Here is a 72,089-nt window from a genome sequence, read left to right as displayed (position 1 = left end):
ATTCGGATATTTGAAAGTTACAATTGTTTTTAAACAAATGATTCTGAAAAAGACAGAATAGGGGCAAAAAACAATAAAAATTCTTGGGTTAAAAGGGATTTGGAGGAAAATAAACCAAAATCAGTGAGGCAAAGACAAATATATGGAAGTCTTGTGGCACCGTGAGTAGCACCCTGCCTCCGAGCCAGAAGCTCCAGGCTTGAGACCCACCCCAGGGCTTGATGGCCAAGGAGGTATGTTCAAAATAGCCAAGAAGGTATGTTGGGGCAGCACGGTAGCATAGTGGTTAGCACAATTGCTTCACAGCTCCAGGGTCCTAGGTTCGATTCCGGCTTGGGTCACTGGCTGTGCGGAGTCTGCACGTCCTCCCCCTGTGTGCGTGGGTTTCCTCCGGGTGCTCCGGTTTCCTCCCACAGTCCAAAGATGTGCAGGTTAGGTGGATTGGCCATGGTAAATTGCCCTTAGTGTCCAAAATTGCCCTTAGTGTTGGGTGGGGTTACTGGGTTATGGGGATAGGGTGATGTGAGCTTGGGTAGGGTGCTCTTTCCAAGAGCAGGTGCCGGCTCGATGGGCCGAATGGCCTCCTTCTGCACTGTAAATTCTATAAATATTCTATGAAAATACGGTCTCGCAGGTTGAGTGTGTCAACCTGTAAATCCTTCCAAACATGGCGATGGCTGCCGGTAAGAGCGGGAGAGGCTCCTGGACAGCCAGCTTGATTTGGAATGGCCTCCCTCAAACTATAAGTCCAAGGTAACAAACTAGCGAGCTATTCCGGGAATTACTAACTATGGAAAGCACGGTAGCACAGTGGTTAGCACAGTTGCATCACAGCTCCAGTGTCCCAGGTTCGATTCCCCGCTGGGTCACTGTCTGTGCGGAGTCTGCACATTCTCCCCATGTCGGCGTGGGTTTCCTCCCGGTGCTCCGGTTTCCTCCCACAGTCCAAAGATGTGCAGGTTAGATGGATCTGCCATGCTAAATTGCCCTTAGTGTCCAACAAATATTAGGGAGGGGTTACAGGGTTACGGAGATAGGGTAGAGGTGTGGGCGAGGGTGGGTACTCTTTCCAAGGGCTAGTGCAGACTCGATGGGCCAAATAGCCTCCTTCTGCACTGTAGATTCTATGATTCTATGAAACAGACAAAAGTCTGCCTTCGTGATTAGGTGAGGGAAGAGATTTAGAATGGAAAACCAAATATATATTGGAGGTAAGACAGAAAGATTGAAAGGAACAAAGAAGCAGACATTGAGGGGGAGAGATCAATATTAGAAGTATTAAGGGCAGCACGTGGTGCAGTGGTTAGTGCTGCTGCCTCACGGCGCCGAGGTCCCAGGTTCGATCCTGGCTCTGGGTCACTGACCGTGTGGAGTTTGCACATTCTCCCCGTGTTTGCATGGGTTTCGCCCCCACAACCCAAAGATGTGCAGGATAGGTGGATTGGTCACGCTAAATTGCCCCTTAATTGGAAAAAATGAATTGGGTACACTAAATTTATTTAAAAAATTAAAAAATAAAAATATTAAAGGTATTGCTTATAGGGAATTGGCAATTGTGGTTAAGTGAGCACTTCACACAACCCAAGTGGATTCCCGTGGGTAGGTGTACCTTGTGGCAGGTGGGAGTCATTGCCTAGCATCCCAATCACACCTTGATGACTGGACATGGTGCTTGAACACTGCAGAAGAAAACTCCAGGGACACAGCTCCAGGGACATGTCCACCGTCAGAGGTTGGGTGAGTGCTACGGGGAGGGCGAGATGCCTGGAGTGATGGACCAAGGGTCCGGAGGTCAGCCCGCATTGCGGAAGAAAGTGACAGGCATCATACCGGTTGTGCTCAAGAGTGTTTGTTGGGTGTAACAATCCCTACTTTCCGGAGGGTGCCGTCCCTCCCCTCCCCCCCACCTACCCCCTGCACCCAGTCCCTCCTCCCCGGTGCTCTCAGTGATCCTCGATGTGCTTCGCCCTCCCAGCTCTATCACTACATCTAGGTGTCCTCCCAGGATGCACATGAGAGGTGGAGGCAGCCAGCTGCCTACCACATCCCGTGGCCTTTGATGCCCCTGACGGGCATCCTCTGGGGGCTCTGGGGCTAGAGGTCCCTGGCTCATTTGTCGGCGGCACATGCACAGCTGTGCCACCCTGTCCCATGTACTATCTGTGAGTCATGGCCTCATTAGGGGGGTGGAACTCGGGGAGTTGGTGGCCACCATCGCCGCCCCATGAGACAGGTACGGGCTGGCACCCAGTGACCCTCCTCCTGCTCGGTGCTCTTTGTGCCCTGGGATTCACCTTGGGATGGAGGGGCAGCTGGTTTGAGCCCTGGCTGCCCATACATCTTCTGGCTCTGCCAGCCCTGGCGGATCCTCAATGCCTGCACCATCGTGTCAATGCCCTCAGCGATGCTCCTCAGTGATTGGGCCGTGCTCTGCACCACCTCGGCAATGCCCACCTGCAACTGGGACAAGCTCCGCAGCGCCTCAGCCATTCCCATCTGAGGGCGGGTAATGTCCCGCAGAACCTCATCAAGATCAGCCTGACACTGGGTCACGTTCCCCCAGTGAGGCAGACATTCTGCCGAAGCCCTCAGCCATGGCCATGACTGATTGTGTGACGCTGTGGACACCTTCACTAATGGTGCCGACGTCGTGCACCAGGCTCTCCACTGCAGTCGCCACCCTAGCAGTGTTGGCCTTGGTGCCACTCATTGCCGGCGACATCTTCTGCACCTGTAGCCTCTGGGACTCCTCAAAATGGCTGTGGATCTGCTGGAGTGTTGCTGACATCTCCCTCTGAATGTCCCGGCTGCTCCCTAACATCTCCATTAGCTCCAGGATAGCCCAGGCTCAGCATCAGGCGGGGACCCGGCTGGGTCCCTGGGATCCAGCAGACTTCCGACTGTCTCGCCTGGGGGTTCCTGCCTCCACCTGATGTATGTGCCTCATTTTCCCCCCACAGTTACAAAGAAGTGCATGTTAGGTGAATTGGCCGTGATAAATTGCCCTTAATATCCAAAGAGGTTAGATGGGATTACTGGGTTATGGGGATAGGGTGGAGGCGTGGGTTTAAGTAGGGTGCTCCTTCCAAGGGCTGGTGCAGACTCGATGGACCAAATGACATCCTTTTGCACTGTAAATTCTATGATTCTATGAAGAGAAGTATTACAAAAGGATGATCAGTTATCGAGGGTAGATGTGATGCAGATTTCAGGTTCCTCTCAGATCAGCCTAATCTTATTGAATGGCTGAGCAGGGTTGAGGGGCCGAGTGGCCTACTCCTGCTCCTTGTTCCTACGTATGTTCTTATACCAAATGCATAGCAATTACAGCCAGGTGTTATATTATGTTATATATATTATGTTAATTCAATTGCTAATTGAAATGTGTATTTTATCGCATTTCCTTTCAGGACATATCCTTGACTGCTCATCATTGTTTAACATCGGAACAAAGGAACAGAAGGAGGCCAGTGAGCTTCTCAAGCCTGTTCCTCTATTAAATAATGCCTTGGCTGATCTGTGACCTAATTATTTATACCTCAGCTTTTCCCATCCCTTAATATCTTTGGTTAACAAAAATCTATCATCGCAGATTGAGGGCAGGATTTACCGGCTGTTCACACTGGCGGAAAATTCTGGTCCCACGCTAGTGCACGGGTTCTGCGGCGATAAGGGGTGCTGTCAACAGGAAATCCCATTGACAATGCTGGGACCAGTAGATCCCGCTGGCGGGCCACCTCCTCCACTGAAACACCGGGCGGTGTGGTCGATAAATCCTCGTCTTAAAATTAACATTTCGCATGGATTGTTAAAACGTAGCTCCAGATTGCAGCTGCCCTCAGTAAAAGTGTTTCCTAATTTCACTCTTGCTTTCCTTCTGATTTTCTCCCTAACAGAATTTTACCATCGCCTCGCTGTCTGACATCCTCATTTTTTATAAGAACTTGCCAAGTTTCATGTCCCCCCCCCCCCCCCACCCCCCCCCGCCGCCCAACAAGTGCTAAACAGGGCTATGCGTTTGAGTAATGCTACCTTCGCCATTCTCCTCATTTACATCACTTCCTGCGAGGAAAAGGGAAACATGCTTCAGTTAGCAGGGAAAGTGCTGGAACTCAGAAAAGGAAAAATAGCTCCAACCCCTCACCCTCCTGTTGGCTGGAATGTCTGACACTGTGGGTGGAATCTTGAGCCCACACTCCGGCGGAAAACCTTTTGAGAATCGGGACTAGCAATTGTAGTCAGAGAGATTAGGTTTCCCCATTTTCCTCACCCCTTGCCGGAGACATCACAAGATTCACACCCACAAAGGGAGTGAAGCTCACTTTAATAAATTTTAATACATTTCCATGTACTTAGGGCCCCCCCTCACTAAATATTCATACCTCGCCGAAGTGGTCAGGCTAGTGCTAATCTGGCCAGGTTCCTGGCAGAGATTGAGTGGGGGAGATACCGCCAATCCTACTCCCACACATAGAAAATGAAAGGTGTTGAGGCAAAACTTTGTTGATAAAAATCACCTTTTACACTATTAACCTTGGTCTTGGCACCCTCTCTGATATGCCAGAGGTGATCAAATAGTAATAAGTAATGCTGTGAGGTATAAATTTCATCATTATTTCACTTCTTTTGATTTAAAGAATCATAACTTTTTTTTCAAAAATATATTTTGTTCATAAAATATTTGAAAGAATGTTTCAAAATGGCCATCACACAAAGTGCAATAATATTCAGTTTTTCTACATACATCACTTTGTATTCTTAGGTGCTTCAATACAGTCAAATAAACATTACGCACATTTCAAAATTGTCAGTACAAACGGCGCAAAGGTATTTAAGTTGCCAACATAGATCAAGTTGCACTTTGAGGTGCTTCCATATAATTCTAATGCATATAATATTCACTGTGTACATTTGAAGTGAGTCATATGGTCTTATGGGGCTCATACAATTCCACGTGAATTCCACGGGGCGTGAATCCCGCCCTGCCGGTTGCCGAATTCTCTGGCACCGGATATTCGGCGGGGGCGGGAATCGCGCTGTGCCGGTTGGCGGGCCCCCCCCCCCACCGCGATTCTCCGGCCCGGATGGGCCAAAGTCCCACTGCTAGAATGCCTGTCCCGCCGGCGTAGATTAAACCACCTACCTTACCGGCGAGACAAGGCGGCGCGGGCGGGCTCCGGGGTCCTGGGGGGCGCGGGGCGATCTGGCCCCGGGGGGTGCCCCCACGGTGGCCTGGCCCACGATCAGGGCCCACCGATCTGCGGGCGGGCCTGTGCCCTGGGGGCACACTTTTCCTTCCGCCTTCGCCACGGTCTCCACCATGGCGGAGGCGGAAGAGACTCCCTCCACAGCGCATGCGCGGGGATGCCGTGAGCGGCCGCTAACGCTCCCGCCCATGCGTCGCCCGGAGATGTCATTTCCGCGCCTGCTGGCGGGGCACCAAAGGCTTTTTCCGCCAGCTGGCGGGCGGAAATTAGTCCGGCGCAGGCCTAGCCCCTTAAGGTTGGGGCTCAGCCCCCCAAGATGCGGAGGATTCCGCACCTTTGGGTCGGCGTGATGCCCGACTGATTTGCGCCGTTTTGGGCGCCGGTCGGCGGACATCGCGCCAATACCGGAGAATTTCACCCCTGATAAGATCATAATGCACTATTAAAACAAAGCCTTTTTAAACAGACAAGGAGAAAATAAGGATTGTTATTTGTGGGTTGTTTTACATAAATGGACTTGGCGATCATGTGAAATCAGTAACACTTTTAGCTGATGATTAATTGTCATTTTTTGAAAGCAAGTTGTGAATGAGGTTGCTTGGACAGATTTCAGAATGGACACATTACTGTTGCCGCCGGGGTTTTTTTTGTCACTTAGTGCAGATGCTGGGGGAATAATAATTAGCCTGTCAACCAAAGAGTAAGAATTCAACCCTGTGTGTGGCACTGAGCTGATGAATGGATTAAAATGACATGAAGGGCTTTACAGTAAATCGATAAATAGGCCTCAGAAGTAAACATTTGTGTTTAGTCTAATGAAGGAATGAGGTGAATTTTGCTCCTTGCATTATTATTTTTCATGGTTCTGGTCAGTATTTTTTTCACTGAAACTGAAGCTATTGGTCCCATAAATTCTGATGGAATGATAATTGGGACAGATTGCTACTCTGCTTCAAAGTCCTTAACTTGAAGTCCAGGCGATCTTATCTTGCCTGACGTTCCAACTCAAACTGGCCAAGGTTTGGGCAGTGCGCTGGGGGCTGTAAAACTGAAGGTAACTCCCGTGGGAGTGGTTGGGTCCTGTGGGGGTGGGCGGGGAGCAGTCGGGCCTTAGGGGGCATGAATAGGGCCTTTGGGAGTGGGGAGCGGGTCATTCCATGGGTGGGGTTTGGGTCTGGCCTTTGGTCGAATCAGGCCTTGTGGTGTGGAGGGATCGAGTCGGGTTGGATCAGGCGTTCAGAGGGTGCTCGGTTGGGTCAGGCCTTTAAGAGGGATGTAGGAACATGCCTTGTTGGGGGCTGGCTGGATTGGGGGGGTCAGGCTGGGCTGTGACAGGCCTTGGAGTGAGGGAGCTCGGATCAGTTCAGGCCTTGCAGGGATGGGCCAGGTCGTGTCGAGGCTTTGGCGGGGGGTGGGGGGGGGTGATTGGCAGCAGACGGCTTGGGCCGGACCTTTGGGGCATGGATTGGACAGGCCTTGATGTTGGCTGGGGTGGGTTCGGGTGGCGTTGGGCTGGGCCTTGGTGGTAGTTGGAGGTTGGGAATTAGGGGAAGTCCTGTGGTGAGGTGGGAAGGTTCCATGGCGTGGGAGGTGAAGGAATCTTTTGAGTGGGGAGTCCTCTGGTTTGGGAGAGTCCCGTGGAGTGTGGAGTCTGGTGGAGGGGACTGTCTGGCAAAGGAGGGGGGGCTGTAGATCGGAGTCCCCTTGGGGGGGGGGGGGGGGGGGGGGAGGGAGTAATCAAGAGGTGGATGGGTCCCTTGACGGTTTGGGTGTTTGAGGGGAGTCCCATAGGGGGAAGGGGGATTGATATGCATCCATACAATAGTTACCCAGAAGCTAGAAGTGATTTTAATTCTTCTAATAGTTCCTGGTAACTACTGATGCAAGACAGTTAGAACCATTCGGTTTGCTATTTGAATCACAATTTTTGAATCGATTCCCAAGCAGGTCAAGTGACCTTTGGAAGTTTGCACTTTCCAGGTAATTACTATGGAAACCTTACCTGGGAACTTTGCAGGGGAAGGGGGGGCTCCGAATGCATCTTTGAGGTACCAGTTATACTGCCCTTCTGCTCTGAAGTTGTTGCTCACATATCCTCATTCCAAAGAGCTAATAAGCTAAGCTGACACTTCAGTAAGTACTGGGGAAGTGCTGCATTGCTGGAGGCTGTCTTATGGCGTGGACATTAAACATGTCTGCTCACAGAAGGGATGTAATGGATTCCCATCGCACCTTTTTTAAAAATAAAACCAGGGAAGTTCTTCTGGTGACTTGACCAATGATTATCTCTCAACCCACACCACTAAAAGCAGATCATCTGGTCAGTATTTCACTCTTGTCATGGCTTTGTCGAAGGCATTAATTAATTCTGAATTTAATTCAGTAATTAAATTAGTGAGTGTCAGCTGGTAGCACTCTCTGAGTCAGGAGGTTGTGGCTTCAAGCCCCACTCAAGAGATTTGTTCGAAATTGAGGTTGACAGGCAATGCAGAACTGCAGGAGTTCTGCACTGCTGGAGGGGCCGCCGATTGACCATTAAACTGAGGCCCTGTCTGCTCTCTAAGGATGTAACAGCACTATTGGCACTACTTCAAAGAAGAACAAGGGAGGTATCCTTGGCCTCCTGGACAATATTTATCCCTCAATCAAAGTCACTAAAAAACTGATTATTATTGCATTTTTATTGGTGGAAGCTAACATACACTAATTGGTTGCCGCTATATTTTCTACATTAGAAGAGAGACATCTCAAAAGTACATTATGGAGGGCAGCACGGTGGTGCAGTGGGTAGCACTGCTGCCTCACGGCGCCGAGGTTCCAGGTTCGATCTCCCCTCTGGGTCACTGTCCGTGTGGAGTTTGCACAGTCTCCCCGTGTTTACGTGGGTTTCACCCCAGCAACCCAAAGATGGGTAGGTGGATTGGCCACGCTAAATTGCCCCTTAATTGGAAAAATGAATTGGGTACTCTAAATATATATTTTTTAAAGTACGTATTAGTTGTAACGCCCTTTGGGATGCCTATCAGCAGGCACAGCGGAGCAACACCAGACTCTGATTGGTCAAGTCCCCTTAGAGTGGGAAAACAGTGGTGAACTTTGAGGTGACTGGGAGGGAGAGCGGCAGTAGTCAAGGCCAAGAACGCCTGTGTTTACTTCATGAATATTTTTGCAAATTAGCGAAAAAAGCCACAAGGGACATAGGTGGTGAGCCAGGATTCAGAAGAAAGCTGGCATCTAGGGGAGCAGGGCTGACTCAACCCCCAGGCCAGGGCTGCGGAGAGCTGGGCAGGCCATACCCAGGCAGCCGAGCCAGCAGTGAGGGGAGGTCATCGAGGTGTGGTGCGGGATCTGGGTGAATTGAAGAAAATAGCCAAGAGAGAGGAGGTGAGTGAGTTAGCCAACCGACTGGGACTCGGGGTAGCCATCGTCGAGCAGTGAGGGGAACAGGGGTCACTCGACCCCTCAGGCTGAAGAGGGCAAAAAAAGCCTGCTCCTTCAGAAAGTTCATATTTATTAAAATCAAAAACGATCAGTTAAAATGAAGCAACACTATCCTCCTGGCAGTCAAAAACACAGAAAATTGAAGATGAGGCAAAAGGATGGAATTAGGCACAAAGACTAATTTGTCATTTTACTTTAAAAATTTGAAGTATTGAATAGTCCACAAACTGCACATTTATCCTCATCCACCGAAAGTACGCAGAATTATCTAATGACTTAGGCTTGCTGATTTCCGGAGAAACCGGACCACCTGAAAAGATTGAAAAAGGAGTGGAATCTGAAATGGCAATGGAACTACAATATATTTCAAGACAAAGAAATATATTTCTTCTGTTGAAGTGAGGGAAGAAACCTACACTGAAGACATTGCCTCATGGCCAACATCTGTTTACTGGATATGATAGAATATTTTGTATGAAATAAACCAGAAAACATAGGTAATATGGAAACATTTGAGAAAAGTGTTTGAAATTGGAGGCCAAAAGCAGGTTCGAAGTCTTCATAAGTCCCGTTTGCTGAGGGTGAAGAGACTGGGATGACGGAAATTAGAAATTGGTTGATTTTTTCGGAAACCTCTAATGCAATCTACTTTTACATTTGCAAGCGTGGCACATAGCGCAGTGGTTAGCACTGGGACTACGGTGCTGACGACCTGGGTTCGAATCCCGGCCCTGGGACACTGTCCATGTGGAGTTTGCACATTTTTACCGTGTCTGCCTGGGTTTCACCTCCACAACCCAAGCATGTGCAGTTTAGGTGGATTGGCCGCACTAAATTGCCCCTTAATTGAAAAAAATAAATAATTGGGTACTCTAAATTTATTTAAAAAAACTTTTACATTTGCAAATTATTCCCTGACCCTAGTAAAGGGGAACAAGCATTCGTCAACGGCTACTCTAACTGTGGAAATATTCTAAGAGGACATGATGAGCCATCGGTGTCAAGTCGAAGAGGTACATTTTTAGCCTGCCTTGAATATCTCAGTGAATTTGACAAGCTTCTCAATGAGCATTTGAAAAGTTATCAATATTGTGGCTCAGGGAAGACCAACCTTTTAATGCACAGAACCTACGATGACTTCATCACCATAATGACAGAGCGGCACAGAAAGCAATTCACTAATGAAGTCAATGATGCCAAATACTATTCCATAATAGTCGATTCAATGCCAGATGTGAGTCATGTGGACCAGTTCACAAAAATCTTAAGATATGTGATCAGCGATGGTGAAGTTATAGTGTGAGTTCTCTGTTTTGTCCAGCTACAATCTCACACTCCTGACTGTCTGGAAACAACTGGTCTGGAAATCATTACAAATTTAGGTTTGCATATCAAATATTGTCCTGGGCAGATCTTCGATAATGTTGCAAATATTGCAGGAAAATATTCAGGTCTATAGGCTAGACACAACAATACAAGCCCCTGTGCAGTATTCATCCCATGTTCACTTTTTGAATTTAATCTGCAGTGCTGCAGCTGAATCTTGTGAGGGAGGTGTACATTTTTTGGACTTTTTCAAAATGTGCATGCCTTTCTTTTGGTTTCCACACATCGGTGGAATATGTTTCAGCCACGCTTGGAGCAGACAAATGGAAAATATTTGATACTCAAAAGATTTTGTGACACCCTGGTTCTCCACTCATGCAAGACAAAGAAGGAATCCTGCCAGAGAGAGCCACTGATGCTGGACTTGGACTTTCTGGACACTCAACTCAGGTGAACTCATGGCAGTAACTTATTTGATATTGTGAAAGGAAGTAAGGAAGTTAACTTTCATTTTTGAAACCGAATAAGACTCTGTGAAATATATTGAATGGCAGTGTATGCATCTTGTTGATTGGAGTATTTGCCCCTGCACTCTGGCTCATACTGTCCTGCACTGACCTGTGCTGCAGTGGTTTCATTGGCTGATATTTGCATCTTGTTACTCATCAGCAAGTTCCATGTTTTCTTGCCTCAAGACATCGCAATATTAACCATCTCTACTATCATTCTGACAATAGGCAAATTTGTATTTCAATTCAGCAATTCATACAGGCATGCTTTTAAAAAGCATTAAAGTAGTTAAGCAATGATTGATTTGTGTTTTTTTGTAGCTTGCGCCTTTGCATTCATGTACAAGCAACAGCGCCAGATTGGTGATGATGGTGTCAAATAGGATTCCCCTCATGTTGGTCCAGTCACCGCCTGCTGTAGGCCCAGTCAGTCAGCAATGGCAAATTGTTATGATCCCAGCTAATGTCAGATACCTGAGTGAAACTTGGCTTGGTAAATCCTAACTTTGTTTTTTTAGAAATCGTGGTTACTGAACACACTCACAAGAGTCTGCTAGTATTCTAACACAAAAGACAAAGAGTTTATTAAACAAGGATAAATTAACTATATTACACTAGAGAAAACAGTTGGAAAGATGTCAATACAAATACAAGAAAATTATTCAAACTTGTGTGCAAGGTATGATTTGGTTGGAGTATGGCCATGTTAGGCTTGACTAGTCAGTCAGACAGCTCTCCCAAATTTGGCACAACTTCCCAGATGTTAGTGAGGATTGGCAGGTTGCGTCTTTCTTGTGTCTGAACCTGATGCCCGGATCATGTGTGGGTGATCTGCCTAGATTTATTGTTATACTTTGTTGTGGTGATTTGGTAACACTGAATGACTTGCCAGGCCATTTCAGAAGGTAATTAAGCATCAGCTACATTGCTTTGGGGATGAGAACCAGTGGCCACAAAGAGTTCTACATAAATTGAAAACCCAGTTCTTATCAGCCCACAACACAAGGTCGTCTTTAACTGGCTCTAAATTCTAAACCTCTTAATAGAGGTCACATGAATGGTTGTTATGCCAAACTGAGTAATGTCAGAGTAGTGCCAGCAGAATAGAGCTTCTGTCGTGATGGGACCAAATTTCAGCAAGTCATATCCACTTCCAGCAAGTTCCCTTCAAATAACAATTTCCACTCTCTGCAAAGGAGCTGAAAGCATACGTTTTTTGAATTAAGAACAAAGTGTACTGCTTTTTCAATCAAATCTATTTTGCCTTGTGACATGATCAATGTTATTGCTCCAGTAACTGACAACCATTTTCTACATTGTAATGTACCAGGCTGCAGAGAAGTAAAGATTCTTTGACCACAGAAACAAATAATTTTCATATTCTATTCATATAAGATGAAGCTACTGTCAATGCAATATAAACTAATTGATCTTGTGTAGCATTGCATATGGGGAGTCATGCAGTGGGGCAACCAACCCTCAGGTGAAGTCAAATTTGATGGTAGAGGATAACTGGACCAGTTCATGAAGCTGTCAGATTATTAAACATATTCAGTCCCCGTATTAAAGTCATACATATTAACATGATGAAAATATAATACATTTTTTACGAAGTAGAAGAGTGGAGTTGATTGCACCGCAGGATTAAGGGGGCACAACACAGCAATGCCCATGAACAAACAAAATAAATTCTCTGCATGGCTGAAGAATTAAGCCATGGAAGAGAGATTAATATTTTACTAACTAAAATCATTCCATTTCATGCATTTCCTACCTGCAAAACCTAAAGACATATTGTTGCATTGTTATAATTTAAGGCCTAATTTTGCCATTTTCAATTCTTGTATCCACCCTTTCATGTAAAGGTGTTACTGCAGCTCTACAATCTGCCCACCAGGTGACACTGTGGGACATTTTCTCTCTTCTTGTTCCATTGTATTTTGATCTTTCCCCTTTGACGTGGTGCAAGATAAGGCATGACGAGCAGTAGTTTTGGATGACCTCAAGTTTAGAGAGGGTAGAATTTGGGAGGCTGGCTGGCAGTGTGTTGAAATAATCAAGTCTAGAGGTAACAAAGACAAATAGGGTTTGATTAAACCAAATGGGAACAAAATCCCAGAGCGAGCGCCTTTAGTCACCTGTTCCCGGTGCTTGCAGTGCAAGAAACACATGGCTGTAAAATGCAAAACGTGTTGCATAAGAGGCCTCAATGGGGAATGCACGGCCGAGGCCGCGCCTGGCCCTTTTTTGGAACTCCCCTGTGTAGCGAGAGTCAGAATGCCATTTTTAAATTGCGTCTCTATCTCTGAGGCCTTGAAGCAATCCCTGATCTCCCCCCCCCCCCCCAGCCCAAACACACTATGGGTGGGTCCCCAGCATCCCCTGCAACACCCATGCAGGACACTCACAGTCAGCATGGCACCTAGGCAGCATCAACCTGGCAGTGCCCTTTCCACTGGCAATGCCACCTGAGAACCTTAGTAGTGCCAGGCTGACGCACAGGTGGCGCTCCCAGGGTGTCCAGGTGGCACCAGGAGTGCCAGAGCACCACCCTGCACAAAGGGCTGCAGCTGGGGGCCACCAGTCCCCTGGGAGACCGCTATGAGTGCCATTCCATCTGGTCTCCATTTGTGGAGACCAGTGCTGAACGGCACTCGGCCAAGGTCTCCAAGGTGAAGGGGATGAATCCCAAAGCCTCAGGTACCTCGGGAATCTGTACATTAGAGTGAGACTTACTGCCTTGCTCTAATATACAGATTTGCCACAAAGTGATCCCACTCACAATGGACGGGATTTACATCGCAACATCTCGCGAGATCACATTGGACCTCGCAAGCTGTTACAAGCCAGGTACATCCTTGGAGCAGGGTCTCCCAGCTTTTATTGGCCACGCTGCGCCGTGGCAAGCTGCTTTTCCGGCGCAGCATGGCCATTGGATCACGCCCATAGGTTCCACAGCAGGTGGGCTGAGGTAATGGTGGAATTGGGCAATATTACAATCATCTATATAGGCTGTAAATGGCATAGTTACATCATCAGAAACATAATATCGAGGTTGTGACCAGCCTGCTTCAACCAAGGGAAGGTGATGGATTTTATACCTATAGGGAATGGACTTAGTGTCAGGAATGGAAGACAATGGCTTCAGTTTTCCCAATGATTGGTAAGAGGAAATTTCTTCTCACTCAGCACTGGATGTCGGAGAGGCAATCTGATAATTTAGCAACAATGAAGGGGTCAAGATAAATGTGGGGAGGGGCATTTTCCAGGCCCGTTCTCCACGTGTGCAAATCCTGTATTGGCTGCTAACTCACACAAGAGGGCAACAAAGGGATTTGTGCCGGGGATATCTCAGAATGAGATCTTCTCCATCCCCTGTCGGTGACATAATCAGGTTCATGCTCGATTACCATCAAGTACCATGAATTTATTAAATATGACGCCCTATCTTCCAGGGGCGTCGCTGTTCTCCCAATCACTACTGCTCCCCAGCAGTAGAGATGATCATGCTGTGGGTGTGAAGGCGAGGGCTGGAGCCAGGGGCCAGGGGCCTGGCCAAGGCAGGTCCGGGGTGGGGCCTCCAGGGAACCCCATTTGTGGGCGGGATCCTGACTATGTGGGGATTCTGGCAATGATGGTGATGGTGGCAGGGGAAGGTGGCACGGAAGCCCTGGTGCCGGCGATGGTGGTGGTGGTGGGGTGCTCACAGAAGCCCCAGTGCTGTCGATGGTGCTGGCAGGGGTCACTGAAGCCCCGGTGCCGGCGATGGTGGTGTTGGGGGGGGGGGGGGGGGTCACAGAAGCCCTGATGCCGCTGATGATGGTGGGGTGGGTGTGGTAGCTCAAGAAACACTCTGGAGGCTTTCAGTAGTGACAAGGGGTTTATTAACGAGAGGCAAAGGCTGATAATAATAAAACCGCAGACACATTAGGATGGGACTTGTCTCTCTGGCTCCGGGATCCCCACTGCCCTGGACCCTGCACCCAGGCCCCTGCACGAACTTGCTATTGACCAGGGTTCATGTGCTCCCGCATGATTGGCCCACAGCCAGTCAAGTGGTCCACCAGGCCCGCCCCCATTAAAGGGGCCACGTTACCACATCCCTCCCCCTTCAGTCCTTATTACATTTTACACAACAAGTTTGTCCAGGTTCTGTATACACGGCAAACGACATCAAGGGTAAGAGAGTTGATCATGAGTCAATTGGTTTAGGCACCTTCAAGTCCTTCCGGACCTCTGTAGTCCACTCACAGGCTCAACATCCTTCAAGGTAATCAAATTGTCAGTATCCGGTGACAGTACAGGACAGGCACTGCCTGGACAGTAGAACTGACCTCAGCAGCCTCCAAAGTTACATCTGGCTGGGTGGATTCGGGAGTTCTCAGCTCCATCTGCTCAGGAACATTCACAGGAATGTCGACAACACCAGTGGGATTTGTTTGTTCTGAATTGGGTGTCATTACTTCCCGGTTCCTCAAATGGCCAATGTGCTTTTTGACAATCCTTCCATTTACATTCACCATATATGGCACAGGCCCCGACTTGAACGCAATCCATCCGGCTAACCATAGTGGCCCCAAGGTGAAATTAAAAACCAAAACCGGGACCCCCACCAAGAATGATGTGTTGTCCCCCTGCGTAGCCCGCTGACTTTTCTGGAAGGCCTGACATCCCCCACATTAAGAAACACTAAATCCAAACGAGGTGATGCCAGAGCCCAGGATTCTGCTGACACCCTGGCTGATGACATGCCCCTGGGTGCGATTGTCCCAGAGCTGCTGACACTGAAAAGGCAGAATTAGTAGCACCAGGAAGGTATGACAGCATCGCTCCTCGAAATGCAAAGCTGACTAGAGGCGTCCCATTGCCTTCTGTCTGAGGAGATGGTGCCGTCACTCCTAAACAATGAGGCCAATATTGCGAGGGTGGCGTCTGCAGTGGAGACCTGAGATGATGGCCGATCAGCAACTCAGTAGGTGTGACAACCGTGGTGGTGTCGAATTGTATGACAACAAAATATGGACAAGCGAACACTTGGCGTGAGGCGTCCATTGTGGCCACTGAGTTCGTGGTCCCCATCACCTCTATCAACAGCCACTAAAACATCCTGCCCAAGAAAGGATCTGAGTAGTCAACGTGGACCTGGTTCTATGGGCCACCCTGCCATTCCCAATGATGGAGAGTACTCCGTGGTGGCATTGTTTCTGATGGGTGACATTGCTGTACCATTTCTTTGGTGGTTTTGTAAATACCTGGCCACCATGAATAACTGCATGCCATCATGCCCATCTTTGTTTGCCCTGGATGGTCCCTGGATAAGCAGCATGGTGGCACAGCGGTTAGCACTGCTGCCTCACAGCACCAGGGACCCAGGTTTGACTCTGATCTCGGGTGACTGTGTGGAGTTTGCACATTCTTTCCGTGTCTGCGTGGGTTTCCTCCCGGTGTTCCTGTTTGTTCCCATAGACCAATGATGTGCAGGTTAGATGGATTGGCCATGCTAAATTGGCCCTTAGTGTCCAAAGGTTAGGTGGGGTTACGGGGACAGGTTGGAAATGTGGGCTTAAATGGAGTGCTCTTTCCAAGAGTCGGTGCAGACTCGATGGGCTGAATGGCCTCCTTCCGCACTGTAAATTCTATGATTCTATGATTCCTTGGGATGTTCCTTCCTCCACCTGTTGTGAATCTTCGATTGCGAGGTGCTCACCAGTGAGTGACCCAGAGGTGCAGGTGATAGTTGTAACACTTTCTCAAGGGTGGGGGTGAGGGGCACGGGGGGGGGTCAAAAACAAGGTGGAGGGGTCCTGAAGGGACAGGGGAGAGACTGGGGCTGCCAGAAAAAATGGCATCCCGCTCTGCGAGGAGCAAGGAAATCCCTCTTAGTGCAGCCTCAGCGGAGAGAATCTCCACGAGGCTAAAAAAAAGCAAAGTGCCGTTGAATAGCAGGATGTTTCTTGTTGCTGCAGCCGTTGGGAAATACCCCTCTAAATGCGCCCTTCAGCCTATTTTAACTTCAGTTCGCTGAATCACGCCCTGTATTTTAAATGCATATTTGACTTTAGAATTAATGTTGCAGCAATAATTCTTTGTTTTGTATTAGTCAGTGATTTTCAATATCTTGATGCAAAAGCTGAAAATATCCCAGGACCAGTTGGAAGTGAAGGGATCTCATGTCTTTTGGAGTTAGAGAGCAGCTGGAAAATGTAAGCATGTAGTTTTCACGACTCAGCGCTGCCAGTTCTAATATAAAATCACTGCAATACAGACTTGGTTTTATCTTCAAGCTCGCCCTTGAACCCACATTGCTGCAATGCATATCATTAACAGTTTCTTCACATTTTCTTTGTACTGCAGTCATCATCCTTTGTGGGTTGGCGTCGATGCGTACTTCCCAACCGGAAAAATAATTACGTTGTTACACATAAATGTTAATCAGACGTTACCTGACTAGAGAAAATCTCTCCTCTTTTAATGGCAGGGCAGCCACAAACTACATCAAATATTGTGTATGTCGTCTTGACAATGAATAATGCAAGGCAAAAACAAACTTAAACCGAGGTGCACCTCGGAATGTTATTGGCCCGGTACCAGTGATAGTATTCATACTGTGAAGCAAAAACTGTGGGTTCAAACCTCTTGGTCAAAGATTGAATACACAATTTAGGCTTTCAGATGGTCTGCTCTGTCAAGTCAATGCAAAAGATGCCATGGCACTCATCAGACAAAAGCAAGGGAATTGTCCTGCTCTCCTGATCATCGTTTATTTCTCAACCAACACATGGGAAAGTGAATTGATCATCTATCCCACTGGGACCTTGTGGTGTGAGAATTGACTGCTGTATTTCCTATGTGACAACAGTGATTACAATTCAAAAGTAATTCATTGGCTACAAGATACTTTGGGAATCCGAGATCGTGAAAGGAGGGATATAAAGGCAAATGATTTATTTCCCGATACTTTACTAAGTTGTAGTCTTACTAATTTTCGTCTTGTCAAATGAATGGGCCACAGAGGTGGGTATTTAACAAGATGCAAATAGCTTCATTTTTAATGCATCAACTATCCCAGTATCTGAACACGCTCCTACTATTGGTTTAGATTGAAGACTCAGACAAGTGATTAGTTGATTTCCATTCAGAAGAGAAAGAAACAAACCAGATTTGATTGCTGAGAGTTGCTTCATTTAATTAAAAAGTCACCACAAGCTCATTAGCACATTCTGCTTATGCAGAAGTGAATGGTTAAAAATGTGCAAAGAAGCCCAGCTGTTAATGTAATTCACGATTGCAGAAAACAATGCAAGCTGTGTTGATTAAAACGATGCAGGCAAAGGTCCAACTCACAGAACCCAAACTTTGTGAAGTGTTCCTCCATCCTAAAACATCATGAAAGATGAAGTGGAGCTTTTCAATGTAAATTACTTCAAAAAAATACTGTCTAATCAATGCATTATTTCAAATTGCTCCAAAGTTTAAAAACATATGAAGAATTTTCTGCACATGCACATATCAATGGGTAATTAAACATCAAAATTGGCATTGATGATATCATAAACATCAAAATTGGCATTGATGATATCAGCAGATAATGTGCTCTATGGCACTTAACTATCCATTCTTTGAGCTTGCATATTAACTTGTTTAAGATGAACTGATTGTATTTGTCCAGTCCATAAAAAAATCATGCTTTAGTCATTATTCGATGTTTTTAAGCCTTTTAAAGCCTTTTACCAAGTTCTCACGCATACCACACATAATTTAATTATATCAAATAATCTCCTATGCAATACCTGATCACACATTTTTGGGAATCATTAAGGGACATCCATAGCATTTCTTTCATTAATAGACTCTGTTTGTTCACCAAAGAACTCTGCTGAATTTATCTGAGATGACCAATCTTTTACAAACCCGTGTCAGTTAATCATAATTAACCCTTAATTTACATATAATTAAGTGTGGCAAATAGATAGTAGATTACTGACTACCATTTTCATCAAGAGAGCTTCAAATTGCAATTTAAAAATTGCCCAATCTATCTCCCTGTCAAGCAATGCTCTGAACCAAAGGCTTTAAGAACACAAGAAATAAGGGGCAGCGTGGTAGCACAGTGGTTAGCACTGTGGCTTCATAGCACCAGCATCCCAGGTTCGATTCCTGGCTTGGGTTACTGTCTGTGTGGACTCCCCGTGTCTGTGTGGGTTTCCTCCGGGTGCTCCAGTTTCCTCCCACAAGTCCCGAAAGACGTGCTGTTAGGTAATTTGGACATTCTGAATTCTCCCTCTGTGTACCCGAAGAGACGCCGGAATGTGGCGACGAGGGGCTTTTCACAGTAACTGCATTGCAGGGTAAGCCTACTTGTAACAATAAAGATTATTATTATTATTAAATAGGAGCAAGGAGTAGGCCATATAGCCATTAGAGCCTGATTCGCCATTCAACTAGATCTTGGCTGTTTTTCCACACTATCCTCATATCTTTAGATATTTTCAATATCTAAAAATCTTATCAATCGCTGTCGTGAATATACTCAATGACTGAGTTCCACAGCCCTCTGGGTAGAAAATTTCAAAGATTTACCATTCTCTGAGTGAAGAAATTCCTCCACATCTCAACCCTGAATGACCTCCCTGTTATTCTGAGGCTGCGCGCCCTGCTAATAGAGCCCCCTTCCAGGGGAAATATGCCTTCTGCGTCTAACCTGTCTTTAAGAATTTTGTATGCTTTGATGAGATCACCTCTCATCCTTCTAAAAGCTAGAGAATATAGACCCAGTCTCCTCAATCTTTCCTCATAGGGAAATCCCGTCATTCCAAGGATTAGTTTGGTGAACCTTTATTGCAATCCCTGCATGGCAAGTATATCATTCCTGAAGTGAGGAGATCAAAGCAGTAAACAATACTCCAGATGCGGTCTCATCAAGGCTTTTTGTAATTGCAGCAAGATTTCTTTACTGGTGTACTCAAATCTTGTTGTAATAAAGGTCAACATATCATTGGCCTTTCTAATTACTTGCTGCACCCACATGTTAGTTTTCAGTGACTTATGAAAAGATCATCTAAATCCTTTTGTACATCAACACTTCCCAATCCCTCCCCATTTAAGAAATACTCTGCATTTCTGTTTTTCCGACCAAAGTGTATAACTTCACAATTCTCCACATAACATTCCATCAGCCATGTCCTTGCTCACCAGGGTGACCAACCACTTCAGATTTTACAGGCTCATCCTGTAATTGAGTTGGTTGTCCTGCACCCCGGGTTGTTTGAGGCTGGAATGATGTTTTCTCATATTAGCGACATTCAAGCACGTGCATGCGCAGTACACATGTGTACTGTGCTCCCCTCTTCAATCTCCTCTCCAGCTGAAAGGTTCTGACAAACCCCTGCTCTCACAGAGCCCTATCAATACTCCACCCTCCTCCTTCACAGCTCTGGCACCATATGCTCCTCTCCTCCCTAGGTGCACCCCAAGGCCAAAGTGTCCCTCAATTTGTTTCTTGGTCCCTTGTTGCATATTCACTTGCCCTGTCAAAATCCCCTTGAAGGCTCATTGCATCTTCCTCACCACAGATTGCCATCTGGTTTTGTGCCATCAGAAAACTTAGAAATATTACATTTGGTCCCCACATCCAAATCGTTGATATAGATTGTGAACAGCTCGGGCCCAAACACTGACCACCCCTCCCCCCCCCGCCCCCCCCCCCCCCCCCCCCTAGTCACAGCCTGCCAACCTCAGCATGAGCTGATAATTCTTACTCACTGTTTTCTGTCTCTTAATCGATTCTCAGTCCATGCCGGTATATTATCCTCAATCCCACGTGGTCTAATTTTGCTTCTTGATTCCCCCATTTCTATTCTGCTAGTTACATCCTCAAAAAACTCTTAACAGGTTTGTCAAAATTATTTCTCTTATTAACTTTTCCAAATCTTAACATTTTTGAAGCTTCCGGTTATCAATTCTTTATAATAAAGTCTAGCATTTTCCCAAACACTGACGTCAGGCTAACAAGTGTTGTTCCCTATTTTCTCCCTCCCCCCTTTCTTAAATAGCAGGGTTATATTTGCTACCTTCCAATCTGCAGGAGGAGTTCCAAAATCAATAGAATATTGGAAGATGACCACTAATGAGTTCATTATCTCGACAGCCACCTCTTCCTACAGTCTGGGATGCAGATCATGTACTAACTTTCAGTCCCATTAATGTCTCCAGTATTCTTTTTTCATGAATACTAATTATTTCAGTTCCTCATTCACACTAATCCCTTGGTTCTTTAGTATTCCTGGGGAGCATTTGGTATCTTCTTCTGTGAAGACAAAGTTTGTTCCCAAACAAAATTCTCCTGACTCTGCCTGCAGTGGGTCCACATTTGTCTTTCTAATATTTTTTCTTTTACATACCTAAAGAAGCTTTTACAGTCCATATTTTATGTTTCTTCCTCGTGTACTTTCATTTCCAATTTTATCTTTCTTGATCAGTTTCTTGGTCCTCCTTTGCTGAGTTCCAAAATTCTCCTAATCCTCAGGTTTATTATGTTTGTTGGCATCTTTGTAAGCCTCTTCCATTGATCGAATACAAATTTAACTTCTCTTGTTCGCTGTAGTTGGATCCACCTGGTTTTTGTGTCTCAAGGAATGAAATTAGTTTCAAACCATGTACTGATTGTTTAAATGCAAGCCATTGTCTGCCTACCATCATACGTTTTCATCTAGTTTCCCAAGCTTTCAGCCAATTTTCTACACATACATTCGCAGTTTGCTTTGTTTGTAAAAATAATGATTGGTACGTTCAGCAGTATTTTCCACCCCCACCAGTGGTGGGAATTATGGCAGACAGGGGCACTGTTATGTACCTGGGAATACATTCTTGCTGGTTCTGCATCACGTGATGTGTAGTGATGTCAGCAGGGTATCTGCGCGGGCTTTGGACAGATCATCTCCTTGATTGTCTGACCAACACCCTTAATAAACCTTTCCTTGTGTTTTACTAGAATCTAGAGTAGAAATTCAAGAATAGTCAGAATGAATACGTGGCTTGAGAGATGGTGCAGGAGGGAGGTGTTCAGATTTTTGGGACATTGGAACCGGTTCTGGGGGCGGTGGGACCATTACAAATCGGATGGTCTACACCTGGCCAGGACTGCAACCAATGTCCTAGGGGGTGCTTTTGCTAACACTGTTGGGGAGGTTTTAAACTAATGTGGCAGGGGAATGGGAACCAGATTAGGAAGGGGCAGCACGGTAGCATTGTGGATAGCACAATTGCTTCACAGCTCCAGGGTCCCAGGTTCGATTCCGGCTTGGGTCACTGTCTGTGCGGAGTCTGCACATCCTCCCCGTGTGTGCGTGGGTTTCCTCCGGGTGCTCCGGTTTCCTCCCACAGTCCAAAGATGTGCAGGTTAGGTGGATTGGCCATGCTAAATTGCCCTTAGTGTCCAAAATTGCCCTTAGTGGTGGGTGGGTTTACTGGGTTATGGGGATAGGGTGGAGATGTTGACCTTGGGTAAGGTGCTCTTTCCAAGAGCCGGTGCAGACTCGATGGGCCAAATGGCCTCCTGCACTGTAAATTCTATGATATCTATGATAAAGTTAGAGGTCAGTAAAGAGGCAGCAACTAAAGCCAGTAAGGTACTAGATAATAAACTCAATGTGACTAAGGAGAAGAGTAGACAGGGAAGAGATGATGAACGCAAAGGGACAGGTGGTCTGAGGTACATTTGTTTTAATACGAGAAGTGTAGCAGGTAAGGCAGATGAACTTAGGGCTTGGATTAGTACCTGGGAATATGATGTTATTAGTATTACTGAGACTTGGTTGAGGGAAGGGCAAGACTGGCAACTAAATATCCCAGGGTATAGATGCTTCAGGAGGGATAGAGAGGGAGGTAAAAGGGGTGGAGGAATTGCATTGCTGGTCAGAGATGATATCATAGCTGTGATTAAGGAGGGCACGATGGAGGATTCGAGCACTGAGGCAATATGGGTAGAGCTAAGAAATAGGAAGGGTGCAGTAACATTGTTGGCACTTTACTACAGGCCTCCCAAAAGCGAGCGTGAAGTAGAGGTACAAATATGTAGACAGATTATAGAAAAATGTAGGAGCAATAGGGTGGCCGTGATGGGAGATTTTAACTTCCCCAACATTGAATGGGACTCATGTAGTGTTGGATAGATGGAGCAGAATTTGTAAGGAGCATCCAGGAGAGTTTTTTAGAGCAGTATGTAAATAGTCCAACTCAGGAAGGGGCCATACTGGACCTGGTATTGGGGAATGATCCCGGCCAGGTGGTTGAAGTTTCAGTCGGTGATTACTTTGGGAACAGCGATCACAATTCCGTAAGTTTTAGAATACTCATGGACAAAGACGAGAGTGGTCCTAAAGGAAGAGTGCTAAATTGGGGAAGGCCAAGTATAACAAAATTCGTCAGGAACTAGGGAATGTGGATTGGGAGCAGCTGTTTAAGGGTAAATCCATATTTGAAATGTGTGAGTCTTTTAAGGAAAGGTTGATTAGAGTGCAGGACAGACATGTCCCTGTGAAAATGAGGGATAGAAATGGCAAGGTTAGGGAACCATGGATGACGGGTGGAATTGTGAGATTAGCTAAGATGAAAAAGGAAGTATACATAAGATCTAGGCGACTTAAAACTGATGAAGCTTTGGCGGAATATCGGGAAAGTAGGACAAATCTCAAACGTGCAATAAAAAGGGCTAAAAAGGGCCGTGAAATATCTTTGGCTAACAGGGCTAAGGAAAATCCCAAAGCCTTTTATCCGTATATAAGGAGCAAGAGGGTAACTAGAGAAAGGATTTGCCCACTCAAAGACAAAAGAGGGAATTTATGCGTGGAGTCAGAGGAAATGGGTGAGATTCTTAATGAGTACTTTGCATCGGTATTCACCAAGGAGAGGGACATGGCGGATGTTGAGGCTAGGGATGGATGTTTAAATACTCTCGGTCAAGTTGGCATAGGAAGGGGAAATTTTGGGTATTCTAAAAGGCATTAAGGTGGATAAGTCCCCAGGTCCGAATGGGATCTATCCCAGGTTACTGAGGGAAGCGAGGGACAAAATAGTTGGGGCCTTAACAGATATCTTTGCAGCATCCTTGAGCACGGGTGAGGTCCCGGAGGACTGGAGAATTGCTAGTGTTGTCCCTTTGTTTAAGAAGGGTAGCTGGGATAACCCAGGGAATTATAGCTTGACGTCAGTGGTAGGCAAACTGTTGGAGAAGATACTGAGGGATAGGATCTATTCACATTTGGAAGAAAATAGACTTCTCAGTGATAGGCAGCATGGTTTTGTGCAGGGAAGGTCATATTTTACAAACCTAATAGAATTCTTTGAGGAAGTGACAAAGTTAATTGATGAGTGAAGGGCTGTAGATGTCATATACATGGACTTCAGTAAGGCGTTTGATAAAGTTTCCCATGGCAGGTTGATGGAAAAAGTGAAGTCATATGGGGTTCAGGGTGTACTAGCTAGATGGATAAAGAACTGGCTGGGCAACAGGAGACAGAGAGTAGTGGTGGAAGGGTGTGTCTCAAAATGGAGTAAGGTGACTAAGGATTCCGTGCTCGGACCACTGTTGTTTGTGATATACATAAATGATCTGGACGAAGGTATAGGTGGTCTGATTAGCAAGTTTGCAGATGATACTAAGATTGGTGGTGTTGCAGATAGCGAGGAGGACTGTCAGAGAATAAAGCAAAATATAGATAGATTGGAGAGTTGTGCAGAGAAATGGCAGATGGAGTTCAATCCAGGCAAATGCGAGGTGATGCATTTTGGAAGATCCAATTCAAGAGCGGACTATACAGTCAATGGTCGAGTCCTGGGGAAAATTGATGTCCAGAGAGATTTGGGAGTTCAGGTCCATTGTACCCTAAAGGTGGCAATGCATGTCGATAGAGTGGTCAAGAAGGCATACAGCATGCTTGCCTTCATTGGACGGGGTATTGAGTACAAGAGTCGGCAGGTTACAGTTGTATAGGACTTTGGTTAGGCCACATTTGGAATACTGCACTGAGTCCTGGTCGCCACATTACCAGAAGGATGTGGATGCTTTGGAAAGGGTGCAGAGGAGGTTCACCAGGATGTTGCCTGGTACGGAGGGTGCTAGCTATGAAGAAAGGTTGAGTAGATTAGGATTGTTTTCGTTGGAAAGACGGAGGTTGAAGGGGCACCTGATTGAAGTCTACAAAATTGTGAGAGGTATGGACAGGGTAGATAGCAACAAGCTTTTTCCAAGAGTGGGGGTGTCAATTACAAGGGGTCACGCTTGCAAGGTGAGAGGGGGAAAGTTTAAGGGAGATGTGCGTGGAAAGTTTTTTACGCAGCGGGTGGTGGGTGCCTGGAACGCTTTGCCAGCGGAGGTGGTAGAGGCGGGCACAATAGCATCGTTAAAGATGCATCTTGACAGATATATGAATGGGCGGGGAACAGAGGGAAGTAGATCCTTGGAAAATAGACGACAGGTTGAGATGAAGGATCTGGACCGGCGCAGGCTGGGAGGGCCGAAGGGCCTGTTCCTGTGCTGTAATTTTCTTTGTTCTTTGTTCTAGAGTGTGGGCGCCTCCATACCTTTTCTCTTTGCAGCAACAAAGAAATATAAAAGGACAGAATTCTGGCGATGAGGATTGATGCAGAAAAAAAATCACTTGAAAGAAGATTTTTGCCGACTAATTGTGGAACATCATTGGGAGCAATGGAAGATTCTCGGGACTGCACCCACACACACAGATATCGGGTAAAGCACTGCCGCCAATGTGAAGGTTTAACAAAAGTTTTCACTCACAACTTTGAGTAAGAAAACCAACAGTCGGGAAATGCTTGCTTGCATTTAAGTGAGTGGGGTCTGGACTGCAGGGACTGTGCACATGTTGAAGCTACATGGGGATTTCAAAGTCTGCCAACTCTGCACGGGCCACTATTCGAATGAAAAGTCAAAATACTCAAGTATAAAAACGGAAAGATTTCCTAGTTGCTTGTTCAAAGGATTGTTAGTGCCATACTTTCCAACACAGTCGGAAGGGAGGAAGTGTAGACCCAAGAGCTGGGATCCGAAAATGGCGCCGTGGGCTGGTTTGATGAGGTTTATGAAACATGGAATTCATATGAGGAAAGATTCCAATTGTTTTTGATATTCAATCAGACACTGGAAACCTAAAGGTCGGAACATTTCTCAGCTCAGTTGGTCGTAAAATGTTTATGCTGCTACAGAATTTTGATCACTCAGCCAAACCAGGGACAAGTCCTGTTGCTCTTTCTAGCTTTAGTCTATTTGCTCTGTTTAGGTCACCTTTGCTCATGAGTCGCCAGGTATCTTTATGATACCGCCACGTGGTTCAAGTTCAGGTTATGATTAATAACACAGCACACCGCTTAGTAAGGATTAAAACAACGGTCATTTATTATATACAACAAGCAATATTAATACCCTAATACTACTTTCTATATAACAAACCTATCACTACTGGCCAATACTTAACTTAGGAAGAGCCCACCAGGTCAGGGAAACGAATGGCTTGTCCAATCAAATCTGGCCCGCGGGATTCAAAAGGCTGCTACAGGTCGGTGGCTAGGTGTCTCTACCGGATAGCGATCGTTGGATTCAAGCTTACGATACACGATGGCTGGTCTTGCGAAGGTCTCGAGCAGGCGAAGAGGAGAGAGAGAGAGATCTGAACTTGGACCTTCACTTTTATAGGTCCCAGGGGCTTCCCGCCTCCCGGGGCGGCCCTTGACCCTGAGTCCCAAGTGATTGGTTTCTGTCCCCAATCTCTGGGGTCGATGTGTCCAATGGTGAGGCGATTCCTCGATCGGGGGGTGGTCACTCACCTGTCTTTGTTTTGGCCACTGCAGGCGCCGACAGGTCTGGCCCGGTATTCAATTGCTAATATGTTGCAATTGTTCCCGGGGATAGCCGATTTAACTGTGGATGTCTGAGTAGATTAGGTGTAAACAGTCCTGAATGCAACTGCGGATACCTGGGTTGATGGGCTGTTGATAGCCCTGAGTATCGATCTGGGCTACGTTCCCAGAGCTGAATATGCAAACGTGTCTGCAGCTGCCTGCTTGTGTCTTCTTGGCTGCTTTTCCCAGCAGTCTTTCAGGTTAGCATTTTTAAACTGGGTTTTGGCCAGATTAATCAGAACGCAGCCATTTTACATGGCTACATTCCCGCCTTGTGATCCTAACGCGAAGCATGAAGGATCACATAAATTTTGTCCTCTTTGTTTCCCGACTGGGGGGGGGCACCTCCCACATGGCCACTACTCTGACCCTAGCTATGCACAAAAATTTACCTAAACAATTCTTGAGGGCGCTATGTCAGGCAGGGGCATGTATCTATAAAAAAATTAACTGGGAACCTCTAATTTTACCTAAACACTCTATACTCCTAAACATTGCATTATCCTATCTTCCTAAAACATACAACAACAATCACAACATTTAATATACTCTTTCCTGGCTTGGCAGTCAAGCTCAGGATCATACATTTGTTTAAATGAAATGTTCCGTATATCTCTTTATTTACAGGAATAATGCATGTGAATACTCTTTATTCTTTATAGGTCGCGGGGGTCTGGGGTCTGGTCATAGCCGAATATCGGGGATCGGATCCGATATACCGGGGTTCGAGCGCGGTACGCTCTCCTTTTCCACTTGCGGAGGCGCATGGTCTGTACTGCACAACTGAGTATAGCCAATGCCAACAGTGCCTCAATGATGTATGATAGGGAGTACCTAGTTATGAGCTTGGCACACCAGGATAATGCAGCGTGGTTGGTGACTGGGCCCTCGGTACTACGGGGCAGTGAAGCGTTAACGGCAGGGGGGTTTGGAGTAATGGGGTCCGCGTTCCCGCGCAACCAAAGGTCCATAATAAGCATGTTGAGCACGAAGAAAGGAGTCCTCATGGCTGTCTTCTTTCTTTCCTTTCCTGTTTTTGCTGGTTTTCTCCGGACTTGGAGCTTCTGGAGTTCTGTAAGACAAGCGTAGTGTGTGTAAATACTTCGGTTTAATATCTGGTGTGTTAGTGTGTCTGTCCTTCTTGGGGCCAATTAAACCCTTATAATTGGTCACAGTATGTGACTCTCCTCCCCCATTTTTTTTTTCAAAACAAATGTTTGGACACGGCACACTTCCCAATGGTGGACCAGTGCTAACTTTATCATCCAAATGCTCTAGGATGTAAATAGCATGTGGCAGCAACCCAAAGGTTGCCTAAATAAAATAAAACGGTTTTTGAAAGTAAAGTTCGAATGAGGTGCGTGTGGGCCGCGACGGGTACGATTTGGATGGAGTCCCTGGGTAGGACGGCTACCAATACCGTATCTTCCCTACCCGAGCTTTTTGACCAACGGGGGGGGGGGGGGGGGGGGGGGGGGGGGTCCCAGGCAGGGCGGGTCTCACGCCGTTTCTCCACTGCCTGAGCGACCAAAGAACGGACAAAAATGTAGTCATCATGGTGGGGTTACTGTTCTGATTCTTCCATCCAATCAGAAGAGTAGCTACGATCGGGCGTCTGGTCTGGTGGGCCTCTGAGACAAGTCCTCAGAGGTATCGGCCGAATGGGCGTGTGGCAGTGGTGGGTGCCAGCGGGAAAAATTAAAAGCTCAGGTGAATGGGTGTGGGGCGGTGAGAAAATTCTCCTGTAGGACGAACAACATTTAACAAATGGACAGACAACATAAAACATTCAACAAACAGACAGACAACGTAAAACATTCTGCAGGTTCCATCAGAAGGGACAACACTTTTCACCAAGTGTCTCCTTTAAATCATCATGTGGACACCTCAGTTCTCGGTCGCTACGGGCTCTGCCTTTTTCTTATCGAGAGTGCCTGTCGGTTGGGCACTCTGTGGTTTCTTAGGGCCATTGCATTCTCTAGCAAAATGTCCCAATTTTCCGCAATTGTAGCACTCTTGCGGTTTGGCTGGGGGGCTGTTCTTTCCCTCGTTTACCCAGGCGGGGTTGTGAAGAGTGGTTCTTACTGCCTGCACGTCTGCGGCGGCTTGGTTTTCCTCAGGGGTTCTAGTGGCTGATTTACTGTGAGCCGCTTGTTCCCAAACGCGGGACAATCTCTTGACCACCCACTTCTCATAATGAGCCTCCTCCGAGGGGTCATAATTGCATTCTGTCCTGCTTCCGTGGCATGGGAGATAAGGGTGCGGTCCACTAGGCCATATTGTCTGGGGACAAATGGGCACGGTCTACGTTGCCGAAAACGGCTTCAAAATGAATCCACAAGCGTCCTGCGAACGCTGTGGGGTGTTCGGACTTTTTCTGTCTGCATTTATTCAGACCGTCTATGGGGTCGCCCCGGTTGTACCCGATCGCATCCAGGATCGCGGTATGCATTTCTGCAAGGGTGCCTCCTCCTACATTCTGTGGGTCGGGAAGGGCTGCTGCGACCGATGGGTCTAAGCTGAGGACCGTGAGCTGAACCTGTTCTTTCTCATCCAGGCCGTTCATGGTCGCCTGGTGTTTGACGGTGGCAAAGAAATGGTGTGGGTCTGAAGCGGGGAGGAACGGTGTGATTTTGGCACACGCGTCCCGTAATTGGGTCACTGTGAGGGGGGTGGAATATAAGACGTCCGCCGCGTCTGCTGTGGCGGTGCGGTGGGTTGTTACAGGGTTCATGGGAGCCTGTATTATCTGTTGTGTGGGGGGTGGGGGTGCTGTCATCCTTTGGGGTTTTTCCTGCGCACATGCTCCCTGAACATATCTCTGCGCTGTCTCTTGCAATTCTTCCCAATCAGGGCCGTCTTCCTGGTCTAAACTTTCCCCAAAGGTTTCTTGAAATCCCTTTTGGACAGAAAGCAGTGCTTTCAAGTCTGCAATCTGCTTTCGGCACTTTGCATGGTCTAGAGCACTCTGCCTTTGTTCCGTTGTTGTGGCGTGGAGCGCTCTCAAGGCTGCCTTGAGATCACTGCATTGTTTCTGGAGCTTCTCTAACTGGTTTTCTGTTTCTTTCTTTACCAGGACTGCACGCTGCAGGTCCTGATAAGCCTTCTCATATTGTGACTGGAAACTACTCAAGTGCGCCAGACAAGATTGGTGACCACCTCTTGGTCCTTTGCTGCTAATTTCCCTTTCAATTCCTGGTTCTCCTTCTCAATTTTGCATATATCGGTTTTACTTATCCGATGTATGCCTTCTATTTCCTTGCGGAGCGTCCTGACGACCTCCTCTGTGCGTCGCAATTGTGCCAGACAGGACACAATTGCCATCGGCTTGCGCGCTTTTGCTAAACTCTTTCTGTGAATCTCACTCAGGTTCTCCCACCAAGTATGCCCTATACTTCCAGGACCTGAGTCGTCGTTACTGCAGAAATCCTTCCACACGGGCCATCCTTTGCCCTGCAGAAATTTGCGGATTTCCACTTCCCAAACGGGACACTGACCCGCTCTTACGCTGCTGACTGGTGCGACAGCTGCATCCAGTTGCAGCCAGTGTTATACCAGTGTACCTAACACGACAACCCTTTTACAGTTTGTAGCGTCTTAAGAAGGTTAGCTAGGTATTGTGAATTTAGTACAACATAGGGTGGCACAGTGGTTAGCACTGTTGCTCCACAGTGCCAGGGACCCGGATTCGATTCCCGGCTTGGGTCACTGTCTGTGTGGAGTCTGCATGTTCTCCGTGTGTCTGCGTGGGTTTCCTCAGGGTGCTCCGGTTTCCTCCCACAAGTCCTGAAAGACGAGCTATTAGGTGAATCGGATATTCTGAATTCTCCCTCAGTGTACCCAAACAGGCACCGGAGTGTGGCGACCAGGGGATTTTCACAGTAACTTCATTGTAGTATTAATGTAAGCCTACTTATGACAATAATAAAGATTAATAATATTCCTCTTTGAGACAGACTGGTTTGTGGGTTACGCAGTGAAGCAATCCAGAGGAAGCTGCTTACTGTAAGTGATTTAACTCTGAAAGCTGCTGTGGAAGTTACCACATGTATGGAGCTTCGCAGAGCAAGGCTGGAGCAAAGATCCACAAAATGGATACCGCAAGGAACAAGGTTGCAAAGGTGCAAACATATCTCGGTTTTACTCAGATTGAACACTCATCAGGGGGATACTGGAGTAAATCGAATACATACAAGAACTATGGCAAGAAGGGCCATATTGCTGAGGCACGTTGTGCTCAGAAAACCTTTCCTACACCAAGAAGGTGCAAGAAGAACAATACAAGTAAACAATCTACAAATTAGTGGATGAAACTCATGATCACTCAGCAAAACCGAGCTGTAACAAGAGCTAAAGCTAAGTGTTTTGTCAATGCAGGGCGATCAACAACGTTTTGGGGCATTTCCTTGAGGGTCAATAAATTAAAATTGAAGTAGATACGGGCGCAGTAGTATCACTAATACCTGAGCCAATTTATCATCAAAAGCTGAAGCACTTGCTTTTAAAATGGTTAAATGTGATCCTAAGGATGTACACTGAAGAGGGTGTACCATTAGAAGGATGTATTGTGGTGAAAGTAGAAGCAAATGGGCAGATGGCGAAGCTGCCTCTTCACGTTGACCATGGGAACTTTCCTGCTTGATTTGGCAGAGTGTGGTTGGCTACGATTAGGCTTCACAGGGAAACAGTCAACCAATTAATACATTCACAGAGCAACTTGCAATGATTTCTGTAGAAGTATGAGAAGCTGTTCGAAGATTCACTAGGCTCTACGACTGAGTTGAGCTGCACTTGAAACCAGACAGCACACCCAAATGCCTCAAAGCTAGAACCGTATCATACGCCATCAAGCCTAAAGTTGAAGAAGAAATCGAGAGATTAGTAAGGACAGGAGTCATTGAACCTGTTGGTACAAGTGATTGGAAATACCAATCGTTTCTTTATTAAAACCGGATGGTTCAATGGGAATTTGTGGAGATTTTAAAACTACTAATAACCCAGTTTTGTGCATAGATCATTATCCACTACTGCTGATTGAAGACCTATTTGCTGGACCTTTTGGAGGACAGAAATTCAGTAAAATAAATATTCCTGAGGTAAATCTGCAAGTGAATGTGTCTGCCGAATCACAGCAACTACTCACCATCGTGATGCACAAAGATCTGTTTAGTTACAGGAGAATTCCATTTGGAATAACACCTGCGCCTGTTTTTTTTTTTTGAAGGACCATCGATTAGATTTTAAGTGGGTTGAACAGAGTGCAGTGTTATTTAGATGACGTACTTCTCACCACATTGAATGAACAGAAACACTTGGAAAATCTGGAAGCTACGCTGAAGCGGTTACAGAACCACAACCTCAGAGTTAAGAAGGAAAAGTGACTTTTTCAAGTCATCCATAAATTACCTTGGTCATATCATCGACAAAGGCTGTTTACACAAAGAGCCGAAGATAATGTCAGCAATCTTAGAAGCACCACGTTCTCAAAACGTGACTCAATTAAGGTAATTTTTAGGATTGATCAATTATTATGGCTGAACTTAGCAACATGATTGAAGTCTTGACATACATTGCTATGTGACATCCAAGCATGGCACTGGTCAGAAGAATGTGAAAATGCATACAATAAAGTAAAAGAAGCTTTACTGAAGGCAGAGCTGTTGGTTCATTATAATACAAAAATGAAGTTGCAATTACTTTGCGATGCCTCACCCTATGGAGTTGGTGCAGTCGCCTCGCACATCATCCCTTCAGGAGAGGAACAATCGATAGCATTTGCTTCACATATTCTTACTAGCGCAGAATTAATTACACTCATCTCGAAAAAGAAGCTTTGAGCAATAGATCTGGGCATCATTTTACCCTTTTGATGGATTATCGACCCTTGATTAAAATCTTTGGGCCATCTCAATATGTACCTTCTTTGGCAGTTAGTAGATTGAAAAGATAGCCATTGATATTGTCGGCACACACTTACGATATCCAGTATCGCAAGTCCAAGCAGCATGCAAATGCTGTGGCTTCATCACGATTGCTGTTACAAGTCAAGCATGACCCAGGAGAAAACTTTGTCAATATTTTGTATTTCATGCTGAGGACCAATTCAGTGATGGGGAAGGTTATGGACTTGGTCCAAAAAGGGACGCTGTCAGATGTTCATGGGGAAAATCCAGACCTGAAGCCCTTCATCACACAAAGAGCTGCGTAGACAGTACAGAATGGAATTCTATTATGCGGAATCCGTGTGATTTTTCCTTCATGCTAATAAAGTAGTGTCCTTGAACAACTGCATAAGGAACATCCTGGTGTGGTAAGGATGAAGGAATTAGCACGCAGTTATTTTTGGTGGTCAGGATTAGATACTCAAAGTGAAGAGAAAGTTGGGCAATGCCAATCTTGTTCAGAACTAAGGAACACTCCACCATTACAACCATTACATCCATGGGAATGGCTGACACAGCCATGGCAGAGAATACACATCGACTATGTCGGTCAATTGGAGGGTCACATGTTCTTGGTGATTGAAGCAGCCAGAAGTTGCAATAATAATGTCACCGACGATTGAGCTGACCATTGAAAAGCTAGCCAAAATATTTGGAAGATTTGGAACACCGCAGCAGATTGTCACTAATAATGGTACGCAGTTCACTTCGAAGGAGTTTGAGGACAACTTGAAAGGGAACGGTATACACCATATCAACTCAGCTCCATACCATCCAGCAACGAATGGATTGGTCGAACGTTTTATACAATCATTAAAGCATTCTATCAAACCATCAAAGGACCAAGGAATATTATCAAGAAGAGTGAACAAATTTCTAATATCTTATCCGAACAATTTACATGCTACCATGGAAAGTTCACCGACGATGCTGTTGTTTAAGCGGAAACTATGAACAGTTTGATTTGTTAACTCCATCTGATAGTTCAGAGATTGTCAAACAACAACAAACACAGATTACAAGGAAGGAGCCAATCTCTAAAAGGTGAGTATTCAACCAGGGAGAGAGAGTGATAGCTAGGAGTTACACCAATGAGAAATGGGTACTAGCTATGATCCTAGCAAAGACAGGTCCAATATCAGACACCACATAGATGAATGATGGAAGAGTTTGGCAATGTCATGCTGATCAGTTACTTGCTGCACAAAGTGAGTTTGCAGAAACCTCTCAAGAGGTTCTACCTTTAGAAGATCTAGACGGCTGTACTTTGGAATGGAGACCAGAGTCAGTGACGAGTTCAGATTCTGTTTCTGAGGACTGTTCACTGCCTATAGTAACAGATACTGAAATAACTACACAAGGACTACTGTCAACAGAAAGGAATGATGACACTTCTGAGGTCTCAACTGCCAGGTGCCCTGCCGACAGGAAATTTGTTTGTAATTTTGTTCTCCTGACTTAGATGGTGTGTTAAAGGTGGGTCATGTTTCCTGCTGATCCAAATTGAGAACTACACTTGCATCTATTTGCTCATTAAAAGGCCAACTTGCTGGAATTACAGTCCTCCTCAAAATTATGTGACCCATCAGCAGATAGTTAGAAGTCTGTTTCACAACTGTATATATGTTGCAAGCACCCGGCGAGCTTCAGATCACCCACCACCTAGAAGCCAGTAGAAGTTGGATTTGCATTCCTTTGAGACCATTGCTGCAAAATATTGGGTATCTGTAGCAGAAGCTGTGCCAAGGCTGGACAGGGGAGGCAAGCCCAGCAGAGAGGGGTGAGACACAGGCAGGGCAAGGGTGTGGAACACAAGGCGGAGGGGTGAGACAGAGGCAAGACTGGGTGGGGATGGGGAAATCACAAGAGGGGAGTGGTGAGATGGAGAGAGGGCTAGGGGGTGGACAAGGAACAGAGTGGGATCATGGAAGATTGTCCTGGAGCAAGAATTGTAAAACTGTCCAAGGAAGAGTCAGAGACTGTTCTGGGGCTGAGACCATGTTGTCTCGAGTAGAAGAGACAGTTCTGGGGCTCAGAACATGCTGTTGATGACATATGGCGACTAGGGGCTTTCTCCAGTAACTTCATTTTAAGTGTTAATGTAAGCCTACTTGTGACAATAAAAAGATTATTATTCTGTTACTCATCACCATTCTCCTGCCTTCTCCCCATAACCCCTGATCCCTGGATTAACAAGAACCTATCTATCTCTGTCTTAAAGACACTCAGTGATTTGCCCTCCACAGCCTTCTGCGGCAAAGAGTTCCACAGGTTCACCACCACCTGGCTAAAAAAATTCCTCCTCATCTCAGTTTTAAAGGACCATCCCTTCGATCTGAGGCTGTGCCCTTGGGTTCTATTTTTTCCTGCTACTGAAAACACCATCTCCACGTCCACTCTATCTAGGCGTCTCTGTAAATAAATAAATAATCTTTATTGTCACAAGTAGGCTTAGATTAACACTGCAATGAAGCTACTGTGAAATGCCCCTAGTCGCCACATTCCAGCGCCTGTTCGGGTACACAGAGAGTGTAAGTTTCAATAAGATCCCCCCCTCATCCTTCTAAACTCAACGAGTGCGGACCCTGAACCACTCCTCATACGACAAGCTCTTCATTCCACGGATCATTCTTGTGAACCTCCTCTGGACCCTTTCAAAAGCCAGCAAATCCTTCTTAGATATGAGGCCCAAAACTGCTCACAATACTCCAAATGGGGTCTGACTAGAACCTTATAGAGCCTCAGAAGTACATCCCTGCTCCTGTATTTTAGCTCTCTTGACATGAATGGTAACATTGCATTTGCCTTCCTAACAGCTGACTGAACCTGCACGTTAACCTTAAGAGAATTTTGAACAAGGACTCCTAAGTCCCTTTCTGCTTCTGATTTCATAAGCCTTTTCCCATTTAGAAAATAGTCTATGCCTCCATTCTTCCTACCAAAGGGCATAACTTCACACTTTTCCACATTGTATTCCATTTGCCACTTCTTTGTCCACTCACCTAGCCTGTCCAAATCCTTCTTCAGCCCCGTCTGCTTCCTCAATACTACCTGTCCCTCTACATATCTTTGTATCATCTGCAAACTTAGCAACAGTGCTCTCAGTTCCTTCTCCCAGATCGTTAATGTGAAAGTTGTGGTCCCAACTGGAAATCAAAATAGATCTCGTCCACTGGTTCTCCTTTATCTGACTTCCTTGTTAACTCCTCAAAAATTTTAACTGATTTGTCAGACATGACCTCCCCATGATGAAGCTGTACTGACTCAGTCCTATTTTATCATGCACTTCCAAGTACTCTGCTATCTCGTCTTTAATAATGGACTCTAAAATCTTAGCAATGAACAAAGTCAGGCTAACAGGCCTATAATTTTCTATCTTCTGCCTCCCTCCCTTCTTAAGCAGGATGTTATGTTTGCCATTTTCCAGTCCTCGGGGACTCTCCCTGCCTTCAGTGATTCCTGAAAGACCACCACCAATGTCCCCATAATCTCCTCAGCTCTCTCCTTTAGGACCCTCGAGTGTAGTCCATCTGGTCCAGGTTATTTATCCACCTTCAAACCTTTCAGTTTCCCCACAACCTTCTCCTTAATGATGGTCACTACCTTACCTCTGCCCCCTGATTCTCCTGAAGTTCTGGTATCCTACTGGTGCCTTCCACCATGAAGACTGATACAAAGTAACTATTCAGTTCCTCTGCCCTTTCTTTGTTTCCTGTTATCACTTCTCCAACCTCATTTTACAGTGGTCCAATGTATATTCTTGCTTCTCTCCTACCTTTTATATGTTGAAAAAACTTTTGCTATCTTCTGTTATATTACTAGCTAACTTACACGCGTATTGCATCTTCTCCCCCCCACTTATTGCTTTTTTAGTTGAGCTCTGCTCACTTTTAAAGGGTTCCCAATCTCTGGCTTCCCACTAATTCTCGCAACTTTGTATGCTTTTTCTTTTCCTTTTATGCTGTCCTCGACTTCTCTCGTCAGCCATGGATGCCTCACCCTCCACTTAGCATGTTTCCTCCTCCTTGGGATGAGTTTCTGTTGTGCCTCCCGAATAAGCCCCAAAATCTCCTGTCATTGCTGTTCCACTGTCTTCCCTGATAGGCTCCCTTTCCAATCAACTCTGACCAGCTCCTCCCTCATTTCTTTGTAGTTACCTTTATCTGATTCCAGCTTTTCCCTCTCAAACTACAGTGTAAATTCTATCATATTGTGGTCACTGCTCCCTAAGGGTTCCTTCACCTTAAGTTCCCTAATCAAGTCTGCCTCATTGCACATCACCAAGTCCAGAATTGCCTGTTCCCTAGTAGGCTCTGTCGCAAGCTGTTCCAAAAAAACATCTCTTAAACATTCCACAAATTCCTTTTCTTGGGATCCACTACCAACCTGATTTTCCCAATCCACCTGCATATTAAGTCCGCCATGATTATTGTAACATTGTCTTTCTTATATGCCTTGTCTATCTCTTGATTTATTTACTGCCCCACATCCTGACTACTGCTAGGAGGCCTGTACATAACTCCCATCAGGGTCTTTTAACTTTCCAATTCCTCAACTCTATCAACATGGATTCTATACCTTTTGATCCCATGCCACTTCTTGCTATTGATTTAATTTCATTCCTTACTAACAATGCAACCCTGCCCCCTCTGCCCATCTGCCTCTCCTTTCGATAGGAAACATATCCTTGGATATTTAGATCCCAGCCCTGATCCCCTTGCAGCCACGTCTCTGTGATGCCCACAACATTGTACCGGCCAATTCCAATGTGTATAACAAGCTCATTTACCTAGGTACAATGCTCTCTGTCCTGCATTGACCACCTCCCTTCTCATATTTGTCTGCATTTTTGCTCTGCCTGAAGTTAGATTCCTGCAACCTTCAGTACTCTCTGTTCTATTATGTGTTCTGGAAACTTCACTAAACTCTCCTGTGTCCTTGGCCCCTTTAACTAATTTAAAGTCCTTGTCATTAACCTGCACTTCTACTTTCTCCTTTAACTTTGATTTTCTAATTCTTGTTACAACTGAACTCCCCCCCCACTATATAGTTTAAAGCCCTGTTGAAGAGATTGTCCTAGGGCTGAGGCCACGCTGTTGGGGACATAAAGCACAGTGGTTAGCACTGTTGCTTCACAGCTCCAGGGTCCCAGGTTCGATTCCCGGCTTGGGTCACTTGTCTGTGTGGAGTCTGCACGTTCTCCCTGTGTCTGCGTGGGTTTCCTCCGGGCGCTCTAGTTTCCTCCCACAAGTCCCGAAAGATGGGCTGTTAGGTAATTTGGACATTCTGAATTCTCCCTTTGTACCCGAACAGGCGCCGGAATGTGGCGACTAGGGGCTTTTCACAGTAACTTCATTGCAGTGTTAATGTAAGCCTAACTTGTGACAATAAAGATTATTATTATATTGAAGAATCTGCTTTGAGGCTGAGGCCACACTGTCGGGCGCATGTTCATTGCCCTGGCATTGTACAAGCCAACTTAGACAGCTCTGTAGGGCATGCACATCTTAGTGCCGGTCTTGGGGGGGGGGGGGGGGGGGGGGGGGGAGATCCGACCCGGGTTCAATTCCGGCCTCGGGTGACTGTCTGTTTGGAATTTGCACTTTCTCCTTGTGTCTGCGTGGGTTTCCTTTGGTGCTCCGGTTTCCTCTCACGGTGCAAAGATGTGCAGGTTAGGTGGATTGGCCATGCTAAATTGCCCCTAAATGTGCAAAAGGTTATGTGGGGTTACTGGGTTACGGGGATAGGGTGGAGGCATGGGTTTAAGTAGGATGCTGTTTGCAAGGGCCGGTGCAGACTCGATGGGCCTCCTTCTGCACTGTAAATTTGATATCAGAAGACCACTGGGCAGCAATGGATGGTATGCAGGGCGTGATCAGTCATCACAAGTATTTTGTCGTGTGTGTTTGAGTCAAGATATTGTGAGATAGAGGGAAACGTAACATTCAAAGGAGGTACCTGGATTCTGTAAGTCAGTAGCTGAAACGTTATGGGGGGTATTTGATGGTCTCATGGTGGGGTGGGTATATATGTGGCCTCCAGAAAGGCAGTGGTCACATCGACAGCCTCCCCGAACAGCCTCCCCGAACAGGAGCCGGAATGTGGCGACTAGGGGCTTTTCACAGTAACTTCATTTGAAGCCTACTTGTGACAATAAGCGATTTTCATTTTCATTTCATTTCAAATGGAAAGGGGACAACAACATCAAAGGGTTCAGGGGGAGAACAGGAATATCCATAGGAACAATAATGGGGTAAAGGGTAATGGAGAGGCTAGATAGTGGCAGGAGGAATGGGAATTAGGAGCTGGTCAGTGTGGGGTAGGGTGGGAGTAAATTGCTGGATCATAGGGGGTGGTTGGAAGCTAGTCTCATACATGAAAGTCGAGCACCATTTTCACATTCACCAAAGAATGACACAATTTGAAAAACAAACTTGAACAAAAATTGGTCGGGGACGGTCTCTGCGAGTGTGGGATGTGTTCAGCGCAGCAACTTTTTGCCAGTTGGAGGGAATTGAAGTGTACTGGTCATGGCATTCAGGCACCATGCTTGCAGTCATGATATAAGTGCAAAGAATGGGTGAAGATAGTTATCATCAAGGATAGTGGAAGACAAGCACCAGAAGCCTGTCTGTGGATTCTATGACATGGGTCTTTTAACTTGAAGACCCTCATTGTGGATGTGCAGTCATATCTGAAGGTAATGAACAGCCATCTTTCATCCTCCAGGATGGTATTCCCCTGCAAGGGGCCATGGAATGCCATGTACAGACTGAGGGCATGTCAAGGGCTAGAGATGGGATTCCAGCCTTAGAGCTGGAGTGCAAACACTCAAGGGGAACTACGATTGATTGCCCAAATGTATCTAATCACAAATATAAGGGGACGTGGAGTATGCAGGCTGCAGGAAATGCTGCCTTGTGGATTGCATGATAATAATGAGGAGGATAAGGGTCCGTCACTGATTGGCACAGCTCAGGGAAAACCATCACCCTCAGGATATCAGATAGAATGTGGATGGACTCCTCCATTCTTCGTTCCAGTCTGCTCATGACCTCTGATAACGCTGCCTGATAGTCCCTTGTTTGTCTCTGCATTTCCAGTATTTCTCGCAAGGCTGATTCCAGAGGCTCATTATTACACTGGGACTCAGCAGGAGCCTGGTCTCCAGCAGTCTCCGAGTCTCAGAGACCTCAGCTGTCACTGACTCCCCCTGCTGTGGCCAAATGTCTGTGAGGTGATCACAAGGTTATGAGGTCGAGTCTACTCGAGAACTAGGTCCCACAGAGTTGCATGTATCTGTGCTGGTGGAGAGTGTAGGTGAACGAAGTGATGGGTCTTCAGCATCTTCATCTGGTCTGGAGGCTGGGGCTGAGTTTCTTGCTGGAGGACATCCTTCACCTTTTCTTCCTGGGCGGAATAGAGAGAAGAGATGATTAATTATTGACTAGGCAAGCTGCAACTCTATTGGCCACACCGTCATTGTCCACATGTGGCTGATGTTTACTGGATGCACCTTCACTGGCTTGTTGGGTATGGCTGATCTCGCCTTCCATGCAGGATTGATCCCTATCCAACCCAGTGAGCTCTGAGACCCGTTCTTCAGGGGTGGAGAGTGTCCTCTTTGTTCTCTGCCTTTTGTTGTGGGCAATCTTGCCCTGCAGAAAGACAGATAGATTGACTGTGAGCACTATGGATGAAAGAGCAGTTCAGAATCATGCCTGTTGAATGTACTGAACCCTCCTCAGTGAAGGATTAAGATGCCGTTTATGCAAGGACTTACATCAGACGGCGAGCTTAATGTGGCTGGCAGACATTCAGTGCTGATATCCCATCTGCTGATAATGTGAGACATCCCTGTGGATTCTAACCCTGAGACTATCCGATGAGCGTGTCAATTTGGAGTCAGTAGAGTCCCATTTACCCTATAAGAGCACGTCAGATCATTTATCCTTTTCCTGCATTAGACTAGTCCATCGTTGTTTTTGCACGTGAGCTGCCCACCCTGATGACCTCATCCCAGTGTTGCTCTATTTATCTATCTTGGTGAACCACAAGCCTTTCCCTTATATCGATCAAATGACTACGCAACCAGTTAGTTAGTTCAAAAGATGATTTATTTACATACACAAGAGTTATCTCAACATGCAAACACAATATCTACTACGAGTTAAACTACACCTACCAGCTACAATAACCTATACTTAACTTTAGGGCGACTGGCACTGTGCAAATGGATAAAGGCCTTTATCTGGATTTCACTTGGCTGGTTCGAAGAAAGTGGTTCTGTCTCTGCTGGGCTCAACTGTCAGGTAGCGATCGTTGGTCTTGAACTTAGCTGGCTGTTCCTGCTGCAATTGGGTTAGGCACAGGCCGGCTCCAAGAGAGACAGAACACATGGCTGCGCTCTCTTTTACCCCCCTGGGATTTTGGGCTCTTTGGGGCGGTCCTTAACCTTGGACCCAATAGTTCGACAGGGCTCTGATCACTCTCTTCGATTTCGGCCAATAAAGGGGCGGGTGCCTTGGTAGCTGGGCATTGACCTTGGCAGTTGTGCTTTCTGAGCAAGGGAGTGGCGCCGATCAGTCTGTGGCTGTACCGGTTGCTTGATTGGAGTTCTAGTGTCCTGATAAAATGGGCCATTGAAATGTAAACGAGCGGGGGTTTCAATCAGGTCTGGTACCTGTGTTTTAAATACACATAGGCTGTGTATCTGTTAGAGTCCTGGGTTGGCCATAATTCCCATGGTCCTTTGATGGCTACACCAGGCCAGCATCATCACATGGGAGGATCTCCTCCACCCATCGTGAGGAAAGAAGATCTCCCGCCTTTCCCAAATGGTCATGAAGAGAATCCCCAGGATGTTCCCGCTGAGCCACGGAGTCGAGATTTTGTTTTTTTTAGGTACCTTGAGGAACCTAACATTGAAGTCATAACACATCTGCGCTGCATGGAGTGAATATCTCTCTGGGTGCCATTTAAAAATAACGGCAGGACCTTTGACCCCATGAGGTAATGGCGAGGTGGACAAATTCCTGCCCACTCCACTGAGATTCGATGAGCTCCTTGCTTATGATTAATGAGTTGAAAAGAAAAAGATTCCTCTGCCTGTCTGTTTTGTCCATCTAGCACACTCTATGTGTGGTGATATTTCCTAATCTCTACTCTTATTTTCTCTGTCCCCCAATTGACACTCAGAAATTAAATCGAATAGCTCACTTTGCCAATGCGGCAATTTGTATTTCTTGGATAAAATCAAATTATTTTAGTGAATGGAGATGCTATATCAGCTGCAGTCCACAACCGTATAAGCCAGGAGGTCATCACTTTACACTATAAACTCATTATTCATTCATTTCAGCACGTTAGATTCTATTCATTGCTCTATCAAGCATTTTTCAGAAGAACAAATAGACTTTTTTTAATAATATAATATCATAGGCCTGGGATCATATAGTTGCTTCACTGTTACTGCTCTTTCAAATCATTACCGGGATTGGACGAGGTGTCCTTCAGACTGCAACTGCAGTTTCTTGTGTTTATGCATACTTGTGAGTGTGTGCTTATTTGATTTAGATGCCTTCTGGCATTTAATGCTGTGAGCTTCTTCATTGCACATGCTTTACTGATCTATATGTCTGTTAGATGTTTCTACCCCAGTTTGTTTGGAAATGGAATTAGTCTATAGTTTCAGCACTGAAATCTGATCTGAAGGATTTTTGACAAATTTCCACTTCCTATGTTAATTTTAATTCAATATATCTTATCCCTTCAAGGATTCTTTTTTAAAAAATTATCTTCCCCCCCTTTATGAAAATGGAAAATGTTTTTGATCCTTGTTTCAATTGTTGAAAATGTGTCATCTGTTTTTCTCTTCTCCTTCATTTTAGTTGCTCCATGCTAACATGTGTATTATACCGGATGGAAAATGTTATGATTTAATGTTATAATTTAGAGAGAGCTTTGAGCTAAATAGTGGGTGCGAGGGATGTGGGAAGATGTGTTAAATTAAAGAGAAATTAGAAGGCAAGAGAGCCAGATAGCAATAAGGGAATTGATAATCTGTCAGGAAAAGAACGGAGGGCACAAACTTAAGAGTGTGGCAACAGATAAAACAAGAGGTTGCAAAAATAATAAAAAGACTGAATTAAAGGCTCTCCATCTGAATGCACAAAGCATTAACAACAGGGCAGATGAATTGATGGCACAAATGGAAGTAAATAGGTATAGATCCAATTGCCATTACGGGGACATGGCTCCAGGGTGACAAAGGCTGGGAAGTGAATGTTACGTTCTAGTATGTTGCAATGATTGAGTCAATGCACCAAAGAATGTTTAGTTCGTGACTAGTTAAGATTTATTAAATTACAATGACATGGGTAGAAAACAATACTAACACACTGTAAACTGTTAACAACTGGAATACGAGTCCCCGAGGTTGCAGTGGCACATGGTATAGTTCTGCTGCCATTTGTTAGTTGGAGGTCTAATATATTAACATACAGAATTGCTTATGCATAACAATTCAAATTATTTACAATTAGTGTCCACTACAGATTCAGCCCGCCAGGCTTCTTTCGATGTCTCGTTGAACTTCTAAGCTTTTGTTGATCCAAACTTTGATTGACATTCTAGTGTCTCTGAAGATTCCTATGTTGGAATTGCATTACACTGCACATCTTCAGGTTGTACCCTTGATTCTTGTTCAGATTGCGTTGGTTTGGATAGACAGAAGTTTTCACACACGTCATCTGCTGACAGTGAAGTAACATGTTGCTGAATTTTTAACAAAGCTCTTTCGTTTCTCCTGAGTACCTGTCCTTGCCCTGTGTAGAATCCCGGACCTATCTTCTGTATTACTTTTGCACACTTTAACCAGCCATCAGGATCCTCCACAATTGCTATATCATTTTGTTCTAAAGGTTGGAGAGACCTGGTTGACATGTCATAGTATCTCTTCTGTTTCCTCTTTTAAGACTGCAGTTGATGTTTTATTTGGTGACTTATTTGTTGACTTGAAAGACATGGCAACGTTGTTCTTATCTTCCTGTTCATCAGTGTGGTAGTATGTATTAGGGGTCATGTGGGACTGTGAAGCCGTGATGCTATTGGCTGACAGATCCCGGGTCCTGGTTGGCTGTTGACTCCTGGCTCCGCCCTGAAGGCGGAGTATAAGAACCCGAGCTTCTCCCCGCCGCTCCATTCTGTTGCTGAACTGCTGGGGACAAGTCTCGCTTAATAAAGCCTCATCGACTTCATCTCTACTCGTCTCTCTCGTAAGTCATTGTGCGCTACAATTTATTAAGCGAGCTTAAAGGACTTTGGAGCTCCGGATCGCCCCGGAATGCCTGCGGATCAGCCCCCACGCAGTGAACTCGGCAGCAGTTTTTAAACACTGGCAAGCTTGTTTTGAAGGCTACCTCCGAACGGCCCCCGGCCGGATCACAGAAGACCAGAAACTGCAGGTCCTGCATTCAAAGGTAAGCCCGGAAATTTACCCTCTCATAAAAGACGCAGAGGATTTCCCGACGGCGCTCGCAGCACTGAAGAGCATCTACGTTCGCCCCGTGAACCAGGTCTACGCACGCTACCAACTCGCAACGAGACGGCAAAGTCCCGGAGAATCATTAGAGGAATTCTACGCCGTGCTGCTGATTTTGGGACGGGGCTGCAGCTGTCCGCCGGTAAACGCGATTGAACACACGGATATGTTAATTCGCGATGCGTTTGTGGCAGGTATGAACTCTCCCCAAATCCGCCAAAGACTTTTGGAAAAAGAGTCGCTAGGACTCTCAGAGGCACGGGCCATTGCAGCTTCCCTAGATGGGGCCTCGCAAAACGCCCGCGCCTACGGCCCCGACCGCGCGGCAGCCCCTTGGGCTCCGTGGACCCCCGTCGCGACAACACCCCCCCCTCCCTCACAGGCTTGTGCGGTTAAAAAGCCAGATCATCCCGGGGGGGCCCGCTGCTATTTCTGCGGGCAAGCGAAACACCCCCGGCAGCGCTGCCCGGCCCGCGCAGCTATTTGCAAAAGCTGCGGCAAGAAGGGCCATTTCGCGGCGGTGTGCCGGTCCCGGGGGGGTCGCCGCAATCCCCGGAGAAGAATGAGCCCAGCGCATCCCAAACGCTCCCCAACCCCCTCCCCCCAGCGCCCCATGTGCGACCCGCGGGCGCCGCCATTTTGGGTCCCGGCCACCACGAGGGGAGGATGGGCGCCGCCATCTTGTGACTCCCCAGCCACGTGCGATTCATGGGGGTGGCCATTTTGTCCACCCCCGACCACGTGCGATCCATGGGGGTGGCCATTTTGTCCACCCCCGGCCACGTGCGATTCATGGACGCCGCCATCTTGGATGACAACAAAGGACCCCAGCATCGATGGCTCCATGGGGTCCGAAGAAGACGCTGAGACACTACGACCACGACTGGCCTCGGTGACGCTGGATCAATCACGGCCCCGGACGCTCCAGACGACGACAACAACGGTGCTGATCAATGGACACGAGACACCATGCCTGATCGACTCCGGGAGCACCGAAAGTTTCATCCACCCCGACACGGTAAGACGCTGTTTTTTGACCATCCATCCACGTACGCAAAAGATTTCCTAGCTGCAGGATCCCACTCCGTAGAGATCAAAGGGTTCTGCATCGCTAACCTAACGGTGCAAGGGAGGGAGTTTAAAAACTACAGGCTCTACGTCCTTCCCCAACTCTGCGCGCCCACATTACTGGGATTAGATTTCCAGTGTAACCTGCAGAGCCTAACATTTCAATTTGGCGGCCCAATACCCCCACTCACTATCTGCGGCCTCACAACTCTCAAAGTTGAACCGCCATCCTTGTTTGCAAACCTCACCCCGGATTGCAAACCCGTCGCCACTAGGAGCAGACGGTACAGCGCCCAGGACCGGATATTTATTCGGTCTGAAGTTCAGCGGTTGCTGAAGGAAGGCATAATCCAGGCCAGTAATAGTCCCTGGAGAGCACAGGTGGTAGTAGTAAAGACCGGGGAGAAGCAAAGGATGGTCATAGACTATAGCCAGACCATCAACAGGTACACACAGCTAGATGCGTACCCTCTCCCCCGCATATCCGACATGGTAAATCGGATTGCCCAGTATAAGGTTTTCTCCACCATGGACCTCAAGTCCGCCTACCACCAGCTCCCCATCCGCCCAGGTGACCGCAAGTACACAGCCTTCGAGGCAGACGAGCGTCTATAGCACTTCCTAAGGGTCCCATTTGGTGTCACGAACGGGGTCTCGGTCTTCCAACGGGAGATGGACCGAATGGTTGACCAACACGGGTTGCAGGCCACGTTCCCGTATCTCGACAACGTAACCATCTGCGGCCACGATCAGCAGGACCACGACGCCAACCTCCAAAAATTCCTCCAGACCGCTAACGCCTTGAACCTCACATACAACGAGGAAAAGTGCGTTTTTAGCACAAACCGGCTGGCCATCCTGGGATACGTAGTACGCAATGGGATAATAGGCCCCGACCCCGAACGCATGCGCCCCCTCATGGAATTTCGCCTCCCCCACTGCTCCAAAGCCCTGAAACGTTGCCTGGGGTTCTTTTCATATTACGCCCAGTGGGTCCCCCAGTATGCAGACAAGGCCCGCCCACTAATACAGACCACTACCTTTCCCCTGTCGACGGAGGCTCGCCAGGCCTTCAGCCGCATCAAAGCGGATATCGCAAAGGCCACGATGCGCGCCATCGACGAGTCCCTCCCCTTCCAGGTCGAGAGCGACGCCTCCAACGTAGCTCTGGCGGCCACACTTAACCAAGCGGGCAGACCAGTGGCCTTCTTCTCCCGAACCCTCCACACCTCAGAAATCCGCCACTCCTCAGTGGAAAAGGAAGCCCAAGCCATAGTGGAAACTGTGCGACATTGGAGGCATTACCTGGCCGGCAGGAGATTCACTCTCCTCACTGACCAACGGTCAGTAGCCTTCATGTTCAATAATGCACAGTGGGGCAAAATTAAAAATGACAAGATCTTAAGGTGGAGGATCGAGCTCTCCTCCTTCAACTACGAGATCTTGTACCGTCCCGGAAAGCTGAACGAGCCGTCCGATGCCCTATCCCGCGGCACATGTGCCAACGCACAAATAGACCGCCTCCAAGCCCTCCACGAGGACCTCTGCCACCCGGGGGTCACTCGATTCTACCATTTTATAAAGTCCCGCAACCTCCCCTACTCTGTGGAGGAAGTCCGTACAGTCACCAGGAACTGCCACATCTGCGCGGAGTGCAAACCGCACTTTTTCAGGCCGGATAGAGCGCACCTGATCAAGGCTTCCCGCCCCTTTGAACGCCTTTGTCTGGATTTCAAAGGGCCCCTCCCCTCCACCGACCGCAACACATACTTCCTGAACGTGGTGGACGAGTACTTCCGTTTCCCCTGCGCCATCCCCTGCCCCGACATGACAGCGGCCACAGTCATTAAAGCCCTTAGCACCATATTCACACTGTTCGGTTGCCCCGCATATATCCATAGCGACAGGGGGTCCTCCTTCATGAGTGACGAGCTGCGCCAGTTCCTGCTCAGCAAGGGTATAGCCTCGAGCAGGACGACCAGCTACAACCCCCGGGGGAATGGGCAGGTAGAGAGGGAGAACGGCACGGTCTGGAAGACCGTCCTACTGGCCCTACGGTCCAGGGATCTCCCAGTTTCCCGGTGGCAGGAGGTCCTCCCGGACGCCCTCCACTCCATCAGGTCGCTGCTGTGAACCACCACTAACCAAACGCCTCATGAGCGCTTCCTTGTCTTCCCCAGGAAGTCCTCCTCCGGAACGTCGCTGCCGACCTGGCTGGCGGCCCCAGGACCCATCTTGCTCCGGAAACATGTGCGGGCGCACAAGTCAGACCCGTTGGTCGAGAGGGTTCACCTCCTCCATGCGAACCCGCAGTACGCCTACGTGGCGTACCCCGACGGCCGACAGGACACGGTCTCCCTGCGAGACCTGGCGCCCGCCGGCAACACACACACACCCCCGACACCGATCATCCCCTCCCTGCCACTGGCGCACCCCGCGACTGCCCCCTTCCCGGGATGATCGGTTCTCCTCCCGTGTCCGACCAGGAGTGAAACAGAAACAAACACCGAAACGCTCCCGGAGACGACAACGCTGGAACAAGCACCTGCACCACCACCGGGGCTGAGACGATCGACGAGGAAGACCAGACCGCCCGCTCGACTCGTGGCATCGGTGTGGCACCAAGAATGTTGTTGGACTGTAACAAAAATTTTCTTTTCTCTTACGAATATTGTAAATAGTTTCACAAACCTTGTACATCGCCCAGTGTAGGGCTAAAACTGTAATGACATGCCCAAAATTTTCCTCATGTGGGACTGTGAAGCCGTGATGCTATTGGCTGACAGATCCCAGGTCCTGGTTGGCTGTTGACTCCTGGCTCCGCCCTGAAGGCGGAGTATAAGAACCCTAGCTTCTCCCCGCCGCTCCATTCTGTTGATGAACTGCTGGGGACAAGTCTCGCTTAATAAAGCCTCATCGACTTCATCTCTACTCGTCTCTCTCGTAAGTCATTGTGCGCTACAATCAGTAATTGTGATGGTGATGGACCAATGCTCAAAGGTGATGCTCGATAACTGAGTGATGCCAGATATGGATCATCCTGGCTGTCCATCGATTTTTTAAGCAATGGCTTTACTATATGCACACCTTTCTCTACCTTTCCATTTGACTGGATTCACAGGACTGGATGTGACATGTTTGAAGTTGTACTTCTGTGCAAATTCCCTCCATTCTTGACAACTGAAACGTGGACCATTGTCACTCATGACAACCTATGGAATGCCATGATGTGCAAGGATAGCTTTAGAACGCATTATAAAATACCTGGCTGACGAGCTGGATAACTGTGCCACTTCAGGAAAATTGGAAAGGTAATCTACCACCATAAAATACTCTTTACCTTTGAGATAAAAGAAGTCTATCCCTACTTTCTGCCACGGAAGTGTCACTATGTCACCCATCTGCATTGGTTTTTTCATTGCCTTTGTTGGAATTTTTGGCATTTTGCACATTCCTTTTCCAACCTTGTTGATCCCTGGCCAATGTACCATGTCTCGTGCTCTCCTTTTACACTTTTCAATTCTGAGATGGCCCTCATGAATTTCTTGTAAAATTTTGGCTTGCAGAGACTGTGGTATTATTATTCTTTCTTGCCTTCGTAGCCTTAGTAGGAATCCATTGGTTACACTTGGTTCTGCTCTGATGCTATGGTATTTTGAACGTGACCCTTTTGGCCATCCCTTGTTGAGATTCTTGAGAACTTCATCCTTTTTGGTTTCTGCCACTATTAGTTTGAATTTTTTATCAGGCACTGGCAGTGCCACTGTTATCACATTGACATGCACTTGCACATCTTCTTCCTTATTATTGTCGTCCAGCACGGCTGCAGCTCTTGATAGCACATCTGCAACTACAATGTGCTTGCATGGTGTATAAATGAGATCAAAATCAAAGTGCTGAAGCTTCATCATCATTCTCTGGATGCATGGTGACATCTCACTTAAGTTATTTTTGATGATGGATACCAGTGGTCTGTAATCCTTTTCTACCAGAAAAGTTGGTAGGCCATACACATAGCTGTGAAATATTTCCAAGCCATTAACAAGTCCAAGATATTCCTTCTCAATTTGAGCATATCGACAATCAGAATCGGTCATGGACCTAGAAGCGCAGACCACTGGCTTCCAATCCTCTCCATCTTCCTGCTGTAACATCACTGCACCTAACCCATCCTTTGACACATCAGATGAGAGTTTTGTCTTCTTGGTCGGGTCGAAAAATGCTAGCACTGGAGCTGTTGTCAAAGCTATCTTCAGAGTAAGCCATTCTTGCTCATGCTTATCTGTCCATTGAAAAGTACTCATTTTCTTGATAACTTCTCTCAAACACATTGTCTTAGATGACAAATTTGGAATAAATTTGCCTATAAAGTTGATCATTCCTAATATCCTCAGAACTCTTTTCTTGTATTCATTATTGCCTGTATTTTCATTTCATCGGGTTGTACGCCTTGAGCAGACAACTTGTCCCCCAGAAATGTGATTTCTTTAATGCCAAATTGACACTTGGCTTTGTTCAACCTTAGCTCATACTTCTTAATACTGCATAGTACTTTGATGAGTCGGTCATTGTGTTCTTCCTTCGTAGCACCCCCAGACTATGACTTCGTCAACATACATACAAAGTCCTTGAATACCTTCCACAATGTGCTCCATTGCCCAGTGAAAGATTTCAGATGCAGAATTATCCCAAAAGGCATTCAAAGAAAACAGTAGTGCCCAAATGGAATGTTAAATATACAAAACTTCGTACTCTCCTCATCCAATTTGAGTTACAAAAACCCTGCGATGCATCCAGTTTACTGACGCATGTCACAATGACCATTTGCCTGCTATTTCTTCACGTTTTGATAGTGGATAGTGTTCTCGCTTGATGTTGGCATTGAGGTCTTTAGGATCCATGCATATTCTTAAATCGTTATTTTGTCTCTTACCACACATCGTTGCATTTACCCAATCTGTTGGTTCTTCGATTTTCTTAATGACCCCCAGATTCATCATTCTATCAAGTTCAGCTTTCAACTGATCCCTTAATGGTGCTGTTGTATTACAGGTTGTGTATCATCGTTTAGTTGAATTTGGTAAGTAATTGGCAAGACACTGAAACCTTGAAAAATCTCTGCAAATACTTGTACTACAGGGGCAGCGGCAACCAATGGTACCCCTGGCAGCAGGGACGGGCGCCAGGGCCAGAGGCCCCAATTATGCTGGGCACCGACGGGTCTGGGGTGCAGAGGGGCGAGGAGGGAAATGCGGGGGCAGAGCCAACCAGGGACACCATGTATCCTTTCGGACCTGGTTGGACACGGGGGTATGCACAATACTAACATGTCGGCCTTTCACCCCTGCAGACAATGGATATTGGAATTCACCATTCAATGGTGGCTTTCCTCCTAGTTGCTGAACCCTAGAGGATGCACTGAGACAGTATGAGCTGGAGCTGCTTGAGGAGGAGGAAGATGCAGCAGGGAAGCATGCAGCAGCAGAATGTGCCACAGAGGAACAGAAGGCATTCGCTGAGGATGGAGAGCCGGTCGCCCAGTAGGCCGATAAAAAGGAGGAGGAGGTGCAAAGGAGGTGCTGCATGAGGCCTCGCGTGTACCAGCAGTGCCTGTCATTCGAGGATCTGCCGGACCGGGCATGTCATCAAAGACTCCGGCTGTGCAGGGGGACAGTGTGACATATCTACCAGATCATGGCGTACCTGGCACATCAGGGGAATGGGAGGTGTCACCTGCTTCCAGTGGCCGTCAAGGTGACGGTCACCCTGAACCTCTACACCATGGGGTCCTTCCAGGCATCAAGTGGGGACCTCACCGGGATCTCACAGAGCTCGGTGCACAGGTGCATTTGTGCCGTTGTGGAGTCCACCAGGGTGTCTGGGCAGCAGGGTTCGTCGCCATTACCGAAATGTCCCAAGTCGAGAGGGTGATCGACAGGATGCATGGCGCCCTACGGGCACCTGCATATGACAGGCCTCTCTACACAAACCAAAAGGGGTTCCACTCGATGAATGTGCAGCTGGTGAGTTACCATGAGGTGCACATCATAAACATCTGCACCGGATACCCGGGCAGTGTGCATGACACCTTCATTCTGGCATCCTCAACAATTCTCAGCATCTTCGAGGTGAACCCTCAGCTGGGGGATTGGCTCATGGGCGACAGTGGTTACCTTTTGCGATAGTGGCTGATGATGTCTATCCGAAGGCCACAGATCGGTGCGGAGACACGCTATAACGATGCCCAGGCTGCGAAAAGGGACGTGATCAAACAGTGCTTCGGCATCCAGAAGATGCATCTCAGGTGCCTGGACCTCTCTGGAGGAGCCCTCCAGTATGATTCTGAGAGGGTCTTCTCAGAATGCCTTCTGTTCCTCATGTTGGCGGCCTGCTGCATCCTCCACAACATCGCGCAGCGGAAGGGCGACATGTTGGAAAAGGAGGAGAAACGCCAGGCCTCATCCAATGAGGAGGATGTGGGGGAGGAAGGATATGGTGCCCAGGTAGGCACGGAAGGCTGCACAACGTGTGCGCCAGGGCCAATGCGCAAGGGACGCTCTGATTGCCTCCAGGTTCATCGGTTGGGACGGCGACTGGCCAGGGGTACAGACACTGCATCCCACTCCCACACAGCCTTCCAACCCCCATACCCCCGGCCAACCCCCCTCCCATCCACAGCCTGCATCTCCCTCTGTGATACGTACCTCCCGCACTACTGGGTGGGCCCTGGGTTGGCAGTAACACCGGGTCTGGTCCATGGGATGGAGGATGATGACAACCCGCTCTGCGATGAGCCCTGGTGCTCCACATCCTTTGACAACGTCTGACTCCTGCCCACAGTAGCACTGTCCACCTGGGTGACCCTTGCATGCGAGCTGGCTATTCCATCACATGGTGCCATCAAATCCCTGGGGTAACGGAGGTGGGGATGGTCGGGGGTGGGAGTGGTGGGGAGGAAGGTGGGGCTGGGACACTGGAGTGGTGAGTGTTGGCTGAACTGCAGTTCCTGAGCCAAGCCCACCCACAAAACTGTCAATTCACCTGCACTGCCCCCCCCCCCTCCACCCCCCCACCCCCCCACTCTCTGGCCAGCCCAGATCAGCCCACCCTTCACACCGTTCTGACAGAGCACCGAGGCAGGTTGTAACATTGTGCACAGGTGTTTAATGTGAATAAATATATACAGGTTTGTGCCCCAGCCCCATCCTATACTGTACCCTGCATCCATGCCAACTTAACTGGTGTCTACTTTTCTGGCCTTACTACGCGCCCTAACGCTATGGCTAGGTGGGTCCCCAGATGGTACATCTGGAGTGAAAGCTGCCTGCTGAGATTCCCTGGGCCTCGTTTAGCAGCCGTCTTCTGGAACGAGTGGGACTGAATGGGCCCAGCTGCTGCTCAGGTGTCCCAGGTGGTGGCATAGTGCCACCCTGTTCTGCTGGCTACCCACCTAATGCGCCAGGGACAGAAGGGGAAATGTCTAAAGTGCTGCAGAGTTCCATCAGCTCCCTTGCAGGAGTCACCGACACAGGCCCCATGACGTCCTCCTCCCTCGGGGTGCCCAATAGCCCCCGGGATACAGAATCGATGAGACTGTCCACACAGAATCCCAAAACACCTCTGGAAAGCAGCTAGTCCCTGGGGTCGGCCCGCCCGCTCACCATCACCTCCCCCTACCCCCCCCAAACCCCCCCCCCCATCCCCAACCCCCTCCCACCCCCCCCCCACCCCACCCCCCTGCCCCCCGCCGAATCCTGCACCATTTAACATTGGAATCGATTACGTTCCACATGGTGCCGATGCTAGTCCCTCAACGGTTGCTGAATAAGTCCAGGTGCGGCGCCAGTTTTGCTGTCGTGGAACTCCACAAATCCTGCCTCGGCATCAACACTGAGAATCAGGAATGGAGAATTTCGCCGCTTAGCTTTCATTGAACACTCCAGAGGGGAAGCCAAATCCTTCTCCAGTAAGAGAGTTTGCATAGCACCTGTGTCCCTTAAAATTGTTATGTGTTTGGCTACATCATTGGATGAAAATGGGGAAATGGGGTGATCTTCCCCTTAGACAAAAACTATCATCCATCTACCTCATTCGCTACACCTGTTACCACATAATGTTCATCTCAGGTTTCCTAGTTCTAGTTAGAGCTACAGTCTGCCAGGCAGTATTCTCCACTTTTTTTCCCTTTTCAGAATCCTGCTTATGAACACCAACAAGAGGGTTGTTTTTCAAACTGGAGGCCTGTGACCAGTGGTGTGCCTCAGGGATCGGTGCTGGGTCCACTGTTATTTGTGATTTATATTAATGATTTGGATGAGAATTTAGGAGGCATGGTTAGTAAGTTTGCAGATGACACCAAGATTGGTGGCACAGTGGATAGTGAAGAAGGTTATCTAGGATTGCAACGGGATCTTGATCAATTAGGCCAGTGGGCCGACGAATGGCAGATGGAGTTTAATTTAGATAAATGTGAGGTGATGCATTTTGGCAGATCGAATCAGGCCAGGACCTACTCAGTTAATGGTATGGCGTTGGGGAGAGTTATAGAACAAAGAGATCTAGGAGTACAGGTTCATAGCTCCTTGAAGTCGCAGGTGGACAGGGTGGTGAAGAAGGCATTCGGCATGCTTGGTTTCATTGGTCAGAACATTGAATACAGGAGTTGGGACGTCTTGTTGAAGTTGTACAAGATATTGGTTCGGCCACACTTGGAATACTGTGTGCAGTTCTGGTCACCCTATTATAGAAAGGATATTATTAAACTAGAAAGAGTGCAGAAAAGATTTACTAGGATGTTACCGGGACTTGATGGTTTGAGTTATAAGGAGAGGCTGGATAGACTGGGACTTTTTTCCCTGGAGCGTAGGAGGCTTAGGGGTGATCTTATAGAGGTCTATAAAATAATGAGGGGCATAGATAAGGTAGATAGTCAACATCTTTTCCCAAAGGTAGGGGAGTCTAAAACTAGAGGGCATAGGTTTAAGGTGAGAGGGGAGAGATTCAGAAGGGCCCAGAGGGGCAATTTCTTCACTCAGAGGGTAGTGAGTGTCTGGAATGGGCTGCCAGAGGTAGTAGTAGAGGCGGGTACAACTGTGTCTTTTAAAAAGCATTTATATAGTTACATGGGTAAGATGGGTATAGAGGGTTATGGGCCAAGTGCGGGTAACTGGGACTAGCTTAATGGTAAAAACTGGGCGGCATGGACTGGTTGGGCCGAAGGGCCTGTTTCCATGCTGTAAACTTCTATGATTCTATGATAAGTCCCATGGGCTTTCCTAGCAACTTTCAACATGCTGAACGATCATGTCCCACTTTATTGCAATGGTCACACCTATGCCTTCAAGTTTCACCTCCACCCTCAATACCTTCCTTCCTGGTCTGAGAAAGAGATCTCGGAGCATTCCCAGATATCCATTCCTTACCTTGGTACCTGCCTTCCTTTCACTCTCCCTCGTCCAATACTTTTCAAAATTATCGGGGTGATGGAACAACGGTTTAAATTTATGGAACAGCTCATAATTGTCAGCCATTGTTGCTGCTTATCAAGTGGTCATAACCCTTTGGTCCGTTAAATTCCCAAACTTTTGGCTATATGCCGCTGGAACTAATTAATATGCCTCTTTTACCTCGTTGTAATCATTAGACACCCCTTCTGACAGGGAAGCATAAACTCCCTGCGTCTGGTACATCTGTTTACTTTGTATGGGTAATGTCCATTTTTTCTTTGGCCACTCCATTTGGGTTACTATTTTCTGAAATGCCATCAAGAATGTCTCTACTTCGTTTTCCTCAAACTTTGGTAGGGCCTGTATAAACGTAAGCATATCCCCACTGGGTTCCATTCTAGGGTTAAGCTTCCCTCTAACTCCTGACCATTCCATTTTAATTTCCAGCACGTTCGGCTGAAATTCTCTCTCTTTTGCTTTTTCCTCTCGTTCTCTAATTCCAATTTCCTTATTTCAATTTCCATTGGAAAAGCTCTATTTTTTCTTTTTGCCGCATCTCCATTTCTTTTTCTATATTTTAAAATTCCCTCTTTTCCTCAAACTGCAACCAAATTCTCTCCAGCTCGAATCACCAGAAAATGTCTCTGATGCTACACTACTTGGTCTACTTGTTCGGGGTTCTCCTGTGTTCCTAACAGACCCAAGCATTCAGCCAATAGACCAAATATCTCTGCCTTCTTAACTTTACCCAGCGTCTCTATTTTTAATTCACCTGCCAATTGAATTAACCTGACTTTTCAAAGCCATTGTAAATAAACCAAAGGCAGGTCCTTCACCTGACGAAAAGCTTTAGCAGCTTCCAGAGGCATGCTGTTATGCTATTACAAACGTGGTGTCTCTTTAAAATACACGGCACCAAAATTGTTGCTATCTATCGTTCAAATAATCCCGGACAACCCCAAAAATTATGCCACAACCACCTGGGCTAACGCGTGGTAAATTCCAGCCCCACCTGACCCGGAATCGCAACACAAGTGAAATTAGATGTTATTTTAAAAATACCTGAGGACCTTGGCTGAGCCCAATAAACTGCAGTTACCAGGTTTGTAAATTTAACACAAATAACCTTTTAGTATTTAACAGTAATGTAATTGAACTGATAAAAATGTAACTGCTAAGGCCTTTCATCCCGCATAGAGGGAAAGGGTAATGGAGAGGGAAGAAAACATTAATGATAAAGTAAAAAGGATAAAAGATCTTTGATGCTCTGTGATGATTTTCAGTTAAAGACTTTCAGCAATTCAAGCTTTCACTTCTAAGCTTGAGGTGGTTCTCTCTGGCATGGCTGTTTATTTTCTTTATAGATTCAAGATCATTTCAACTATCTAGTAAAGATATGCCAGGTAACTGGTTTTAGAACAATAAAGCAGTCCTCTCCTTCAACAGAGAAAGAGTGAGTTCCTTTTTCGTTCCAGGTCTAATCACTTCTGCCCATCTCTCTCAGAAGCATCCCGCAGGAACTAATCACTGATTGTTGCCAGCCAATTGAACCGACTTCCTCCAAAGCTGTTTTTTAAGAGTCCCTCAGTGGCGATTAGTCTGCATTCTCCTCTCCAAAAACTCATCCTGGAATATACTGTCCTGATTAGCAGGCTGCCTCAGCTTAAGTCCACTGCTTAAAGGGATATTCCAATTATGAGCTCACGGAGCAAAAATAATAAAATAAAACAAAACAAATGGGAAGAAAGGGAAATCACTTGACACCATCCAGGGAAAAGTATCCTACTTAATTTCTACCTCTTCCACAAATGTTCAATCCCTCTACCATTGATGCACAGTGGCAGCAGTGTGTACCATTTGCAAAATTCACTGCAGGAACTCATCAAGGTTCCTCAGGTCCAAACCCAAACCATCTAGAAGAACAAGAGCAGCAGATACCTGGGAACACCGCCACCTGGACGTTCCCTTCCTAGTCATTCACCATCCTGACTTGGAAATATATATTTCCGTTTCTCCACTGTCGCTGGGCCAAAATCCTGGAACTCCCTCACGAACAGAACTCTGGGTGTACCGATACCTTAGAGAAGGCAGCGGTTCAAAAAGGCAACTCACAACCACTTTCTGAAGGGCAACTGAACATGGGAAATAAATGTTGGCCATCCAGTCACCCCCATTTTGTATAATTGAATAAAAACATCATTTTAATTAAAAATGGAGTGAAAAGCTCTCACCCCAGTGCAGATCCCAAGGGACACCACAAGCCATATTATGGTAACTTGAGTACATATCACTTATTCGTACACTTTTGTCTACTACCAACTAACCAATTTCATGTCCAAAGGGGATTTTCACAGTACTTCATTGCAGTGTTAATAAAGCCTACTTGTGACACTAATAAAGATTATTATTATTAAATCTATAAATTCGATCAAATTTTAAGCACTCTAATTTTTATTCATAGCCTTTTATATGTAACGTGTAGAACACCTTTTGGAAATCTATACAAGTAATGTCCAAAGACACTTCCTGATCGACAACATTAGTTTGGGCGGCACGGTAGCACAGTGGTTAGCACTGTTGCTTTGCTGCATCAGGCTTTGATTCACAGCTTGGGTCACTGCCTGTGTGGAGTCTACAAGTTCTCCCCGTCTGTACGTGGGTTTCTTGCAGGTGGTCCGGTTTCCTCCCACAAGTCCCGAAAGACATGCTTGTTAGGTGAATTGGACATTCTGAATTCTCCCTCAGTGTATCCGAACAGGCGCCGGAATATGGCGACGAGGAGCTTTTCACAGTAACTTCATTGCAGTGTTAATGTAAGCCTACTTGTGACAGTAATAAAGATTATTATTATTATTGTTGCTCAAAAAAATTCAGCGCAGTTTCTACGACATGTCTTGCCCTTTGCACACCTATACTGGCATCTCGAATTAGTTCATAAATAACTAAATATTCAGTCACACCATCCTTAATATTAGATTCCCCACAGTTGGTATCAGACTTCTAGGTACATAATTTTCTAGTTATTTCTCCTACCCCTCTTAAATGATTTAATGACATTGTTATGTTACTTGTAGTAATATATGTTACTCATTTGTTTATGCTGAGATGTTCTCCAACAGACATTTATCAGTTATCCATTCCAACGGAACAATTCCTCAGTGTTAAACTTGAGGAGGACCGTCTTGAACTTCGTTTTATCTTCATCATCCGCAAAGGTGAGAGAGTTGAAAATGTGGATGGCATGGTCCCCGGCCGTGGAGAGGAGAAGAGCAATCTTTCTGGTATCCGAGGCACACTCCCTGTCCGTGGCTTCAAGGAAGAGCTGGAAGCGCTGTTTAAAAATCTTCCAGTTGGCCCCGAGGTTGCCGGCGATGCGGAGCGGCGGCGGCGGGCTGATGTTGTCCATGTTGCAGGATGATAGAATGCTGGCGGAAGGCAGATCACTTGCAGGTAGGTCTAAGAAGTGCTAATATCCCTCAACTCCTGGTATCATGATGTGTTGGGTGTTCTGGATCACATACAGGTCACCAACACTTGAAATAGTGCAACACTTTTTTATTGAATCACTAACTGTTTAAACATACTCAGACTGTGGGTGAATAGGATACTAGCTTTAACTAAAGACCTTTGCCTTGTCCTAACCAGTCAAGGCACTCAGCACATGGTGAATGTCTGTGTTACAGGCTGTGAGCTCTGTCCTCCTAGCTATCTGCAACTCGAATAAGCAGGAACTCTGATGCCCCCTGTCTTTATAGTGAGTGTGCTCTCACTGGTGATTGGCTGCGGTGTTGTGTGTGTTGATTGGTCCCACTGTGTGTCCATCAGTGTGTGTCTGCATCATGATATACTGGTGTATATTATGACAGTAAAAAGAAGCAAAATTAAATGGCTTCACAGCTTAACATGTATGGGCACAGGAGAGCAACATCATAACTGGCTTGGTACAATCATTAGTCAAAGTTGAATGTTCTCATGACCCCTCCAAGAACAGAAGGAAGAACAGTGTAAGGTCATAAAAAACATGACAAGACAGTGCACACTTTCCTATGCCGCACAGGGCTACAACCAGTATAAGAAATCAGGATAAATGACCCTCCGTCAGACCGGGTGCACACCAGCATACAATTCGCTCAGCCCCAGCAGCACAGCAGACATCAGGAACCCAACATGGCCATCTCTTTTGGATTTCAGACCCAACTGCGCCCATGCAAAGGGTCAAGAGCGGATTCATCATGCTCAGCTCTACAAAAAAATGAAAGGAAATCCATGAGAATCCCAGTTATAAGGGGAAATTGCATATACACCCTACCATGCAACCTAACCCCCTTCCAGGCCCAGAGCAGAACTAATATCATTTATATAATTACAAAATTATAAGGAGAGGAGCAGCAGCAACAAGCATGAGTTCTCATTGTCAGTTGTTCTCCGAGGGCAGCACAGTAGCATAGTGGTTAGCGCTATGGCTTCACAGCGCCTTTCCCTGGTTCGATTCCACCTTGGGCCACTGTCTGTGCGGAGTCTGCACATTCTCCCCTTGTCTGCGGGAGTTTCCTCCGGGTGCTCCAGTTTGCTCCCACAGCCCAAAGATGTGCAGGTTAGGTGGATTTGCCATGCTAAAATTACCCTTAGGTTAGATTGGGTTGCAGGGTTACGGGGATGGTGTGGAGGGTGGGGTTGAGTGGAGTGCTCTTTCCAAGAGCCGGTGCAGACTCGATGGGCCGAATGGCCTCCTTCTGCACTGTAAATTCTATGATTCTATGATTCAATCAACAGAGAGTTTTTGGAAGACATCAACAACCGTCCTATCTACTTCTTTTAATAACCCTGGGATGGAGGTTATTGGTGCCTGACGTTTTGCCTATTTTTAATCACATTTGTTTCGCCATTGCCATTTTTCAAACTTGTATTGAATTCCTGACTTCTTTCTGTTGATTAAATTTTAATTTATTTTTCCTTGCACCTCTGATGTTTTATCGTCATCCTTCACCATGAAGTCTGCCGACAATATAATTAATGTTGTAGGATTCACAAAAGGCCAGAATGTAGGAATGAAGTACTTTAAAACTGGAGAAAGCTACAGAGATAGGGAAAGGTGAGGGATTTGGAATATCAGGGATTCTCACTCCCCGACTCCGATGCAAGCTTCAGTGGGTGCTATTCAGGTCAAACTATGTTTTCAAGTAATCCCCCGGTAAAACCCATACCTTCACCGAAGATTTCATCTACTTACCACTTAGTAGCATAGATCGTGGGTCCCGCATTGCTAAGTAAGTAAAGTAGACTTTGGAAAACCACTATTTCAGGTTAAATTAAGTTATTTTATTATTATATTTTTTCTATTAAAAGCTGCAATTACTGTCTTTACAGAAAGGTAACAAGATCTTGCTTCTGGATCCTTCTGGTTGGTTGAAAGGACCTTCAGGCCCAGTTTTTATTAAGTTTTATTAAGTTTTTATGACGTTATTGTAAAGTAACATTTTTCACTTTGATTGTAAAAAGTATCTTTGATCTAAACATTCTAATCCAACTAAGTATTCATTTTGACATGACTTCATCTCATAGATCTGATTACATTGTTTCCTTTGTGATGTTCAAAATGCTTTGGTTTAAATAGAGGTGTGAATTTTGGTTTGGTTCCTGTCATTTCTATAGTTTTATTTTCCAATTGTGTCCTCAGCTCATAATTTTGACTTTGATTTTGGCTTTGAATTATGTTTCTCGTAGACTGATAGTCTCCAGTTTTCTTTAATTTACATGGTATCAGCACATTTTCATACCTAGAATCGTCACCAAATTCAACTGAACCTCATCCATTCTTTTCCAGATCCTTACTAAGATAGTTACTTTCAATGAAGGTGTGAGCCATTGTTTTTGGCTTCAATCAAAATCCTGTTTGTCTTGTTTGCTCAGCCTGCTTGACCAAGGCTATCTGCATTTTACAATCCTTCCCTGGTAGCTGCTGTTAACCCTTTGTGGGATCTTTCCCAGTATTCTCTCATGTTTCTCACTGACCAGATATTGCCAGACTTCCATATTTCAAATGACACATCTTTCCATATTTTCAATAACAGTGAGCAGTGGGACATGAGTGGGACACACAGTTGTTTTGGATGAGCTGAAATTGTGCAATGCGATGAATGGGAAGTATGGCAATGTCCAATGTCGTAACGTTGGAACATAAGAATACATTTTATAAGGTAGTGATCTCAGTATAAATCGTAACTTGATGGAAGGGAAATCAGAATCAGACACAAAGGTCAATGCATCCAATTCCTGGCCATTCGATTTTACAACCATTAATGTTGAAAACTGGACAACATAAAGCCTGATTGATGATGATCCCCTGCCAGGCAAGGTTATTTGTTTCTCATTATTTATTTTTGCACGTCATGTGACGGCAGAGCACTGCACGATCAGTCGAGGAGTGCACAGCTCAAAATTACTGGAAGTGTTAACCAGCATGGGTACAGCACAAAGTTTATTGATAGGCTTGAAGGAAAGGTAGCAGCAAAGATAGTGTGAATGATGACCAGAAGATATGAATGCACAGGAGGGAGGGGCACTCAAGAATCAGTACAAGGAAAGGTGCCATAATTGTGCCATCTCAGTCAAGATGCAGGAGGAGGTGTGACTCAATTAATTGAGTCTTGGCTTCCTATTACGACATAAAGTCCTGGTCCGCTAGAGACACAAAAGTTTAAAGTGCACTTACCTGCTCGGGAAAACTTTATTCAAACCTGGGCTGGATGGAGTCGCTTGGAGCCTGCAGTGGAAGGGCACAGACGGCCACAGCGCAGTGCAATACCAGTGAGCTCAAGGAGGCCACGCTCCCTTTTTTACTGCACTGGCTGCCAGGAAGCAGGAGGTTTAAAGGTCTCAGTGAAACTGACAGGCCATGGGGAAAGCAGTCAAACGGGGAAATCTGCAGGGAGAAGGTAAGTGAATGGAATTTGGCTGGTTGAGAGGGTTATTTCAGTAGGGAGAGGGGGTGGTGAGCAGGGCATGAGGGAGTTGGGTGGGGAGGGGGTCGGACATCATGGGATAGAGTTGGACATCGGGGTGGTGGGTGGATAGGAGGAGTCGGACATCAGGGGGGGAAGTCAGACATAGGGGGTGGAGGGTGGGGAGAACCATGGGAGGGTGGGGAGCTTAGTTGTGGGGGGAGGGGGGTTATGTGGATGTCCCCTGGGGGATTAGGAATAGCAGGGTTGTCCGTATTGGGCTCACTCTGGGTATTTAAAATAGTTACACTGAAGTTAGAAGTGCTTTCAGTTCTTCTAACGCTTTCAGAGTAACTGTTAGCGCAACACTGACAGAACCTGTTTTGTTATTTGTGTGGTAGGTAACATGTACTACTCAAACCTTGGTTAGCGATGAGGTCTTCTGAATCTCGATGAAGAAGACTCAAACGCGTCCAGTAGTAACAAAAGATTTATTGAGTAACTATAACAATAATTGCATGAGTTCTTTACTTTAACTTTGATACTAGTGATAAGGTTAACAAAATCTAACTACGGTAACTATACGTAACTCCACTAGCCATCTGAACTAGTCTGCTATTGCCCTGGTGACAGTGCACCCAAGAGAAAGAGAGAGAGACCCAATGTTGTTGCCTATTATACACCTGTTAGTCCGGCCCTCTAGTGATCACGTGGTGCTACTGATTACACATTAACCCCTTGTGTACATGCACACATAGAGATCATTACATCCCCCTTTTTTTCGTGTTGCATATTTTCTGTATGTTGAAAAGAAAATTGAACAAACATAATGGATGCAGTTTGCAAATGCATGACATAAAATCAATGAGTTAGTCCGTCAAATGTTAATACATTTAGCCTCTTAGGTTTTCTCCTTGCGTGAAATAGGTAGACAAATGATGTTATGTACAAGTTGTGATGATCTTGATGATTATACAAAGCCAATTAATATTTATGAGTCCAATCTTAATTTTAAAAAAATAATACATTTGTGAGTCCATACTTTATGAGTTTGTTCTGTCAAGTTGCTTTCTTCTTCTGTTGTTGAAGTGGTGATGTTGATGTTGTTATTTCTTTGTGAACGTCATCCATGTTCCTGTGTTTAAGTAACCAAGAAGTCATCAATGAGGTATTTGAATGGTCGAATCACTTTGTTGTCTGATTTATGTTTTTTTTTTTCTATGCTTGCGGTAGCAATTCTGTGTTACATCTTTGTTGTCTGACCTGGACTTTTTCTTGTGTCTGTGGTATTGATTCTGTGTGTCATCTTTGTTGTCTGTCCTGGACTTTTGCCTGTGCTTGCGGCATTGATCTAGTGTGTCATCTGCCTTGAAAGCTGGCGGCTTGCTTGTTCTGGAGCAGATGTGAATTTGTGAGATTCTTTGTCATGCCTTGGCATGTTTGTAGTCTTGTCATTGTTTCACAGTGTGCTGTGGCAGTGTCCTTCATGTGCACAGTTGTACCATGTTGTACAGGTCATTGTTTCATTGTTGTTGTTTCTGTCGTTTCTGTGTTTGTTGTTTTCGTTGTTGTTCTTGTTGTCGTTCTTGTTGTTGTATTTGTCGTGCTTGTTGTTTCTGTTTTTATTGTTTTCGCTGTTGTTCTTGGTGTTTTTCTTGTCGTGCTTGCTGTTTCTGTTTTTGTTGTTTTCGTCGCTGTTCTTGTCGTTTTTTTTGTCGTGCTTGTTTCTGTTATGCTTTTTGTTGTCTTTGTTGATCTGCATGTTGTTTTTATTGTTGCTGTTGTTGTTCTTGTTTCTGCTGTGCGTCTTGCGGTGTTTGTTGCTTTGGTTGTGCTCAATGAGTGTTCCGTGTGGATGATTTGAGCCATTGTCACAGTTATTGGTGTCAGTGTCCATTGTGGTATCTGTTACATTGCGCGTTTCTTCTTGAGAAGTGTGAGAATGATCTGATGTTGCATTGATGTTGGTGACATTTGTCATGGATTTGATTCCTCTTCTTTGCTTCCTTGGTACTCCTCTTCTAGAGTAATTTCTGGTTCACTTGAATCATCATTGATTTCTTTGTGCTCCGCTTCTGGAATTATTTCTGGTTCATTTGAATCACCTTTGGTTTCTTGGTGCTCCTCTTCTGGAGTCAAAATCATCATGATTTCATTTTGTTGTGGGTTGTGGTGCTCCTCTTCTGGAGTCAAAATCTTCAAGATTTCTATTGACGTGGTCTCTCTGGACTCATGAGTATCCCTCCTCTGATTGTTGAGTGCTTCTGTGCAGACGATTTGAGATATGTCAGTTTTGCTGTGATTCTGCACATCCTGTATGGGAATTGTGATTTCTTCGTCACTTGTCTCACATACAGTGGGTAGACATTCAGTGTTTTCTTGTTTGATAAATGAGCTGGGTAGACTTTCATAGTCTTCTTCTGGTGGCTCAAATAAGCTGGGTAGACTGACTTCTTGTTGGTTAAATGAGCTGGGTTCTGGTGGCTCAAATAAGCTGGGTAGACTGTCATAGTCTTTTTATTGTTCACTTGAGCTTGGTAGACTTTCATAGTCTTGTTCATGCATGGCGTTCACTATGGAGTGTTTGCTTGCTTCCATTTTTGAGTCTGTCACCGAGCTGTCTGTGGAGGCTTGCATTGCTCTCTTTGTGGAGGCTTGTGTCGCTCTCTCTGTGTAGTCTTTCATCGCTCTCTCTGTGGAGTCCTTCATCGCTCTCTCTGTGGAGTCTGTCATCGGTCTCTCTGTGGAGTCTTTCATCACTCTCTCTGTGGAGTCTTTCATCGCTCTCTCTGTGGAGTCTGTCATCGCTCTCTCTGTGGAGTCATGCAGTGTTCTCGCTGTAGAGTCGATCTGTGCTCTCTGTGTGGCGTTGTCTTCTTCTTGGGTATTGCTGACATCCAATGTATCGACGATCTGCCATGGCATCATGGTATTGGAATCATCTACCATGAGAAGAGTCGTGTTGAGCTTTGCAACCGTGTTGCTGATGCTGTGATCAGCATATCCGAATAATTCAGCCATGTCTGAGTAGTATTGTGTGTATTGTTCGGTAGACAAATCATCTCTTTTTGTTTCGGAGTTGTTATCGTTCTCTTCATGTTCAATGAACAAATCATCTTCTTGGGTTTCGGATTTTTCATTGTGCTCTTCATTTTGGGTGGTGCAGACTGCTTGTTCCAGGGTGTTGTGAAAGTTATTTTCAACTGCTGGTCTAAGTTCGGGCATTGTTCTGTCTTTTGAGGTAGGAAAATTAGGTTTTGCAGTTTTACATTTCTTTTTGTTCATTTCTGTGCATTTCCCTTTTAAGTGGGCGTGGTCCGGGTCCTCTGATGTCATGCCGCTCGTGACGCCATGTGTAGGTTTCGATTGCACATGCGCAATCCGAGTTTCCTTTACTGTGCGCTCTTTTCGCAACTGCGCATGCGCGACTTCTCGCGCATGTGCAGAACACTGTTTCCCCGGTTTGCGTCTTTTAGGGTAGTGCGCATGTGCGGCCTGGCCAGACTGGACATGCACAAGATGTCTGCCGCTCAGAACTTCCGTCTTCTTCTGTTTCACCCCTGCGTCTGTCTTGTGGTGAGTTTTTGCGTCATTTTTACCAATTTTGTTTTCTAGATTCTATGTTTGTAAAGACTCAAAGTATTGATTTTGTTTTTGTTCATAAGCAAGGCATTTTTGTATAGCAGTTTCTAGAGTTAGATACTTATCTTGTGAAAGTTCTTCCTTCAAATTTTTGTCAGATAGTCCATAAATTAATTGATAAATTATCATAATGTCTCTGAAATCAGCATAATCACAGCCTTGTGGTATTAACTTGAGATTTGTAATAAAATCAGTGATGGGCCCTCCGTTTCTCTGGCATTTATGACAAGAGTTAAATCTTTCCAGCATCTCACCAGACTGACTCTTTACAGTGTTCATCACATTTTTTGAGTATTACTTCTAATTTGGTGTTGGCTTCACCTTCTAAGTAATTAAAGCAATCATAGATTTCTCTAGTTCATGCCCTCCTATTGAGAGTAGTAGTTCTATTTGTGTTGTGTCAGAGACCGTGCTTGAACCATTAGCTGTGATAAATATTTGGAATATCTGTTCAAATCTTTTCCAGTCATAACTTAAATTACCGGTTGTTTCCAGCTGCCCTAGAGGTCCAATAAGTCCCATAGTTAGTCGGCAAGGATCCATTTGCTGTGAAGTCTTCCACAGTCGAATATCTGGTCTGAATTTTTTTCTCTTTTTGTCTAGCCTAATCTAACTAGTTCTGTTAAAGCCAATACACCTGGTACCATGTTTTGTTACCTGTGTGATAGGTAATATGTGCTACTCAAACCTTGGTTAGTGATGAGGTCTTCTGAATCTCGATGAAGAAGACTCAAACTCATCCAGTTGTAATAAAAGGTTTATTGAGTAACTATAACAATAATTGCATGAGTTCTTTACTTTAACTTTGATACTAGTGATAAAGTTAACAAGATTTAACTACAGTAACTATATGTAACTCCACTAGCCATCTAAACTAGTCTGCTATTGCCCTGGTCACAGTGCACCCAAGAGAGAGCGAGCGACCCAATGTCATTGCCTTTTATACCCCTGTTGGTCCGGCCCTCTCGTGATCATGTGGTGCTACTGATTACACATTACCCCCTTGTGTACATGCACATATAGAGATCATTACAATTTAAATTGCTTTGTCAGATGGTTCCCAAACAGCGCAATTGTCCAGGGGAAGTTCATGCTTCTGAAAAATTGTTGGGTAAACCCTTACCTGGGAACCTTCGACAGGCATTCCCCAGCACAGCTTTGCAGTAACCCCCCCAAATCCGATGCTGGGGAGCCAAGAATCTACGGGGTGTGTTCCGAACGTGTGTCAGTCCCTCCACTCAAAGTTGCAGCTAACAAATAACATCCGCACTGCAGTCAAGTGGATGTTAAATTAAGCACCAGACTAAACCTCTACACAGTTAGGTCCTTCCAGGCACCATTTCCTAACACCAGGCAATAAGGAATTACCGCTGCCAGCCCCTCCAGCTTTGTAACAATTGTCTCCTTGCAACACTTCTCTGTATATTATTACTGACAATATTGTCCAGCGAATGGGCCCCAACACTGAGGGAAAGTCACTGAGAGATTTTGCTCTTATGTTCTCACCTCAACTCCCTGAACAATACGACTCACATAAACCTCTGCATCTATTGTGTCCTTGATGATAGTGTCCTCGTAAAGGGTGAACTGCTTCATAATTTGTCCCTGTATCTGTCAATATAGAGGCTGTTGTCTGCCTGTTGTCTCTGTAAAATAATGAATAGCATACAGGATATTGCAGGAGGTTAAATCTTAGAGGGAAATGATTTTATATATATATAGGGTGGAATTTTCCTCAAAAAGGTGACAGTTAATTTCGGCAGGAAAATCGGTGTGATTCCTGTCAGCCCCGGCGGCGCGATCTGGATTGCACTTTTCAAGGACTTGGAAGGAATTTTTTTTCCCTACATGAAAAACGCCACGCCTGAGGTGTGAATCTGATCCACCCACACCGGGGAATATCTGAGCATTTTAATGAAGGGGGTGCTGCATTTAAATTGCTCCACAGCACTTGTTCTCATTCAAGCCAGGAAGCTGGCAATGAGGAAACCAGCTCCTAGATTTAGGCTGGGGCCCTCAGCCATTTGCCGGATGCCATGGAGGAAAGATGGGCTAGAATACACCATCAGGCTGGCAGCAAGGTGACGAATCCCGCCAGGGAGACGGTGGCAGCACTGTCCAGAGCCAGCAGCCTGACCAAGAGGAGGGATGTGCAATGCAGTAAAAAGATGAATGACCTGCTCCGATCAGCCAGTATAAGTCGTACCTGTCCTTTTCTGCACTCCACCCTTCCGTCACTGTGATCCTACATGCCGGCAGCTCGCATGGCCACAGAAACTGACCTCCCACCTGCATCCACAAACCCTCCCTGACATTCTTCATCAGAACCCCTTCCTGCTTTGGTGCAGTGCCCACACATGCCAGGTGTCTTCGACCTCTGAACCACCAGGCGTCCATCTCACATTATCTCCGTTTGTATCCCTTGTAAAAGTTTGCTCACAACTGCCACAAGCAAAAGAAAGCGGGCTGTTGAATGCCCGGACTGAGGATCCTGACTCTGTATGAGGATAGAGCCATGGAGCTCGTAGGGGTGGAGCAGGAGCGAGCCTGTACTGAGAATGAGGTGGGCTTGCAAGAGAAAAACGAGGAGCCATTCCACCATCATCCAGATGACCAGTGTCAAGTGAGTTCTGTGTACTCCAAACCCTAGACCAGGCCATGCAGAAAAAACCATGGCTCCTGCCTTGCAGGAACATCAACCCGTCTACCACAAGTGTCCCACTACCCACACTCGACACCGACCTTGGAGGAGATCTTGGACGAGGATACAAATGCAGCACCACAGCTATCACCCGCATCATCCACCATTGCAGAGACACACACCTTGGTGTGCAAACATAGCAGGTAGTCTTCTGGTCACTATCTGGTTTGCACAACACTGCTTCTGATCCATATCAAGTGGAGGCAGGAGCATCCCAAGAATCGGACGGTTGGAGGTCTGCTGAATCCCAGGTCTCAGCTCTATCTCAGCCAGATGCCATGCCTCTGGACATTTTCATCCCTCAGTTGCTTGAGATGCAAAGGCAGAGCTGGGAATACCAGGAGGAGTGTCAGTGACATTCTTGTGACTGCAGGGCCGAATGGAGGAGTCCCAAAGCCTTCTCGCACAGGAAATGTTGCCGGCAATGCACCCGGGCCCCTAGGCCAACACTGCAAGAGCGGCCTTGTACCAGGCTTTCAGTGGAAAGCCTGGTACAAGAGGTCAGATCCATGATGGGAGAACTCCAAAGCATTGCTCAGTCCCTGAGGACCGTGGATAAGGGGTTCAATTGCATGGTGCAGACAATGGAGACCTCCAAGAAAAGCACAAGATGACATTGAGGCTTTTGGAGCTCAACCCAGCTGCCCCTCCATCCCTTAGAGTTACACAGGGGCCCAGAAGAACCTGGAGGGTGGAGAATCCACTGGAGCACATCCTGAGGCCTGCCACCCAGGAGACCTTGGGAGTGACCAGCCAATTTGAATGCCCCCTTCCTGAGACCAGTGCGTCTCGGGCTCAATGGACAGAATAGGATGACGCTATAAGCCCAGTGCCTCTTTATCCCATTCACCCAAGCATTTATCCCTGAAACCTGAGTATTCATCCCATTTCCTTACTTTGAGACTTTGGGCCGTTGACATTGTTAAGGGTTAACTCTTGATGGCCAATTAGATTGATGAGCATGAGTCTCAGGAATGTTTGAGGCTACAAGTGCTTTCTGTTTCAGGGATAGGCAAAGCTAATAGACCCTTTCTTACTCAGGCTGCATCATTCTGAGTTTTCACTGCTGTCATGCTGCTACACTTAGCACTCCTGGACAGCTAGTACAGAGTTTTTGCCACCCATTACCCACCCCTACACATGCCTCCCTCCCCCCAATACAGGGTGGCCACCATGGTTGCCTTTTCTTTTGGGGTCTCATCTATCCAGCCCATTAAGCCTGGCTCTTTCACTCTCATCACACCCCTTCCCCCCATCTCATGTGGCCCGCAGCTACAGTCACTCCCTACCTCCATGCCACAGACATCAGACAAACACAGCCCTCAATGAGCCCTCTAAGCCCTTTTAAGCAGCTCAGTCAGCAGACTTCAGGACCACCCACACCAACCTTGAGCCCCCCCCCACACCAGACAACCCGAGCATACCCCTTGCCCCCTCAACTCCGGAGCTGACCAGCGGACTCTGTCCCCTTGAACTCCCTGGTGCTCACAGTGGTGCTCACCTCCTTCCTCCCTCTCGGAGGTCATGGCGCCTGATTCCTGTTTGGAAAACCCAGCAGTAATTTGCACTGGCGTGACCAGGTAATTTGCTTGGTTGGTGGGAAGGTTCGATGAGGACTGAAGATGCGACATTAACCATGCTAATTATGTAATAAAGGATTCAAATTCATGCAAATCTGGTTCGCAGTCTTCCTGGGCATAAACCAGATCATGTTATCGGGGAGCCCGGGAAGATCACGTTGTGAAATATAACCGGCCACATCCTGCTTTTGGCCTCTCGCGAGATTCAGTGGCTATTACGGGATTTGCGCCTGTGGCTAACAGGTTCACTAAATCCTGTCCATAGTCGATTGTAACATGAAATATCTTCATCAAAAAGCAAATCAACAAGCGATATGTTCCTCATCTGCAACTTGGCACACCTGTTTTATAGTCTACGTTCTCCCTTACACTATGGGCACGATTCAGCAGATCAGTTGTGCCCAGTACGGATCCAGTCGCAACGGGTGAATCGCATGAGAGCCCCAAATTGGGCATTGTGCCGGAACTGATTGTGAGTCACCCGACTCGCTCCGCTGGTGAGATCTGGAGCTTGATCTCACTGAGTGAGATCCAGATTTGCATATTTAACTGAACCGAATGAATGATTTAAATACCCTGAAGCCTGGGAGTCAGCAGCTGTGCCTGCGAGACCTCGTCAGGACGCCGTTTAGTACTGGCCCACACAACCGTGGACCAGGTGTGATGGCACCTCAGGGGTCTTGCAGGCCCCAGGTGGTCGGGGACAGGGCAGGGTGGTACCCTGACACTTCCCCTGGTACTTGAGCACTGCCAGGCTGGCAATGCCAGGATACCCGGTTGCCAGGTTGACACTGTCACGAATCGGGACGGGGAGCTTTTCCAATTGGAGAGGGTGGTACCCGGGGCCTTGACAAGGTTGGGACATGGGGGCTGAAAGGGAAGGGGAGAGATTGGGGCTGCCGATCAAAATGGCTCAGCCCTCCAGTAGGAAATCTCTCTAAGTTCGGCCTCGGTAGGGAGAAATTCCCTGAGGCCAAAAGTGCTGTTGAATAGCGGTGTGATTCGCAGCGGTGCACAAAAGCGGACTTAGTTTTATGTCTGCTGAATCTCACCGTATAATTTTACTTGCTGTCTTTTTTCAGCATTTATATTCCTTTATTGGTTACGTTTGGGTTAACAATATTGGGTTACTGAGTTACGGGGATAGGATGGAGGCGTGGGCTTCATTAGGATGCTCTTTCCAAGGGCTGGTAAGACTCAATAGGCTGAATGGCCTCCTCCAGCACTGTAAGGATTGTATGATTCTATCTTGACTAATAAAATGTGACTATTGCCCATTTCTGACTACTACCACTTTGGTTTGTCATTGACATCAATGCACAATCTTATTCAATCATGTAATATCCATTTCCACGTCCATAATTCATGTAATACCCATTTATATCTAAGTCAAATGACTGTAAATCAGTCTGAAAGATTTCAAGATAGGACAATTTTTCTTCAGACAAATGTATTTTTCAGTAATGTCACTGTGATGCAGACCATAGTAAGATAATTGATAGTTATACTTCTTAGGCATTTTTCTCCAAATCTGGCACCATTTTCATTATATCGTTCAACATGCAGTGGATAAGAAAAAAATCTAACTGACCTGGGGCATGGCAATTAGCTCCATAGCTTAATTTTTCAATGACCTTCAGACTCTTAAAGGACATTGCATTTTTACTGATGCTGTCACCTCTAATTGACGAGTAATACTTGTCTCTATGCCTTGTTAACATGATCATACTTCCTGTGCACTATCTATAAACATTTAAATATTCATTGTGATACTTAGGAAACTTCACAGCTGATGCAGCCAGATTGGTTTCTCTGTTCTGTGTTAATATCAGTGTTTTACAGCTCAAACATAGCAGCTGGGTAAGATTGTCCAAGGACCGTACAGAAGTTAATTCAAAAGATAAATGGAATGTCAGCCGTTATCACAAGCCGGCAGAGCTGCAAAGTGCTGGAACATATTTTACAGCTGCACAAGGCTACGGTTAGACCCTATCTGGAGTATGGGATTCAATTCTGGACACCGTACCTCAAAAAGAACATATTGTGCTTGGAAGGGATTTACTAGAATTATATAGTAATGAGCTGGATTCTCCATTTGGAGAGGTGTTCTTGTCGGAACCAAATAGCATGAGCTTCGCGTTTTTGTAGGGGACGTTATTTGTTCTCCGATTCAGGACATGCAAATTGATCAACATTCGCCCACGTCCCACGTGAATTACGAGCAATTGTCATTCCCGCTGGCATCTGATTCGCTGGGGCAAGAATTGATGCTCAAGAGACTGACAAGCTAGAGCTGCCTAAAAGCACTCCACTCACCACATATTCTCATTCCAACCAAGAGAATGGCTCAAAGAAGACCTGCTCCCAATTTTGTGAAAGTGAAGTGGACAGAATGCTGGACGCTGAGGAGAAGAAGGGGGACACCCTCTTCCCCAGGGTGTGTTGGAGACACATGCCTGCTATAGTCAACAGCACATGGGAGGAGGTGGCAGAGGCGGTCAGTGCTGCCAGCCTAGCTAGAAGGACCAGCATCCAGTGCCGCAAAAAGATGAATATCTCCTTAGGGCAGCTTGGGTGAGTCACCTCCTCTGTGCCCCTAGCATCATTCCCGTTCCTCACTCCTTATATCACCCACCAAAGAGGGGCAAACAGCACCCCACCTGCCTGCGCCTCCCTTACAACCCATCCTCCACCAAACCTCAATACATGTGTTGTCCTCTTTGGCCAGGAGCATTACACACACATGCCACCAGCTACAGACCCTCCCTGTAGAACTCCCTTCCCAGCATCTCACTGTGTCCCCTGGGATAAGACAGTCAATAACAGGCACGA

Source organism: Scyliorhinus torazame, chromosome 15 (assembly GCF_047496885.1).
Source record: "Scyliorhinus torazame isolate Kashiwa2021f chromosome 15, sScyTor2.1, whole genome shotgun sequence".
Classification (NCBI taxonomy): Eukaryota; Metazoa; Chordata; class Chondrichthyes; order Carcharhiniformes; family Scyliorhinidae; genus Scyliorhinus; species Scyliorhinus torazame.
The sequence above is the reverse complement of the archived record's forward strand: the minus strand, read 5'-3'. Positions refer to the sequence as shown.